General features: G+C 58.7%; 2 protein-coding genes across 2 annotated transcripts; one reads left to right on the forward strand and one right to left on the reverse strand.

Moving 5' to 3' along the window:
* Positions 1–32,739: 32,739 nt before the first annotated feature.
* Positions 32,740–33,363, reverse strand: Mrpl36 (mitochondrial ribosomal protein L36). The gene is made up of 2 exons (XM_047556897.1): positions 33,214–33,363; positions 32,740–33,117 (listed from the first exon to the last, which is right to left on the reverse strand). The coding sequence occupies exon 2, from the start codon at positions 33,102–33,104 to the stop codon at positions 32,805–32,807; it is 300 nt and encodes a 99-aa protein (XP_047412853.1). The 5' UTR covers positions 33,105–33,117; positions 33,214–33,363; the 3' UTR covers positions 32,740–32,804.
* A 1,419-nt stretch (positions 33,364–34,782) lies between these two features.
* On the forward strand, positions 34,783–44,980 carry Ndufs6 (NADH:ubiquinone oxidoreductase subunit S6). The gene is made up of 4 exons (XM_047556896.1): positions 34,783–34,937; positions 36,348–36,401; positions 43,510–43,632; positions 44,812–44,980. The coding sequence occupies exons 1-4, from the start codon at positions 34,830–34,832 to the stop codon at positions 44,875–44,877; spliced, it is 351 nt and encodes a 116-aa protein (XP_047412852.1). The 5' UTR covers positions 34,783–34,829; the 3' UTR covers positions 44,878–44,980.
* The last annotated feature ends 23,899 nt before the right edge of the window (positions 44,981–68,879 follow it).

Raw genomic sequence — 68,879 nt, forward strand, 5'->3', positions numbered from 1 at the left:
CTCTGTGGCCTTGGTGTCTCAGGTCCCCTTTCCTCTCTGTCCCCTCTCTCTGTGGCCTTGGTGTCTCAGGTCCCCTTTCCTCTCTGTCCCCCTCTCTCTGTGGCCTTGGTGTCTCAGGTCCCCTTTCCTCTCTGTCCCCCTCTCTCTGTGGCCTTGGTGTCTCAGGTCCCCTTTCCTCTCTGTCCCTCTCTCTGTGGCCTTGGTGTCTCAGGTCCCCTTTCCTCTCTGTCCCCTCTCTCTGTGGCCTTGGTGTCTCAGGTCCCCTTTCCTCTCTGTCCCTCTCTCTGTGGCCTTGGTGTCTCAGGTCCCCTTTCCTCTCTGTCCCCTCTCTCTGTGGCCTTGGTGTCTCAGGTCCCCTTTCCTCTCTGTCCCTCTCTCTGTGGCCTTGGTGTCTCAGGTCCCCTTTCCTCTCTGTCCCCTCTCTCTGTGGCCTTGGTGTCTCAGGTCCCCTTTCCTCTCTGTCCCCTCTCTCTGTGGCCTTGGTGTCTCAGGTCCCCTTTCCTCTCTGTCCCCTCTCTCTGTGGCCTTGGTGTCTCAGGTCCCCTTTCCTCTCTGTCCCTCTCTCTGTGGCCTTGGTGTCTCAGGTCCCCTTTCCTCTCTGTCCCCTCTCTCTGTGGCCTTGGTGTCTCAGGTCCCCTTTCCTCTCTGTCCCCTCTCTCTGTGGCCTTGGTGTCTCAGCCCCCTTTCCTCTCTGTCCTCTCTCTCTGTGGCCTTGGTGTCTCAGGTCCCCTTTCCTCTCTGTCCCCTCTCTCTGTGGCCTTGGTGTCTCAGGTCCCCTTTCCTCTCTGTCCCCTCTCTCTGTGGCCTTGGTGTCTCAGGTCCCCTTTCCTCTCTGTCCCCTCTCTCTGTGGCCTTGGTGTCTCAGGTCCCCTTTCCTCTCTGTCCCCTCTCTCTGTGGCCTTGGTGTCTCAGGTCCCCTTTCCTCTCTGTCCCCCTCTCTCTGTGGCCTTGGTGTCTCAGGTCCCCTTTCCTCTCTGTCCCCTCTCTCTGTGGCCTTGGTGTCTCAGGTCCCCTTTCCTCTCTGTCCCTCTCTCTGTGGCCTTGGTGTCTCAGGTCCCCTTTCCTCTCTGTCCCCTCTCTCTGTGGCCTTGGTGTCTCAGGTCCCCTTTCCTCTCTGTCCCCTCTCTCTGTGGCCTTGGTGTCTCAGGTCCCCTTTCCTCTCTGTCCCTCTCTCTCTGTGGCCTTGGTGTCTCAGGTCCCCTTTCCTCTCTGTCCCCTCTCTCTGTGGCCTTGGTGTCTCAGGTCCCCTTTCCTCTCTGTCCCCTCTCTCTGTGGCCTTGGTGTCTCAGGTCCCCTTTCCTCTCTGTCCCCTCTCTCTGTGGCCTTGGTGTCTCAGGTCCCCTTTCTCTCTGTCCCCCTCTCTCTGTGGCCTTGGTGTCTCAGGTCCCCTTTCCTCTCTGTCCTCTCTCTCTGTGGCCTTGGTGTCTCAGGTCCCCTTTCCTCTCTGTCCCCCTCTCTCTGTGGCCTTGGTGTCTCATGTCCCCTTTCCTCTCTGTCCTCTCTCTCTGTGGCCTTGGTGTCTCAGGTTCCCTTTCCTCTCTGTCCCCCTCTGTCTGTGGTCTTGGTGGCCCCTCTTTCCTCTCTGTCCCCACCCAACTCCGGCTCCTCCTCCAGACTCTGCACCTCCGTCCACCCAGTGGCTGATCCGCAGCGGTCACTGTGGTCACTACACTTGGAGTTCAGTGGGTGTGGCCGGCTTCACAGTGAGAGCGTGGTCACCAGGGCAGCCACTCAAGGTCATGGCCATCCCAGGCCTGTCCCCATGTGGGTGCTCAGGCAGCGGCTTTTCCTGGCCCTCCTGGGTCCCTCAGCACTGGCACCGGGGGACAGGAGGTGGGAGCAGCGGGGTCACGAGGTGAAGAGCAGCCCTGGAGAGGGTGCTGCAGCCGCCCCGGCCTCAGAGCAGAGTTAGGCACAGACTTGGAAGGGCCTCTGGGCACCTGGCCTCACCCCTTGTTCTGTGCATGTGGAGGCTGAGACAGAGGCTGCCAGCCTCATGCCCAGTGCGCATGGGGCCTGGAGCCCAGGGAGTTTGGGGCCCAGGTGCTGCAGGGGGCTGTGTGTGCTGCCCTTGGGCGTGAGACCGGCCCAGGACAGCCCTCGCTGTTCTCCTGCTGCTGAGGACAGGTCATGGGCCACCCAGTGCCCGCCTGGCGGGCCGTGCGTCCTCTCCCGCAGCCTCCTCCTGCTTGGATGTGGCCTGTGGTATTAGGGTGGGCGGAGCCCACTGTTCAGTGAGATGTAACAGGAGATCCTTGGAGCCACTGTGTCAGCTTAAATGTATTTCCGTGTACCGCACGAAGCCCTTCGGGGCCCCTGCAATTTGCTTTGTCTTGCTGAAAACAATGTGTTCCCCGAAGACCCCAGCACGAGGCCATTACAACACGGAATCCATATTGCATAAGTTCAGAGACGTTCAGCCCCAACGACAAATGGAGGCTCTAGTGCAGTATTCATGCTCTGCGGGACCACGGCATCCATAAGTCATGGGCGTCCCAGGGCACCGCCGCCCAGCGCTGCCCTGGGTGAGCTCGGCCCCACAGCGAAGGCCAAGCAGGCCTCCTCGCCAGCAGCCGCAGGCGTTGCCTCGGCGACGGGCGGGGACGAGCACACGAGGACTGTCCAGGGCAGAGCCGCCTCACTCCCGAGTCTAGGGAGAGAGGAGGCTGACAGAAGGAGGTGCAGGAACTGCAGCTCAGGTGGTGGGCGAAGGCTTCGCATTTAGAGCCCGGACTAGAGCCCCAGCCCAACAGGACCAGCACAGCGGCTCCCGGGCCAGGTGCAGGCCGGGGACACGGGGAGGAGGCCTGGCGAGCCACCTCTGGACCCACGTCCACGTCGCCCAGGAACGCGTGGGATGAGCAAGGGTGCGGCACAGCTCCCCGAGCCCAGGGTGGCCACGTGCCACAGCCGCCCCAGGGGACCGGGGGCCCATCCAGGAGGAAGCCACGCTGGGAGGCCCCTCCGGAGCTCGAGCATGTGGCAGGCCCACGCTGGAAACGCAGCCGGCCACGGGCAGTCAGGGCACAGTCTGCCCTCGAGGAAGGAAACACCGCGGGGCCGTGCCACGCGACAGGCATGCTGTGGCTCGCGGGCGGAGGAGCGGGCGACTCCCTGGCCTGGCGACCCACCCTTAGAGTTGCTTAAAGATGTGCTGGGAAAGAGAGTGGTCAGTCCGGGGGGCTCGTCGGAAGGGATGCTGCGTGGGGCTGGAGGAGGGAAGGGGCACCGAGGCCTCTGATCCCGAGCGTGCGAGTGGGCAGGGTGCCTCCCAGAGGCCGCCTCCACACGCCCACCATGCTCGCCCTTCTTACACAGCGGCACTGCCCCCAGGGTGGGTCCATGTGCCCATTACACAGTGGCACTGCCCCCAGGGTGGGTTCATGTGCCTATTACACAGTGGCACTGCCCCCAGGGTGGGTTCATGTGCCCATGACACAGCGGCACTGCCCCCAGGGTGGGTTCATGTGCCCATGACACAGCAGCACTGCCCCCAGGGTGGGTCCATGTGCCCATGACACAGTGGCACTGCCCTCAGGGTGGGTTCATGTGCCCATTACACAGCGGCACTGCCCTCAGGGTGGGTTCATGTGCCAATGACACAGTGGCACTGCCCCCAGGGTACGTCCATGTGCCCACCCCTCCCACCTGGGCAGGTCTGGGACGGTGGGAGCGGCTTCCAAGCCTTGGCCACCAGGCAACCAGGTGGCTACCTGACCCTCCTGGGACTGTCCCCTTGGCCTCGAGCCACTGAGCCGCCATAAAGCCAATGCCCAAGAGGAAGGACTTCGTGGGGGCGGGGACCACGCCCTGGCTGAGGGCCCAGGGACAGCCAGCACCCTCGGCTGAGCTCCTGTGAGAATCCTTCCTGGGACCCAGGACAGCCTGGCAGCTGCCCAGGGAAGCACCTGTGTCTGTCCCGACACAGACCGCTGAGCAGGGCTGGGCATAGGTGCTGTGAGCCACGAGGCGTTCAGAGCATAGGGCTGGAGTCAAACACCTGCGGGCTGTGCACGGCATACAGCTGCAGAGACCTGGGGGCCCACGCGGAGCCCCAGGGACCAGAGGGGTGGGGTCGGCAGCAGGGGTCTGCCTTCCGGGGGCAGAGGAGGCTTTGCGTCATCTGTGTTTCATGCACAGAAGAAAATTAGAACTTAAAGAAGAAAATGTGATCTTGGAAATTGAAAACAAGCTGAAACAAAAGAACCTAATTATGTATCAAGTTGGCAACAAAGCCCAGGAGAAGAGCGTTATTTCCAATGACTTGAGGACTCAGTATCCTGACGGTTCATCCTCCCTGGGAAGTCCTGTCAGGACTAATGGAAACTGGAGGAGATCCGAGACCTCACGCAGAATCCTAAAGCCCAAACTCAGTCAGAGTCGTCTTCGTGCCCACAGGTTCTGCTTCTGCAATGCAGCCAAACTCAGACCGAGGGGTCCAGAAAACCGCGTCTGTGCGGAACCGTGCAGAACACTGTTCGAGGTACGCCAGCAGCACAGCACGGCAGCTCTCCCAGGCTCTCCTGTCCTCCAGAGACCATGCCAGGTCTGGGCGGAGGCGCGTGGGCCATGTGCAAACACCCCCACCGTACTAGGGACCCGAGGGCCCGCAACTGCGTGTGCCAGGGCAGCCTGGAGGCCGAGGTCCCTGTGTGTTGGCGAGGTGTGCGCAGGGAGCATAGTACCCTGAGTGACCGCCAGGGACCTCGCCATGTCATCCCCATGTGGGACTGGGCGGGGCTGCAGGGACTCGCGGATGGGCCTCCTCTGGTGAACCTGGCTGCTGCGCGAGGGAGCAGGTTGGTTCTCGTGGTCTCAGGACAGAGAGGAGGGCCAGGGCTGCCCAACTTCAGCACCCGTGGCTTTGGCACCGTCTGAGCGCTGGCTGCAGTCCGGGGCCTTCCCGCCAACCCTGAGCACTGCGCCTCCCAGCCAGTGGGGGCGTTTTCCAGAGCCTCCCCGCCCAAGGCCTGAGGGTGCCCCCTTTCCACAGCTTCACAGGAGCTGGTGGGGAGTCCCCAGCTGTCCTGGCCCGTCACGCCTGCTGTACCCAGGCCTGTGACCCAGCCTGTGCATCTCACCATGGCTACCCAGGGGACAGCGGGCACCGGGGCTGGCCACTCAGCCATGTACCATGGCCTGCCTCCTCTCTGGATCTGCCTCTGCTCCCCAGGCTGCATATCTGGGCATGTCCTCCCTGGGCTGGGGACACAGAAGGCTTTGAGAACGTGCCCCTACCAGGGGCCCAGGGCCCAGATGACTCAACGGCTCCTCCTGCTCCTCCATGGAACCTCCGTCTTCCTCCCACCTTCTCCTCCATGGGGGCCTGTCCCTCTCTGTCCGTCCTCCTCCTCCTCCTCCATGGGGACCTGGTCCTCCTCCTCCTCCCTCCCTCCTCCTCCTCCACAGGGACCTGAGTCCTCCTCCTCAGGGACCTGTGTCCTCCTCCTCCTCAGGGACCTGAGTCCTCCTCCATGGGGACCTGAGTCTTCTTCCTCCTCCTCCTTAGGGACCTGAGTCCTCTTCCACGGGGACCTGTGTCCTCCTCCTCAGGGACCTGTGTCCTCCTCCACGGGGACCTGTGTCCTCCTCCTCAGGACCTGTGTCCTCCTCCACGGGGACCTGTGTACTCCTCCTCAGGGACCTGTGTCCTCCTCCTCGGGGACCTGTGTCCTCCTCCACGGGGACCTGTGTCCTCCTCCACAGGGACCTGTGTCCTCCTCCTCTGTGGGGACCTGTGTCCTCCTCCACAGGGACCTGTGTCCTCCTCCTCTGTGGGGACCTATGTCCTTCTCCACAGGGACCTGAGTCCTCCTCCTCTGTGGGGACCTGAGTCCTCCTCCTCTGTGGGGACCTGTGTCCTCCTCCACAGGGACCTGAGTCCTCCTCCTCTGTGGGGACCTGTGTCCTCCTCCACAGGGACCTGAGTCCTCCTCCTCTGTGGGGACCTGTGTCCTCCTCCACAGGGACCTGAGTCCTCCTCCTCTGTGGGGACCTGTGTCCTCCTCCTCATTTCCCTCCTCCTCTCTCGGGCCATGGGAATCTGGTCCCTCTGTCAGCATCGCCCCTTCCTGGGACGTGGGACCCCTAGGGCAGCAGGCACCCACCCTTGGCCAGTCACCAGTACTTTCCCAGCATGATCCTGGGCTGACCCTGACCCCGTCAGCAGCAGATGGGCACATGGGCACCCGGCGCAGCTCACTGACGCCCCTGGAACTTCTCCACGTCCAAGAGGAAAGGCACACAGGGCCCGGGGAAGTCAGGACACGTCTGGATCCCACCACGCCTCCTTCCAAGGTCCCCTTCCCAGCGCTGGTCCAGGCTCGGCCCCCAGGGAGGTGAGTGTGCCCTCCTCGGGGTGCTGCCCGCTTGGGCCGTGTGGCCCTCAGGATGGAGTCGTCACACGCGGCTCGGCGCCACCTGGAGAAGAGGGAAGGCCTCAGGGCTCGGGCACGACCCAGCAGAAGCCCCTTCCCTGCGGGCGTGACTTGAAGAGCACGGTGCTTTCCTTGGCCTTGGCCACCTGCGCCTGCCAGCCTTGGCGTCTCCCACTCAACCTTGTCCTGTGGTGGACTCCTGCGTGTCCAGGGTCCCAGGTCTCCAGTGGGCTCTCGGAGAACAGAGAGAGGACGACGACGGCAGAGGCCAGAGCGGAGCAGCAACGGCTGGCGCTGGAGGCGAGGCCGCTCTGGGCAGGGGCAGCCCTCCCTCAGGGGACCCTGCCGAGCCCCAGTCCAGGCACGCTGCTCCTCTGGCCCCGAGCCCAGACCGCCGTCCCCTGGCTGGCTCAACTCTGCACACCTTCCTAAGGCTTGGTGCCTGCGTGGAGGCCACGGAGGGCTGGCAGCTGGGCGAGCACAGGGTCCCCTGGAAGGTGGGAGGCGGGTGAGGAGTTTCCCAGGGGGAAGGGGCTCCCCGCTGTCCCCAGAGCCTCTTCCTGGTCTCCAGAGCATGTGTTGGCCCTGGTTGTCCATGAAGAGGACCCTGAACTGTCCCACCACCCTGCGAGCTCAGAGGGTGCCCAGAGGCCACCTCGTCACCCTATGGGCAGTGTTTGTGCCTGGATCCCAAGACACGTGTGTGTCCTGCACGTGGATAGCACTTCTAGAATGCACGGATGAGCTTCAAATCTGGAAGCTTCTTTACCCTGGGGAGGGAGGGGCAGAGTGGTGGGGAGAGACAGAAGCTCAAGGCCTCTGAGGGCTCCTTGCTCGTCGGCAGCCTGGACACCTGGTATCCTACAACATCACAAAGAAAAACCTTTCTACGAAGTTCAATCCCCACAACGTGACAGCAAGTCAGCCAAGCGAGCCAACTATGACCTCTCTGTGGGTGGAGGTTGGGGCACCCACGCTGACAGGTGCTGTCCAGTGACTGTGGACCGTGGCGTGGCCAGAGCTCCCAGGGATGGCCACTGAGGCAGACACAATCCAAGCAGGATGGACACCGAGCTGTCCTAGTGGCCGGGTCACTGTGGTGGCATTTGCACTGGTGTTCCAGGTTCCAAAGGCAGGAGTGTGTCCTGAGGGTGGTTCTGCTGAGACCTGGGCTCCAGCTGGACAGCTGACCGGGAGCACGCTGCCCCGGATCCATGGGTGGAGCACCGCACAGTGGCGTGGCGTGTCCTCAATAAAACTGTGGGCTAGGAAGGAGCCCTTGTTCTGTGGACTCCAGACAGAGGCAGAGGACAGGAAGAGCGACACACCCCCAAGTCCCGGGCCCCACACACGAGCCCCTGGGGCTGCAGGCCGACCAGCCAGCTGTGACAGGGCAGCGTGTGGCTGTGGGGCCTGGTCAGTGAGGGGGGCCGAGCTCCTAGGCCAGAGAACCCTGTCCTGCTCCTGGGTTGGGCGAGAGGTCCTGTGTGCTGCTGTGGGGCGCAGGGCTGTGGACGGGCCTGAGCGTGCGGTTCCCTCGGAAGAGGCCCTGCAGCAGGAAGGCGCCTGCCAAACCGCCCAGCTGCTTGATCCCCAGCCCCCTGGTCCTCTGGTGGATGCCCCCCGAGAGTGTTTCACAAGTGAGGATGGGCCGGCCCCACGAGCACTGTGCGGCCCTCCGGGCGGGTCTGCCTCGCTGTCCCCAGACCCCTCCTCACTGGGCAAGGCCGGGCTCCGCCAGACAGCCACCAGAGCTCCACCTCAGGGCTGGCCTCTCCAGAGCCGGGCTCACGGCGCCTTCTTCCTTCCCTGTGTTCGAATCTGTGTGTGCAGGAACGCAGGACGCAGCCGCTTCTCTGGACCCTTGATTGTCAGAGGGCAGATGGACGTCCTGGTGGTCACCAGCGGTTTTGAAGGGCTGCCACCGCCTTCCTGTTCCTTGCGCTCCCTCTGACCATGGGGATCTTCTCTCTGGGCACAGAGGGCACTGTGGCCAGCTCTGCCCCCGCGTGGGTGGCAGCGTGTGGCTAGTTCCTAAGGAAAAGAAAGGGCTTCCTATGGCCTCTGGGCAGCTCCAGTGTCTGCGGCTCGTAGCGAGTCTGAGCTGGGCCTTTGCCCTGAGAAGCCCTTTGCAGTCTGTGGGTGCAGGCCCTGCGGGTGTGGACCGAGGTCTGGATCCTGCAGGACGGTGGGCACCTGCCAGAGGACAGCTGAGGACAGGGGAGATGAGAGGAATGTCACCCCTTCGTGGCCTCAGGTGGTGACCCAGGAAGCAGCACCCACGTCCCTACAGGGCTAGGGCCAGGGTTAGCGTGCAGCTGCCCGTCTGGCTGCAGGAGAAGAGCTGGAAAGTGGGTCAGCCGGAAAGCCCAGCGTGTCCATAGAGGGCAGTCTAGGTCCACTGAACGGACGCCGTGACCCGAGCTGAGAGCATGCTGTGCTTCTGCTGTTTCACCAAATCAGCTCGTTGTTTTGCGAGGAAGGCCACACGGCCCATCGCTTGGGTGGCCAGGCAGCCGGGCGCTTGCCCCGGGAACGTGCGCTCCTTTGCTGCAGAAGGAGCACGTGTTGCGTGGAGTGAAACCGGCCAGCAGGAAGCCAGCATTCCTGGGTGGCAAGGAGACCCTGTGTGGGCTGGGTCCTCGCTGAGGGGACAGGGGCACATGGCTGCTGCACCGCCCTCGTTTCCTGATGGGCAGAGGCTGAGATGGCCCTGCGCCCAGCGTCATGGCCAAGCTGGCTGCTGCGCGTCTCCACGTCCTCCCAGGGGCCTGGGAGGAGGCGGCTCTCCTGGCTCCAGGTCTGCGCGGGGACCAGCTGCTGCCTGGAGTGTCACTCTGTCGAGAGCGAAGGTCCCGGGAGTGGATCTGTTCTGCGGTCTCCGTGGGCACAGTCCTTTGATCTAAAAGTTGACCGCAGGCCAGCTGAGCTCCTGTGCTGGAGGTGCTGTGCCTACGGAAAGTGAAGGCCACGCGCTCCTCTCGCAGGCCGCCCTGCGCCTTGCTCTTCACAGTTGCGGGGTGGCTGCTGGAGCCCCGGGTGTGGGCCACCGCTCCCCTTCACCGGGGTCCTGCAGGCCGAGGCTGCGCTGCCCCTCCATCCCGCCGATCGCCGTCAGATGTTGCCGCGCTGCCTTTGGGAGCAGACTGGCGCCTCAGGCGTCGGCTGAGTGGAGCCGGCAGCCCCGCACAACACGGTGGCCTCATCCAGCCAGTGAGGCTCAGGGACGAAGACGGCAGGACAGACCCTCTGCCCCCGAGGGTGTCAGACTCAGGTCCCCAACTCTGACTCTCACTGAGGTCCCAGCCCGCACCACACATTTGGCACGAGCCAGTGGCCTAGAGATCTTGGACCCGTGGGCCAGCACCGTGCCCGTGGTCACTCCCAACCAGGAGGCGGGAGGACACCAAGCTTCACATCTGCCCAGTCCTGTCTCCAGGGGAGCAGGGAAGACGGGTCGGGCGTCCGCCGGGTCCTCTGCCAGGGTCTCACTGGGAGTGTGACCGTGGCACCAGGGCAGGTGCTGGTGGCAGCTGGGGTGCTGTCGGCAAGAGGGGGCGTGGCCACGGGGACCAGGCCCAGGAGCAGGACAGCGTGGCGTGTCCCCGGCAGGAGCCTGCTCAGCAAATGCGGGTGCCCAGCCTCTGGGAGGCTCGCGTGCGGGGCGGGAGCTCGGAGCTGAGAGGCCGCACGCGTGGCCCTGGTGGACACTGCACGGGTGGCCTGGTGGCCGCCTGCCTCGGGCAGATTGTGTCCTGAGTGCACCTCAGAGAGGAGCCGCCAGGATCGAGCACGCCCGTCATGTTTGGGTGGAAGCAGGTCCGCGTGGCTCGCTCTCCACAGGAAGGACCCACGGCCTCAGCCGACCCTCCACATGGGGCTGGCAGTGATGGGACGGGCTCGTCCAGCTTACCACTCACTGCCCCAGGCCCGACCTGGACCCTGAGTCTCCCAGCTCAGAGCGGCTGGGGCGCTGGCCTCCTGGACCTTCGTGGGCCACTCGTGGCACACGGGGGACGTCTTGGAGGCCAGCCCCAGACCCTCGCGGAGCAAGGGCCAGAGCAAGCGAGGCCACGAGAGGGCCAGGAGGGAGAGGGGCTATGGTGCTGGGCGTCAGCCCTCCCGGGCCCAGGTCTGCCTCACGCCTCTGCAGAAGCACAACCACCCACCTGGGAAGGGGCGCGGCTGGCACCAGCTCCCCTAGGGCAGAGCAGGCCTCTGAGACCAGCAGGGGCCCCGGCAGGCAGCCTGGGTGCTGCCCGGGACAGGACGTGGGCTCCAGGGCAGGAGGCCACCAGGAAGACAGGCTGGGACTGGGGAGCCCAGGAAGAGCTGCTGCCCAGGGGGAGGGGTCCACGTATCCCAGGGTCAGAGGCAGGAAGCAGCCCCTGGCAGGCGCTGCAGAAGCTGGCACGGTCCAGGAGTCGGGAAGAGACCCAGGGGCCTTTACCCAGCTGTGGAGTGGCAGGTAGAGGGTGCTGGGAAGAAGCCAGGCGGCCATCAGACCCTGCCCACCACGCCACAAGTCTCAGTGAGAAACTGAAGAGAAGGTCACAACCATGCCCAAAGTCAGAAGGCAGAGGAAGGTGCCCCGGGCAGCAGGGCAGCTGAGGCTCAGCAGACGGAACAGGAGACGGAGGAGGGCCCAGGTGAGGGCAGGGGGCCATGGGGCTCTGGGGTGAGCTCGCCTGGTGGGCACAGGCCCGGGGCTGAGTGATGTGGAAACAAGGCCTGTCCAAGAATGTCCCTCCGTCCTGGGAACCAGCAGAGCAGAGCAGAGCAGACGTCGCTGAAACTGGAATCCAGGAAATAAAAGAAATCCAACTCTAAGGGCTGGGAGAGGCCGGGACGCTACCGCGACAGGACGTCAGGATAGGAACAGAAGATCCCAAGTCCAGGACACCATCGGAGCTGCCGTGGGGGACGTGCCACGCTTTATTGTCCACATTAGATGTAAGAGCCTAAAATCAATCATTTCTGCTTCTACCTTAAGAAACTAGAAAAGGAAGGACAGATTAAATTCAAAGTAGGAAAAAAGAAATAATAAAATAGGGAATTTAACGAAACATACAACAAAAACCAGAGAAAACACACAAAGTCAAAGGCACCTGCGCTTTGTATACTGAGCAAAGTTAATGGCCCTTAACAAGACAGGTGACAAACCCAGGGGCCAGCGCCTCGTCAGGCTGCAGGGAGGGCACCCACAGCCCCTGAGGGAAGGGACAGCGGCGGGGCTGTGGGTGCCCATGAGCAGCCACCTGCTGCTCCGCCCAACCAGGTAGAATGGTGCACACGCCCCTCCCAGGACAGCCACCAAGGGAGCTCAGCAAGAGAGAGAACGCAAACAGCACCCACTGTGGCTCAGGGCTGAGGTGAGACCCAGGCCCACGTGCGAGAACGCAAGCATGCTCGAGGGGACGGGCAGGTGAGGAGGTGCAGCTGGTCAGTGGGTGAATCTAGCGATGGACCAGCCAGGTGGTGCCTGCAGGCAGGCTGGGCTGCAGAGGAGAGAGCTCCGGGGGCGGCGATGCCCTGCGCTACCCAGGGAGCCAGGAAGGCAGAGGCAGCCAGGCCGAGGGGCAGGGGGTGGCGCCGGCGGCCAGACCAAAGGAGCACGCAGGGGTCTTCTGATGAGGGCGCGTCCACTGAGGAGAGAGCTCCTGGACACACGCGGGACCCGCGCAGACGCTTCCTCCCTCTGCTCCTGAGCGGGACCCGTGAGCCAGAACCGACGCAGGGCCAGAGGGCGCACCTGTCCATGACAGTGGAGAGCATGACAGCGAGGCCACAGGAGGGGAGGGAGTTCCAGCGACCACAAAGGAACAGGCCAAACTCCCCTTCTCCGGGAAGCCTGCGTCGCGTCTGCAGGAAGCCTGCTGCTCGCTCCCCGTCTCTGGGTGCTGTTCTTATCTCTTTGCTGGATGGAGACAGAGAACCCAGCGCCTAGACGGTGACATTTTGTCTGTGGTGAGCAGAGCTCTCTGCTTCCCGATCCAGGTCCCGAACTGCTTTCCTTCACCTTCATGTTCTGCCTCACCTCAGGCTCAGAGCTAGGGGTTGAGACCTCAGAAATTGTGAGCCAAATTAAACTCTTTTTTTTTTTTTTGGTCACAGTGACAAAAAAACTAAGAACACATCTATTTGTTAAAGATACTGAGTTCAAAGCTAAATAACTTCTTGGAAAGAAAAATCTCAGGCCCAGATAACTTCCCTAGGGAATCCTGCTAGCGTGCGGGCAAGAAAGAGCACCCACCCAGGGAAACTTCCATAGAGGAGGTGCCGTCAATTCTTAAAACACGTCATGAGACTGCCAAGAGCCGGGTTCAAAACCCAGAGAGATTCAAGGGAAGGAGCTCGCAGCCAACCCCTTCCTGAGCAGAGGTGCCCAGCCATTCACGGAGCGCGGCCGTGGGCTTCAGCAGCACCCCCTGCAGCTGCGTGGCTCACCGAGGGGCGCAACCTGGAGCCCGGGCGGCTGCAGAAGATGCACACCAGGCTCCCCCGAGAGCACAGAGCACAGCCTCTCAGCAGACGCAAACGCACCCACTCAGCACAACGCCCACCGGTACGCTCAAACGCTCTTGGCAGATGAGGAAAGGTACACGCCTCAACCAGGGCAAGGCCTGGGCCACGCTACCAGCATCACGGGCGGCAGCAGCCAGGAACAGGGGGACGTGGCACAGGTGCCAAGCGTGGAGGGTGAGCACCCAGGGGGACACTGCGTGCCGGCTGGTCTGCACCGAGCAGCTTCCTTAGTGTGAAGCCCTCGGAAGGCGAGGCTAAGCCCGGAGTCAGCGGTGGGTGCTGGGGAGTGGACAGGGCCGAGGAGTGCCCGCCTCACAAGCCCGATCCATCCCTCACCTTCCAGAAGGAAAGAAGGTGGCTTTCTCAGCAGGTGGGACGCTATATAATCCCTCCAGGGGTAACGGCCTCAGCTCTGTGAGTCTGTGTTGATGATTCAAAATGCTAAACAACCCAGAGTGGGCCAATGTTCCCGTCGGCTTTTTCACTGCTGACAAGAACGATTTTAGGGGAGGAAAAGTTCATTTGGGACTTGTGGTTTCAGACGTCTCAGTCCATAGACAGCCGGCTCCATTCCTCGGGGCTCGAGGTGAGGCTGAACATTGTGGCGGAAGAGTGTGGCAGAGGGAGGCGCTCACGCGATGTCCAGGAAGCAGAGAGAGACGAAGCTCAGCTCACCGAGTCTCCCCATGCCAGCCTCCTCCGGCCTCCACTCAGGAGCTGCCGGGTTAAGGCCGTTATCCAGTCACACTCCTCTGAACCTGCTTGACTGTCCTGCACGTGAGCTTTGGGGACACCTCACATCCAAGTCACGACACCCAAAGAGTGAAACGTGGCCTGGCCTTGCCAGCAGCCACAGGGGCCTGGCAGAGCAAGGGGGCGCCCTCTCTCTTCTGAGCAGCGCAGGAGCCTCGCAGAAGATGCCCTGCAGTGGATGTGGTGACCGCCGGGCCACTGGGCCTTGCGCAGCAGAAGTCGGGGGGCAGGCCAGCCTGGCTCCAGTCCCTGGGGGAGCCTGGCTGAGGTGCAGCCGGTCCACCCTGGCCTCCTGGCGTCCACCTTCTGCCCTGCAGCAGTGCTTCCCTGCCCTCCAGCCTCTGGGAGCTCCTGGGGCCTTCCCACCAGGACGGCCTCAGTTTTCCTGGGCCCGGGTCTTTGTCTCTGTGGCACTGGGCAGCTGGCACCCAGGAGTTACGCTGCCTTGCCCTGGCGGGTGCCCCGACGCGGCCCTGTTCTCCTCCAGCTCCCGCCCAGCCTAGTGGGCTCACGGGCCCAGTCCTCTTCCTGGGCTCCTGCCCACCGTTTGGGAGAACGGAGGCGGGGCCCCGCTGGCCGGTCACTCCCACTCCTTTTCCCTCTGAGTGCCCTCGCCTTGCCTTCAGGGCAGGACAGGTGCGTCCAGGAGCTCTGAGCACATGGGTTCCTGGAGGGCAGAGGACACGGTGCCGCCCATGGACCGTGACATTATGAGCAGGAGACTGGAGGGTGTTGGGAGCCCCCTGGGAAATGGGCTGCCCTGCAGGTGCACCTGCAGCTCTCGCACCGCCTGGAGTGGCGGACGGCCGGCGGCTCAGGACAGCGGCGGCAGAGTCGTGGCCTCCATGCTGCGTACGTGCCGGCCCCGTCTGCAGCGGGAGACAGGGTCTTTGGAGAAGTAGTCAGGGTCAAGTGAGGTCATGAGGGTGGACCTGCTCCCACAGAACTGTCCCTGTACGCAGAGGAAGAACACGGAGGGCTCGTGGGTCAGAGGGAGGCCGGGAGGACTCAGGGAGAGGGCGCGTCTGCAAGCCTGGAGCGGCCTCCGCAGGAGCCTCCGGCCCCGGGACTGCGGAGAGAGCGCTGCCGTGAAGCGGCCGGCCCCTTGTGCTCTGGTGGCCCTGTCAGAGGAGGAGAGTGACTCAGGGTGACGGCCGAAGGGCGTGGTGCCGTGGCAGCTGCAGGAGTTCCCAGCCAGGCTGGGCAGCACAGGCTGGCGTTCGGGGCTGTCTTGTGGAGTGAGTGGCGGGCAGTGGAGGAGCTGGCCTGTGTCACACCTTCTTCTGCACTAGAGCCCTTGTGGGGACCTGGGTATTGGATCCGGCAGCCAGATAAGAAGCGTACCCTTCCTGGGGACGTTGGCAGGGACAGTGACTGTGCACCTGGGCTGGAAGGCAGAGAGGCCAGCCGTGCTCTCCTGGAGGAAGGCCGACTACCTGCTGGGTGACCAACCAGGGCTGCAGTGGCCACGGGTGCTGGTGGTGGGAGGCAGCACAGCTGTGCTGTCCTGGTCCTCAGAGGCAGGGTGCCCATGTTGTGTGTGTTGATGTGTGTTGTGTGCCTGTGTGTTGTGCGTGCACGTGCAAGTCCGAGTTGCATGTGCATGTGTGCTGAGTGTGAGCACGTATGCCTGTGTTGTGTGTGTTGATGTGTGTTGCATATGTATTGTGTGTACGTGTCGATGAGTGTCACATGTGTGTTGTGTTGATGTATGTTGCATGCAAGTGTTGAAACGTGTCATGTTGCTGTGTGTTGATGTGTGCCACACATGTGTTGTGTGTTGTCTTGTGTATTGATATGTTTTGTGTTGCTGTGTGCATGTGTTGAGCATTGTGTGTGCATGTGATGTGTCACGTATGTGTTGTGTTCTTGTGTGCTGTTATGTGTGCATGTGTTGATGTGTGTCATGTTGTTGTCTTGAGTGTGGAAATATGAGTGTTGTGTGGGGGTTGGGGGCGCTGCTCCCTCCTCCATGCCCAGGGGTGTTTTCCCCAGACAGGGACAAGCCAGGTGGGTCGGTGGAAGGACGGGCCCCCTGCCTCTGTGTTCCTGCTGTGAGGTTCTAAGGAGCAGCTCTTCCTAAGGAGAAGTGGGGCAGCGGCAGAGACGCAGGCGGGCTCTGTGACTTGTGAGCGTCGTGTCAAACACGGCGTGGTATTTTCCCTGTGCAGTGGAGGCATGGGAAGCCATCTGGAGTGGGCGCGGGGAGCGGTGTTTCTCTGACAGAAGTTAATTCTAAACTAAGCATTCGCCGGAAGAAAGGCGGGAACGTTTCTACGTGTCTGTCATGGTCCTCGGAGGGCTCAAAACAAACGTGTTTCTTAGCGCTTGACACCAGCATTACTCGGTGGCCTCGGGCTATATGCTGTTTTCCAGTTGGTGGAGTTGGGGTGAGAAAACAGCTCTGCATTAAGAGGAACACATTGTACAGGTTAATCATAACCAGGCGGAAATCAGATGCTGCCAGCAGAAGGCAGACCTGGCCCGAGGGGCGGACATGGAGGCGGTGAACAACGGCAGGCCCGGGCACCTGTCGCCGGCCAGGGCGCCCAGGGGTGGCCCCGGGAGGTGGAATGGCATTTCACCAGAGCCCCTTCCTAGACACCTAGTGTATGCAGACCCTGGAAGCAGCTGCTTCCTCAGCGCAGACGGCCAGGGCGCCCAGGGCGCAGGCTCCTCTGCGACCTGATGGTAAACACTCTCGGACGCTCGCGTTCCTGTGACAGAGCTGGCGCTCTGGAAGGCAGGTCCTCTTGGTGCTAGGGAGGGTACCCCGGCCTCGCACGTGCTAAGCAAGTGCTGCTTCTTAGCCACACCTGCCCTGGGAAGGAGCCCGGAGCTGGACCTGGGTCCTCCAGGGCACCTTGAGGGCCTCTGCTGGCCTCTTCCTAGGGCTGGGCTCGACTGATGGACCGGGGCTGCTCCCCTGAGGTTTCCACATTGGGGTTCTTGATGGCAAGTACTTTCAGGAAGTGGCTGGGAACCTTCTCCCAGGTGGGAAAATTTCTTTGAGGAGAGACAATTCTAATTGGAGTCTAACGTCAAGAGGCTTCTGCCCTGATCCTTAGGACTGAGTGTCCGTTCTCTGGCACTGGGCACGAACATCAGAATCTCTAGGTCCATGGTTCTTCAACAAAACTACCCCTCAGGATCACTGCTTGGGATCCCAGCTGGCCTGGTTTGTCCCTGCTGGACTCCTGGGCGAGGAGCTCAAGTCCCTCCCCCACCTGGGATGGGCAGGAGGCCAAACTGTGCAGCTTGCGCCTGTGAACTGCTCCCCGTGTGGCCTGGCACCCTCTGGCCACCCTGCCTGCAGTCCCAGCCTGATCTGGGAGGGCAGAAGAGGCTGCAGCCTAACTCAGGCAGGTGCATGGGCCTCTCTGGACCCACCGGAGACCCACAGTGTGACTGGAGGGCCCAGGCTGAGGGGTGCTGGGCTGGGTCCTTGCCCCTCCCCACCATCTCCATGGCCATCTCCATGGCCATGTGAGCACAGGTCCTTCGCAGCCCTCCTGAAATGCCAGCGGTGTCCATGAGGGGGCTTCCCAGAGGAACCTTCTTGGCCTCTGCCTCCATGCCTGAATCCCCTCTTTCCCGGGGGCTGACTTCCCTCCCCCCAAGTCCCCAGGGTGCTGCTGGGCAGCCTCACCTGCTCCTGCAGGGATGAGGGCTCCCTGTCTCTGTCCCCTGTCCCCCTCTTAGTCTCTCTCACACTCACGGCTGCACAGAACTATTTGGTCCTGCTGCTCAGGCCAAGGCCAGCCACCGCTGTCTTGGAGACAGCTGGAGTGGACACTCCACTTCAGTCCCAAGAAGATCACACCAACCAACCAACAAGAGTCACCTCAGTCTCAAAAATGCCATGGGACATGCAGCAGCCATACTTGGGCTCAAAGACCCTGGCTTGAGGGACACTCTGGAGGCCTGGCCCTTCCTTCCCTCCAGCATGGCGAAGGTGGCACCTCTGGGGAAGGTGCCCACTGCGGCCCCCCATGCAGGGAGAGCAGGGAGGTGCCCTTATCTGCCCCACTCCCTGTGTCTCCAGGCGCCAGGACCCTCGTAACCCGTGGCCCACAGAAGGGCAGTGAGCTGGGACTGGACCGTCCCATGGCACTTGGCAGGCGTTTGGGAGCGTGATCCCAGCCTTCAGGGCGCTCCGCCCTGGGCCGCACGCCTGTGTGACCCACGCCGTCCTGCAAAGTCACCAGTGGCTCCTGCGGCGCCCCCGCCCCTGCTGGGGAGTGCAGGGATGTGCGGTCCTGCTCGTCCACTCTTGGCCCCAGCTGCAGACAGCAAGGTGCAGGGAGGCCCGCTGGGTGCCCGGCCATGGGCTCGGAGTGGGGCTGGCTCTCCACCGGAGCGGAGCAGCCTGCACAGGCCCTCTCCTCCGCAGCAGAGCCGCCTGAAGATCGGGAACTCCCAGGCTTGTGCCGAGAAGCCCCTGGGATGGCACCCAACCTGCCCCACTCCTGTGCCCCTGGGCGCAGGGTCGGCCCTCAGGTCCCCTGCCACCAGAGCTGAGGACGGGGCTGGCATCCGCACCAGGGCTGCGCGCTTAGGCAACTCACAGGAGAAGGGGGCCCGCGACACGGAGCTCAGAGCCACCACGGCTGTACAGCCAAACGGACATCCTCTGTCCCTGGGATGGTGCTTACGACACTGTCCCCGCCCATGCAGGGACGCCAACACCAACACCTTGCGACAAAGGAGGAGGGTGAGGGCACGGTGCAGGCTGGTGGGGCCTTCTCCACGGCCGCCCTGTGGGGCTCTGTCCTGGAGCTACGAGTAGGAAACGATCGTCGCTGTAGCGCTCCTGAGCCCCCTCCAGCCACTCTCCCTGCCCAGCAGTGGGGCCGCCCTTGCCCACTCGGGCCCCGACCCTCGGCACTAGGAGGCTCCTCTGCATTCTGATGCTGCTGACCCCGGGAGCTGCAGTGCCAGTCTAGAGGCTGAAGTGGAGGCTCAGGAGATGTCAGGGCCTCTGCCAGGGCTCCCCACCCATCACGCAGCATCTGCCTGTGGATGTGCCTGCACACACACCATAGTGCACAGACATGCACAGGTGAGCACCCCGATGGTGCCCGCGCACACCTGCACAGACCCACCGTGAGCAGACACCAGCATGCACGGACACGCACCACGTGTGCACACACACCTGCACATTGCCACAATGTCACACGGGTGGGAACACACACAAAACCACACCCACTGCACACACTTCCCACATCTATAGTGCACACACACACACGTGTGCCCACACATGGTCTGCCCTCTGGACAAGACCCAGTGGGCTCCCCACTAGCTGCCGTGCCCAGGAATCTCTAGGAGCAGTTATGAGCTGTTCCCCTGATGTGGTGTCTGGACTCAGTGGCCAGAAGGGCCAACTGCTCTTTGAAAAGGCCAAGTGGGCACTCACCAGTCTGTCAGTGAGCACGTGCATTGCAGTGTCGGGTTGTGAAACAAAGGCTTGTCCCCTGGGTTGCTGGCCACATGACCAGAGTGGCTGCCTGTCCTCCCACCAGGTGTGAGAAAGGGCCAGTTTGGTAAAGCTGGATTACTTATCAATAAGGGGAATTTCTGGACCTTTTGAAGTGGCCTCTGGGTCTGGAGGCTCTGCGTTTGGTGCCTGTTCCACGGTCGACGTGCTCACCTATAAATAACAGCAGTGACAGGTCCCCTGTCAGCTCCGGCTGATGGACGGCTCCTTCTGCTGCCATTACAGCCTTGTGACTGTGGGAAAATTAATTTAAGTGGTAGTTAATTTCTAATGAATTCCACTCAAGCGGCTAATACGGTCCCTTGGTGTTATGGTAACCTTCATGGATCATTGCATTATGTAAATAAATTCCACTTTATGCTGGTTTATTAAAAAAGAGAGTGAAGACCAGGAAGTCTGGCTAACTCTCTGCACACGCACATGACCCACCCACGGTGGGACACTCTTTCTCAGGGGAGAGCCAAATCCATCAGGAGTGGCCCAGGCTGCTGAACTTTCCAAATTGGCTAAACAGCCCTTGTAGGGCTCTGAGCACATTTAGTGTCATCTCCAAATGTGTCCGGTTCTTGCTGCGTTCCAAGTGAATTCCTGCCTTCACACCCAGGGGGCTTAGGAGGGTCTCACTCTGAGCCTCAAGCTGGAAGTGCCCAGACAGGGCTTGTCCTGGAGGCGGGCTGGGAGGAGCAGGTAGGCCCAGCGCTACGGGAGAGGGCCAGCTCTACCGGACGTGGGCCTGGGCTGCTCCGCGTGCACGGGGACACGTGTGATCCTGCCTTGGGAAGGCACAGGGCTTCCTCTCCTTGAGGACTCACACACTCGGCATCCAGAGGTGCGTGTGCAGAGGCTGCCCCAGCTCGCTGCAGGGTCCACGTGAGGACGGCCACAGCTCAGGCCAAGCAGGTGGCCGAGGCTGGCACACGCAGCAGGGTCTCCAAGCTCCGGGCTCTCCCAGCCCAGCTGGCCCACCTGTGTGGTGCTGGAAGCCCCTCCTTCCCCTCCACCCTTAGCCCCCCCTGGACGCTCCACGGAGCCACCAGGCCTGGCACCACATTTGCTGTCCTCACACTGGCCCTTCCTGTCCTGCCATCCCAGCCCCTGGCTCTGGGCCTCCTCTCGTTGCACACGCCTCCTTCCTGCTGCCCGTGCGGACAGAACAGGGCCACTGGACGGGGGATGCCACCGTCGCTGAGCTGAGAGGCAGCGGGCAGGTTTTGGCACACACAGAGGCGCGTGGGCGAGCAGGTCGGAGGGCTGGAGGGCTGCCTCCCTCGGGTCCCGAGGGCACGAAGGCCACAGCCCCTCCGGCAGCAGGGTGGTGCCCTGGGACGCTGTCACCAAGACTTGGACTCTGATTTCTGGCACGTGGAACAGCATTTATTTATAGAAAAATAATGTTGCAAATAGGCCCAAAACCAAACGGAAAAAAATCCTCTTACAAATTCATGATGAAGGCCCCAAAGATCATCCAAACACGCCTGCAGAGGGGCTGCTGCCTGGAGTGCTGGCCTCCCTGGTGGGCACTGGGCACTGGCCCCTGCTGGCGGCTCACCGGGTGGCTGGCTGAGGTCAGCAGGGGCACTCCACCTGGCTGCGCCTGCAGAGGCCACAGCAGCATCAGAGGGGTGCAGTGCGGGTCGGCCCAGGAGGCGGAGGGCCAGGGCCGGGGTCTGTGTGGACTGAGGGGCGTAGAGGCTGAGCAGGGACCAGAGCATGTGGCCATGCACTTCCGGCCCCCCCGTGGAGGCCGAGGAGGGCAGGCCCTGCGGGCGCTGAGGGAAGCCATGGACACAGGCTCCTTCCCGTCCCCTCTTCCTCTAGGGTGGTTCTCTGAAGTGCAGGCACAGGGCTGTTTCCTGGAGTCTCCCAGGTCTCGCATGGGGCTGTCCTGGGTGGCACTGGCTCGTCTCCAAGCGTCCACCCAGGACCCAGTGGACATGGAGGTGCCAGTGGCTGCTGGGAAGCGGCTTGGCCCTGTGTGCAGCTCCTGACCTTACAAAGCCTCCACTCTGCCTGTGGTGGCCAGCTCAGGCGTTTCCCTTCCTGGCTGTGAGCCAGAACGTGGTCTGTCGATTTTGGGGTTTGGCTCCCCCACATCTGGGAGGTGCTTCATGCCTGGGGTCTATCTGCGTCCCTCCCTGGCCTGGTGAGGGTGGACCAGTCCCCAGCCATCTCTCCAGAGGTGCTGGCTAATCCCTACACTTGGAGGCTGGAGATTAGGACTCCGATGGAACTTCTCCCTTGGGCCTACCCGGCCTTCTCCCCTGGGGACTTCCTGAGGCTGCCTCCTGGCCTCCACTTCCCCACCAGGACAGGTCCCCACACCCCTGGGTGTAGCCCTAGTAGGAAGAGGAGCCTCAGGGCTCGGGGGCTGCACCAGGCGGTGGTTGCAGGACCTTAAGTGTCCTGCTTCCTCCATGGGATGGCATTACCCTCCCCACCTGCAGGAGCACAGCCCTGCAAGTGACCTTTGAGAGTCCTCAAGGACAGTGGAGGCAGTGGGGGAGCAGAGGCCAGGAAATGTCATTTAAACACAGAGAAAAACCCAGAGGCCTCATCAGCCATTGGAGAGGCAGAGAGAGGAGGGCAGACCGAAAGACCAACCAGACTCGGAGGACAGTCTTGGTGCTGTGGGCCTTGTGCAAGTCTGGAGCTCTGAGAGATCTCGTTTATGAAAAAGATCTACTTTTATTTACTGGAAAGATCATTTCTAAGTGACAGATAGTTCCTCTAGCTGAGACTCAGGAAGCAAAACCGTGCTCAGCTACTTCTTTCCCTCATTTATAGCGACTGCTCCAAACTGTGGCTGTGCAGCTAGCGTTGGGCCAGGACACGGCCATGTTCTTAGAGGTGTTGGGACGGAGCTGCCCCGGGGAAAGCCACCGTAGGTGGCCTGCGGAACACCGGACTCCTCAGCGAGGACACCAGATGCCTAAGCCAACGGCAGAACTGCATCCCAACAGACCCAGAGCGGAAGCTCGGATCAGCTCTGGAGTGCCCGGAGGTGCCCGGAGCCGCACGCACGCGGCACCCCTGAAGCGGGGCAGAACGTGGCCCTGCCGGCTGGGCTCAGGCCAGAGTCGTGCCAGGAGCTCCCCAGAGGCTGGGTGTCCTGGCATGGTTGTGCGCTGGGCGCCGCTGCTAGATGAGCCTCCTTCCACTTGCACCTTGGCCGCAGCTGCAGAGCCGCCTCTTCCAGAGGGTTCTTCTCCTCCTTCCTTCACAGGAGGGACCTCTGAGATCACTTTTCTAATTCTCCCAACAATGGCGCTGGCCGAGCTTGTCTTCCTGATTTAACTTCCTCATACCTTCTCCTGCCAGCGCGAACTCGCACCCAGTCGGTGCCTGACACCCCGCCCAGACCCCTAGCAACCAGGCTCCCCAATTAATCATCACCCCGTTTCACACCCTCACCTCTTCCTGGCCCTAAATAAGTGTGTACATTTTTAAAATAAAACGGAACTGCTCCGGTGATTAGCTTTGACTCGTGTCTCTGCATCGTTCTTTCAGGACAGATTTTGACATATAAGCAAAATCCATGGTGAATCCAGAACTGCTTAAAAGGTTGAGAGGGACGAGGGGTATTTGACCTCCAGCCCTTCCCTGTTTGACTGCTGAGAATACTGAGTGTGATAGCTGGAGCTCCAGCCACCATCTTGTCATAAGGTTATCATGAGGATGGGAACCAGGCACCCAGACTTCGTTGGCAGGAGAGAAGGACAGACGGAGAGCAGGAAACCCAAACCAAGAGTGGCTACAGAGCCCACTCCCCACGACTGTCCTCGGTGCGAGGTGACAATGCATTGCTCACCTGGTTCAGACCACTGGTGTTTTGCAGTGGGGGATGCCACCTACAGCCGGTTGCCCGTCCCTGGTGATCAGGCAGGGTCTGATGCCACGAGCTCAGCACAGCACCTGACTCGCGAGGCTCAGGGAGCGTGCGTGTGGCTGGACGCTTGGCTGAGGAGTCACAGGGTCTGACTCGCTTGCTGCAGGCCACGGCTGTTGGAGCTGAAGCAATGCGTGAGTGAACGATAGAAGTCACACCCCAACACCTGCGGCAGTTTAGAACAGGCGGTCGGCTTGCTGACCACCGAAAGGCAGGCTTCAGGAGAGCGGCGTCTGGACTCGGGCGGCTGTGGGGATGCGCGCAGCGGCTGCCTGGGAGTGAACTGGGAGCTCCACCCGGGGGCTGCTGGGGATCCCTGAGGCCACCAGCTTCGCGTCCTGTCAGCTGGCTCCAAATATCGATGTGGGAAGTCAATTCCTCATGCAATTCAAAATAGCTTGCTTTGTTCTAGAAATGTCTACATTTCTCCCATGTGTTTTAAAGAGAAAATGACAAGTGAATATGTGGAGAAAGGAATAATTGAACTGAAATTGGGAATAACAATCACCAATTATAAAACGGAAAAAAAATCAGAAAAGGAAAGAGAAAAGAAGAAAATTCATGCAGATGCAGGAAAATTCCCTAAATAAAACAGCACTCAGGAGACCGACCTGACTGGCCAAAGAAGCCAGGCAGAGCTGCCTGAGGAGGAGAGAGGCCCCGGGCTGGCAAGAAGCGAGCTGGAGGCACCCTTGGGGGTAGGTGGTGAGGGGCAGGCCTGGCCACTGCCCAGAGTCCCTGCAGGAGGTCCCTGCAGGACTGAGCCCGCCTGCTTCCCAGGAGACAGAGACAGTGGGGTCAAGAGAAAACTCCACTCTCTCCTTGGGTGACTTCTCCAACTGGAAACATGAGAACACTATCCAGTAAGGATGATCTAAGTTTAGATGATTCTAGAATGTTCTACTGCACTTATGGAGGGTCTACCCCAACATGGCAACACTTTGGAATAGTGTCTGTGCAGATGTCATTAAGTTAAGGGCCTCAGGTGAGCCATGCTGGACCAGGTCTGGGATACACAAAGGAGAGAGACAGACCCAGGCAGGAGGAGCCCCGTGGGGCGGGGCGGGTGCGGCTGCAGCCTGGCTGAGGCATAGCGGCACTCCTGACAGGAAACGCTGAGCCTTCCTGGAAGCCACTCTCCCAGAGTGGATGCTTTTGCGAGAAAACTGGTTCAGTGCCTTCTTAAAACTTTACATTCTTAAATTTAGGAAAAGCATGTTATTTCAAGATTTAAAATTTTCAACAGCAACTGGAGTTGAAAATAACTGACCCTGGAGGGAAGGTGAGCACGGCTCCTCCCTGGGCATTGGCCGGGAAGGGGTCAGCGGCAGGCAGCGGGCGGGAGGCCAGGCATCTCCTCCCACTCCTCGGTTTTATCTGCACTGTCTGACTTTAAAAGTGAGTCGGGATTGCTCAGAGGTCTTCAGAGCAGAAACGAAGGTCCGGCTGCTTGTGACCAGACTGAGCTGCACGTGCGCACACTCGCTGGCGCACACACTCGGCCTGGGCGGTGAGCATTCACAACAGGGCTGGCAGCCGTCTTGAAGGTCAGAGAGCAAACACCTCGGCTCTCAGCCGCAGCGTGAGCAGGTCAGGTGACCAGTGCATGACTGAGTGTGGCTGCGCCTGCCCACCTTCCCCGCAGCAGCAGGCCAGGGGCTGTGGCCTCTGCAAGGGATGAGCAAGACCACCACCTGCAGAGTGCAGGGCGGAGCCCAGACGGTCCAGTGGCCCAGGGACGGTGAGAGACTTCTCACATCAGGTCAAAGACTCGCTTCACACAGGCAGCGCTGGGCTGTGCGCTGGGCTGTGCGCTGGGCTGTGTGGCTGGCGACCGTTACCCCCTGGCCCTGGAAGGAGGAAAGGAAATGCATCCCAGGGGCAGGAGGCAGGCAAGTCGGAGCCCAGCCTGGGGCAACTTCGCAAGACCCTGTCTTAATCAATAAAAATGGCTGGGGCTGGGGCTCAGTGGTACAGCACTTGCCCAGCATGTGTGACCAGCACCAAAATAAATAAATACACAGGAAAGGAGGGGAAGGGACACAGCAAGGAGGGTGTGGGAGAGGGACCTGTCCTCGTGTCCCGGGGAGGCAGGCTCTGCATCAAAGCTGACCTCCCATCAGGAAGCTTCTGCTGAGACAGAGAAGGCAGAGCCTTGGGCAGGGTGAGGGTCCAGCAGCCCAGGCCCTACTGGGCACTACCCTGACCTGGGCTGTCCACAATGGGGTCACAGTCCTGGTCCCTCATGGCCTGAAAGTCCCACCTCTGAACACATGAGACTTTGGGGGATGTCTCAGGTCCCACCCATGACACCTCTGTGGCCCTAATTCCTTTCAATAAGCATATCATTCACATATTTTTATATTTTCTTCTGATTATCAATTATAAAAGCAAGTAGGAACATAACTCCTTAAAACACTTGAAGCCCAGGAAGGCTCTGCCCCCTCCCCACTGAGGAGACCAGCCGTGGCCCGAGTTGCTACATGGCCTTCCAACAGCACCACCTAATCATTCTTGCCTTCAGAAACACGAGGTCACGTTTGCAAGCGTTCGCTTTCCCTGGCACTGTTGTGTGAAGCCTGTGCACTTGGAATGGCCGGCAGCACACTGAGGCTCGGCTCCCAGTCCCAGAGGCTGGTGCCACCCTGGGAGGCTTAGCCGCCTGCCCACTGCTGGACAGGTCCTTCCAGCTTCTTTCTGTTTATTGTAAACAAATGGGATACATGTTTCTGTTTGCAGATGGAGTAACGGATACCACTTGCGTGATCACACATCTACATAGGGTAAGGAGGTCTGATCCATTCTGTTATTTTTCCCTCCCCCCCTCCCCTCCCACCCCTTTTCCCTCTATACAGTCCCTCCTTCCTCCATTCTTGCCCCCACCCACCCCTCCTTCCAGCTTCTTGCAGGGTTGTCCTTTGTGTCCAAGAGCAGCGCTGTGGATCCCTGCATGGTGCCCAGGGTCCAGGGGCACACATCATCGGCATGTCTGGAGCTGCTCCCTTGTTCTGTGGCCAATGGGCCCAACCTTTCCCAGAGGTTCTGCACACTGGACCTGGTCCTCCTTTTGACTTTGGATCCCCTGCTGGGCAAATGGCAGCTTTTACTGTCTCCTAGATTGCTGGTGAGAGGTGCCCTGGTCAGTGTGGACGGTGTGTGTCCTCCGGTCTCACCTGCGGCCACCTAGGCGGTGTCTGGTCTGTCCCCTAGTGCAGCCTGCAGGAGCAGGTGAGGAGCCACGCTGGGTGGTAGGAGCGAGCCCCCGCCAGCACGCCTGGCGCCAGCAAGAGCAACCTGGGGGGTCTGACCGCAGGCTCCTTCTCACCGTTATGGGGCTGGAGGCCAGCGGTCAGGCACTGGCAGGTCCAGAGTCACCATCCTGGTTCACAGATGGCACTGTCTTGCTGTCCTCACGTGGTGGGGGGCAGGCACTGCTCCTGGGCGAGCCGACGTGGTGGTGTCCGCGTGAGCAAGCGTTCTTCAGCTCCTCTTCAGTTTCAGCATGAGCCCTCACGAGATGGGGGACACTGCCCTGGCCTGCCTCTGGGTCCCTGATGGCTGCAGGGCAGCTTTGGTGCAGGGTGGTCTGCCCTCCTCTAGCAGGGCCCCTGCAGGACAGGGTGCCCACCTCCGGGCACTGCCCTTTCTGCAGGACTCTTGCTTAGTCCACCACTGAGGAACCTGGAAGTGCCCATGACCCAGGGCCTGGGGGTGGCCCTTGGCTGAGTGATGTCCACAGCAGTGCCCATCACTCTGCACCCGGCTGTGCCTCCCTTGACCCTGACCCTCCCCGCACCTGGGTTCCAGGCATCGCTTCCCACGTGGGGCATGGGCACCGCAGGCCTTGCCCTGAGGCGGCGTGTTAGGGCAGGCAACCTCGCTCCCATTTCCTGGTTGGGAAAACGGGCCCAGAGAGGTGAAGCGACCTGCCTCGATGCGTTGGTTCTCAACTGGAGGGACCGTCTCCAAGGCACCCGGCAGTGTCTGGGATGCTTGGCTGAGCACACAGTGGGAGGTGCTGTGGACGTCTCGTGGCTGCAGCCAGGATGCTGACCAACACCTGCTGTTTGACTGTGTCCCCACATCCATGTGTTGGAAATGGTCCACAGAGTCCTGTGCTCCACTCGGAGGAGGCACCTTCGGGAGGTAAGGCTAAATGAGGTCATGAGGGTGGGCTTTGGTGGCTTTATAAGAAGAGGAGAGACCTGTGCTAGCAGGGTGCTGTCTCCCCATGTGGCGCCAGGCACAGGGGTGCAGCAGGAGGCCTTACTAGATGCTGATGCTACCAGGCCCTGGAACCATAAGCCACATACACTTCTGTTCCTTATCAGTTACCCGTCCTCAGCTACTTTGTTACAGCAACAAGAAACGGGCTAAGACTGCCCGCAGAGCACAGGATGTCCCGTCAGAGAATGGTCCAAAGCCAGGTGTGCCTGGTGCCAAGGCTGGCGATGGCAGGGAGTGACTGCACGGTTGCTGGGACTGAAGCCTAGATGTCATCGGCCTCAGCACACTCAGGTGCCAGTCGACATGGCCTAGCTCCAATCAAGCCCACCTCGTGGTCGCTGCTGCACACTCTGGCTTAACAGGGTCTGGCTTCACTTCTAGGCAGAGTGTGGCAGGCCAATCACGCCCGAAGCGATGGGGCAAAAACAAAAGACCCGACTCAAGCACAACGATCAGAAGCCCCCTCGGTCAGGGGAGTGTTCCCTGGAAGTGCATCCTCTTTCTTAGTAGATTCCTGTCCGTATCATGGCTGGGATGTGCTTCTGCAACCGTCAAGCTCCTCGAGGCCATGCCTGTGCATGCCCGAATTCCCACGGCACCAAGCACAGAGCGACAGGTGTGCAACCGTAGTCAGATTTCCCCCCAGCAGGATGCATGGGAGACAGGCTTCGACCACACAGAACATTGCTCAGTTCCCAGGCTGTGCACCCAGACATGGCCCTCTGCAAAGCTGCCTCCACAACACCCTATCCACCATCAACCTTCAGATTCCAGCTGAACATCATCCTTCACAGGGTCTCAGACTCCAAGCAGGCCAGGCCCTCTGCCTTCGAGACCCTGCATGGTCCACTTGTAAGTCTTACTGCCCACTGTCCAGTCCTGCCTAGACAGAAGGACAGCCAGGGTAGGAGCCCCTCTGTCCTCCACCTCCCAGGGCCTGCACTGAGGACATTCCACAGCATCAATGACGCCAGGCAGAGATGGAAGCAGGGAGGTCATGTGGTCGCCAGAAGACACACACTGAGAAAGAAGAGGTCCATTGGCTGAAGGTCCTGCAGTCCACGGAGATCACTGTAGCAGCTCTGCCAACGTATTACACACCCTCCCTACACTGGCTGTGTGTGCACGAGCACGTGGTGCCTGTGTGCACACAAGCACACACAGCCACATACACATGCACACAGGTTCATGCACACGTTCATGTGTACACACACTGCTGCATGCATACGTGCTCACACAGCTTCATGTACACACATTCACGCTCACATGTACACACCTGCATGCACACGTGCTCATGCACACATGAACACATATACCACACACACAGTCATGCACACGCTTGGGGAAAGCCCCCTCTCACGGAGGAGGAATTCCAGTCCTGGTGAACAGCCTGTAACATGCTCCTTGTGGAAAGAGGTTTCACACTTCTGGGGTCCCACAGGACACATGCCTTGGTGTGTCCACAGCTCCTCAGGAAGGCCAGCTGGTGGTGCTCCCTCTTGCTGAGCAGAGCTGGGCTCTCCACACCGCACAGTTCCCTTCGGTGATATGTCCTCCTCCTGCCCAGTGTGGCCTAGGTAGACTCGACACGGAAGTCGCAGCTCTCAAAGCCTCCTGTCCTGCAGCTCCTCTGTGGCGAGGGCGAGCCGTCCAAAGCACAGTTCATGCCAAGACAGGCTTTGTCCTCTCCTGGACAGGTCGAGGCTGCTGTGGTCGTGGCTCCCCACTGCAGCCTCCAGGCCCTCTAGACCTGCTGCCAACTGGGACTGGGGATCTCTTCCACAGATAGGCTTCTTGCATAGCCCATTTTTGAAAACCCCATTTCTGGAAGGATAGTGAGGTCCCCCCAATCCCAGGAGGAAAGGTACATGTGAGGTCACCTCACATCTCATATCTGCAATGGGCTGAACTGTCCCCCAAATGAACATGTTCATGTCCCAACCTCAATGCCTCAGAAAGGGCCTGGATTTGGAGTTGGGGCCTTTGGAGAGGTAACTAGGTTCAGTGAGGTCATTAGTGTGGCCCTAGTCCACTCTGATTGGGGTCCTCAGATCAGGACACAGATACAGAGGGATGACCACATGAGAACATGGGGGAGACAGTGTCCACACTCCAATGGGAGATGCTTCAAGAACCAGCCTGGCCACGCCTCCAGCTGGCCTGACTCCAGCCTCAGGGGCCAGGGCACACCTGGGGTCTGACCTCCCAAGTGCCCTGCTGCAGCTGGTGCAGACCAAGCCGCCATCCCCTCAGCTGACACGCTTGATACAGCTACCTGTGCCCGCACTCCTGCCGACTGAGGTGAGCAGTCACCTCAACTTCTCAACTTACCGGACCGGGCAGGCTGGCTCTATTCCTGCTCCCGTGACTGTCACCACTCACCTGCCTGCAGTCTCCCCGGGCTCACAAGGGTTGCCTAGGTCGAGAGAATTCAGCAAAATAACCCTGGAATTTTGGAAGCTGAATTCTAGGAAGTCTGGTCTCATCTGTTTGGTTCCACTGGACACACCCTTGGGAGTCGGGTGGGACAGTCAGTCTGCCAGGCTGTGCGCAGCCCATATGGCTGTTTCCTGTGTGGGGAGGCCAAGGTTGCCACAGCACAGCACTGGAGACACCCCAGAAGGTGGCCCTGCAGATCAAACCGTCCAGTGGAGCCCTTCCCTAAGGCCCCAAAGAGTGGGCAACGAAGCGCCTTGACTTACAAGCACTGGTGTGGCTCGTGTGTCCTCGTGGGTGGTCTGGACACGCATACTTTCTTCCAGAAGGTCCCGAGTATCCTCACACAGACTCGGAATCCCTCCCCACCACCCCCAAGCCTGTCTGCAGCCTCATTCAGAGGAAAGGAATGCAGCCATTGGAAAGGCTTACTTATTTTTATTGAAAAACAATTTTACTGGAAAATCTTGGAAATAAAAGTCATAACTTATTCTGTTACTAATAAAAACACACACAAACGCAACACTTGCATTCTATCACACTGACTCCACGGTGGGAATTCTGGTGTGCTCACCTTTCTCATCCACTTCACAGATGAGGGAACTGAAGCGCAGAACCAAGGTCATACCACGGGCAAGTGTTGGATCTGGGATCTAGGCCCATGCTCGGAACCTCTGTGCAGCACCACTTCACATGGGAGAGCTGGACGTCACAGTGGGCATGCAGAAGAGGTCCCCAACACCAGGCCAACCAGTGCCTTGTCGCTCCCCAGGGAGACAGTGCGGCAGGGCCCCTGCCCAGGGCACCGCTGTTGGTCTCCAGTGGGTGCTGGGTGGGCTGCCTGTGACGAGTGACCTGGGCCCCAAGGACTCAAGCATTCATATTTCTATACCAGGCCCCCTCCCCATAAGATGCTGGGCTCTGCTTATGACACTACCCGCTTTCCCACCTGGGGCCTAGCACCCCAAAACCAGCTCTGCTGCTTCTGAACTCCCCCAGTCATGCTCCACATTTGCACGCGTGCATGGACAAGTGTCCATCACCACACCAACCCCCGAGGTCAAGGTATGCTTGCTCATCATTGCCAAGATCCCTCTCCTCACTGTCTGATAATCCATTGGTGCACAGCCTCCACTGGGAGTATCCGTCCCACCTCCCTGAGCATCAGAGGCCCAGGGCACAGGTACATCACAAAGGCTACCAGGTGACTTGGGAAATGATACCTGGTGCTTGAAATTTGTCATTTATTGTCATCACCCACTGTGAACAATTCTGAATCTGCAACACTGGGGAAGCTGGTACTCTAGTAAGTCTCCCCCTTCCCTATGCAGAGGAAAGCAGCCCACAGCTCTCTCTGTTGGAGTCGTGGGCCCACCCTTGTGAACTGTAGTTTAGAACCAGTCAGTAACCATGTCAGACCAGAGTTCACTGGATTTATGGGACTCACCGCTGGGGCTCACAGCACCTCCAGGCCACACAAGGAGCCAGTCCCAGAGAACCTGCTTTCCAAGGGAGCAAGAATCCTGCCGGTTTTTCAGCACTGACAAATAGCAGCTCCCCAAAATGCCAGATCATAATGCTTCCTTCAGATTCCTGGGCAGACGCCAGGGTATCCGTAGTGCTCGGTGGGCTGCTTGGTGGGCTGCCCGGTGGGCGACATGGAACGGTAGGTCCGCAGCTGCCAACACAGCGCTCGATGCAGGGCTCTACCCACGTGAACCCGCCAGGGGTGTTGCCTTGCAGTCTGACTCTCACCTCCACCTACGACCTATGACCTCCTGGGGCTCCTTCCTGGGCAGCCAGTTGCAGAACATGCCTGCAGGGGAAGCCAAGGACAGCACCCCCAGCTGTCAGTCTGCCATCCTAGTCAGTCATTGGTCCACCTGTCAGCTTGTGCTAGGCAGCCATTGGCTTAATCTGTAGCCCCCAAATTTTAACTGCTCAGCAACTGGCCCCATTGTCCTTAGCCCTGGGAAATTCAACTATTTAAGTGGAGCTCTGTCTCTCTCTGTCTTCAGGGCAGACACCATTCTCTGCCTAATAAAATCTCTTGTGTGAGTTCCTGCGACCGGAGTGGTTTTGGTTTGTCTGGGCACCTTTTCACTTTTCAGTATTGTTTTGCTAGTCATCTACTTTAGCAAAACATCAAAACCACCAGCATTAACCTAACTTGCTGACTGCTCGGCAGTCTCAGACCAAGGATGACAAACAAATTTAACAGCTACCCCAAAGGCATTTACAGTGAGCAGATAAAGTTTCTTTTAGCTAGAAGTTGCCACCAATGTCTTGTCCTTGGGATGGGACTGGAGCTAACCCATAGGAAGAGCCTTTGGACTCTAGCAGCTCTTTCTAAAAAATCTTGTTTTCTGAGGCTGGGGAGATAAAACTAGCTGTGCTTTCTGGGATCTTCCACTCTCTAGGCCTAATTCTGCAGATTCTGAAGTCAGAACTGGGGACAGGCAGTTAGTGTGGATAGCGTAGAAATAGAGGATCGGGTCAGATGGAGGAAATGGAGCCATGAAAGCCATCTGCCTCTGGAAGTTGGGAGACTGACCTGGGAGAATGGAATGTCAAGGATCTCCAGAGCCCATTGATTACAAATTTCCCGGTCCTTGTCAGGGACCATAGACAAGGAGATGCTAATTGGTGCCCCTTGGGACCTACCCCCCCGCCCAACCGGGCCTAGTCACATAGGCAGGAAGGAAAGAGATAAGGGAGAATAAAACCTATAAAAAGGGCAAGATTTGCTCAACCCGATGGATTCCGCCTTTGGGTCCCCTTCTTCCACCCGGGAGAAGTCTGCTTTCACTTTCCGTTTCTAGAGCTTCTTACTTTCTACTCTACGCTTGCCTGCGCGTGCTTCCCTGGCGTCATACTTCAACACCTGAGGAAGCGGGACTCGTCACCGGTAAACGGCGGTATCAAGTCTGCGGATGAGAAAAGCCACTCGTTTCCCCTCTGGGGCTCTAGCTTAACCAGACGTGGACTGATACAAAGGGCTGCAAAAGCCTTGGAGCGGATTCAACAAAGCCCTAAGGTCAACTACGGTCAGCACAGGCTGTGAACATTTATTTTCTCTGATAAGGCACGTTCCAGGACACCGTCAGTCTCGCCGCATCTGTCGCTGCTTGTGCCTGGGGTTGGTCTCGCAGTAGACGCACCAGCGCCCGCGCCGCTTCACCAGGTAGCAGTCCTTGCAGCGCTTCTTGAGCACAGCCTTGGTCTTGAAGCCTGCGACGGGCTGCGGGAGCGGCCGGGCGCCCGCGAGCAGCAAGCGCGGCCCGGCGCCCGCCAGACCGGCCAGCAGGGACCTGCACCAGGCGGGCGCCTCGGCGCAGGGGCTCAGGCGTCGGAGAGGGCCCGCGACCGTCGCCAGCACGCGCCTCGCCAGCAGCGCCGCCATACTGCAGCCCAGCCTGCGGGAGGAAGCCAGTCAGCGCCCGCGTCGCGCCTGGGGTCCCGCCCGCCACCCACCTGGGGAAACTCAGGCGCTCGGGGCCCCGGGACCTGACCTGGGAAGAAGCCGTCCGTCCGCACGCCCTCTGCCGCTCCCGCGCCTGTGCAAGCGCCTGCGCAGTGGCGCGGGACGCCACCGCCCGGAAAAAAGATGGCGGCGGGTCACGTGGGGCTCCCGGCGGCCCAAGGCCAGGCGCAGAAACAGGGGCGCATGCGCGCCGGGCTCGCGTGTCCAAGTCTTGCCGGCTTCCGGCGTGCACTGGGGAAAAATGCACAAGTGGGAGTGAATCTGCATATGTAGAATGAAAAAGAAATTACAACCAGTCAGACATAGAAAAAACTGACAAACACCAATGTCTAAATGTGGTAAGATCACGTGTCTGTTAAGTGACATCCTGGCAGAAATGTGACGGGGCTCACAGAGGCAAGTGGATATAGACAGTGGCCCTAACTGAACTAGCTCTAAACTGTTTACCTCCAACATTATGAAAAGCTCCAAACACGTAAAAAAGTGAAACGAACTTGAGAGCGAACACCCATATACCACCCCATCTAGAGTCTCCAATTAACTCTCATATTTGTTTTCAGGTATCAATCCGTGAATTCATTCATCTTACTTTTTATGTATACCTAAGTGAGTTGTGTCAGGGTGACATTTCTTTCCTGCCGGTTCACAAGGGTAATTCTGTAACCCACCTTTGAACCCCACCAGGTGAGCACCAGGATCCTGGTGAGACAGATCTGCCTCTGACCATAGCATTTGTTGGGTCATCTTTCCGTTTTCTGGAGGCTTTTATGTGCATTCTTGTTTCTCATCGCCCTTTCTTCCTCTTTATCATTCCCCAGACCTCCCAGCGGTTTTCTTGAAGTCACCTGGTCCTCAGGCTCTGGCTACAGCAAGTTCATCAAAGCAGAATCCAGGCTGTGCGACGCTCTGATACATGTAAGCTTCTGTCAACTCCACAGGTTATTAGCGTCTCAACCCGATTCCTGCTCTTCCTGTGAGTCCAGGGTCCCACCTTCATCTGTCCCTATGCTGATCAACTTTGCTCATTCTGTGGGCTGGCCCCTTTGATTTTAACCCTTGGAGAAGTCTATGAAAAAGGTTTTTGGAAGAAGGACGCAGCCTCAGGGGCGAAATAGCCTACCAGGTTTGGAGGCCTGGGTTTTGTACCCTGGTCTTATAAGCATTTTTCAAGACTGTGTTTGCATGCTGGATAAAATCAATTGTAGTTTTACTGGTTGCTTTTATTAGGGTTCTATTGCAGAAATCCACAAACTATGCTGCCTCCTTACAGGAAAGTTGCATATTTTGCAAGGAAGATGCACTTCCAGTTTATTCTGCTAAGCACCGATGTCTACCGCCAATACAAATATCTGATACTTGAACTTCCTAAGGTTATGGACTGTCATGAGAATACAAGCAGCGCGTCTTCACTTCCCATCCTCCTCTGTCTTCCCGTCTGAGAATCGCTGGGCAGCCACGAACCGCTTTGAACACTTGCGTACTTGAAGAGGTCCACCTCCGCGGGACACGGTCCCAGCTCTAGACGGTGCGGCGCATGCGCACCCTCCGCCCCGCCCCGCGCACTTCTTGGGGCAAAGTCCGACTCGGGAGCGCAGGCCCCGCCGGAGGCCGAGCGCATGCGCAGGGTCAAGGGTCACGGGCAAGATGGCGGCGACGGCGACCTTCCGTCGGCTGCTGGTCCTGCCCCGGGCCGCGCGGGGTTTTGCGGTGCGGGTGTCGCCGACAGGGGAGAAGGTCACGCACACCGGCCAGGTAATGGCCGGTCCCGCGCCCGCGGCTCGGCGGGGAACCTCAGGGTGGGCTCGCGGGAGGCAGCCGGCCGAGAGCGTAGGGGTCGCTCGCGCGCACACCGACGGATGCTCGCGCACGCCGTGCTCACCCACGCTTGTCACGCGCGCTGAAACGCTCGTGCACGCCGTGCTCACCCACTCGTCACGCGCACCGACACGCTCGTGCACGCCGTGCTCACCACTGGTGTCACACGCACCGACAAACACTCGTTCTCGCCGTGCTCACCCACGCTTGTCACGCTCACCGACGCGCTCGTGCATGCAGTGCTCACCCACGCTTGTCACACGCACCGACATGCTCGTGCACGCACCGACACGCTCGTGCAGGCTGTACTCTCCCACGCTTGTCACATGCACTGACACGCTCGTGCACTCTGTGTTCACCCATGCTTGTCACACGCACCGACACGCTCGCCCGACACGCTTGCGCACGCCGTGCTCACCCACGCTTGTCACGCGCACCGATATGCTCGTGCACGCACTGACACACTCGTGCATGCTGTGCTCACGCATGCTGTGCTCACCCACGCTTGTCACACACACAACACTGACACGCTCGTGCATGCACCAATACGCTCGTGCACGCTGTGTTCACCCATGCTTGTCACGTGCACTGACACGCTTGTGCACGCACTGACACGCTCGTCACATGCACTGACATGCTCGTGCATGCAGTGTTCACACACTCTTGTCACGCGCACTGACAGACACTCGTGCACGCCGTGCTCACCCACTCTTGTCACACGCACAAGCACGCTAATGCACACTGTCACATACACTGACACGCTCACACACCGACACACTTGTGCACCGATGGGCTGGCATCTCAGGCCTCCTGGGTTGCTTTCAGGTCCTGCCTGGTGGGCAGCTCTGCCCACTGTTGGGGTCTTCCTTTTGGAAGTCTGAAACTGCCAGTTCTTTTGGTCAGATTTTTTAATGATTGCATAATATTATTCATGAGTTTTGCTAACTCAAAGGGTCTATTGTAGTGTAAAGAATGGAATGGTGCTCCACTACTATGGTGAACCAAAAGATAAACAAGGACCCTGTGTACTAAAACGTCACTGAGTATTTAGAGGGGGAAATGACTCCATTTGGTGGTATACGAAAAGAGGGGAAGGGGTCCTTCCCAGTCAGCTTTGTCTCTTCCCTGCAGGCCAACTTCCTGCTGACCAGCTCCCCCAGGCTCCCTGCCTGCATTCAGAATCTTGCTGGCAACCACTCCTTGCACTGTACATTTCTCCTTGGGTGTTAGATTCAATCTCTGTGTTCTAAATGCCAACGCAATGCACTTCTCTGGAATATTGTCATTGTTGTTCAGTAACCACTTTGAGAATTAGACTGTAAGATCACAGATGTCTTTTTCTTTCAGGTTTATGATGATAAAGACTACAGGCAAATTCGGTTTGTAGGTCGCCAGAAAGAGGTGAGTGAAAGGTCTAGTTAAGATAGGTAAGTGTTCAAAAACCTTATGTGGGGAGCATCCCTAATCCAAAAATCTGGAGCACTCCAAAATCTGAGACATTAAGAGCACCAACATGGTGCCACAAGGGGAGAATTCCACCTCTTACCTAATTTTTTGACTTGTCAGTGTGTGTGTGCTTGTGTGTGTGTGGCATGGGGATCCAGGACCAGACACATGTTAGACAAGCACTCTTAACAGTGAGCTGCACCCTTGGCCTCTAAGAGTATTTTTGTAGATCATTTTTGGGTTTACAGAAAACCTGAACAGAGTACAGAGTCCCCATTGCTTCTGTCCCTGGCTCTGTTGTTGCTCACATCTTGTGTTGGTGAACCAATTTTGGAACTGATGTCTGACTTGCATCCACAGGTTGCAGAGGAGTCACTCCTAATGTGTGCACTCCCTGGGTGTGACAGAAGAACACTGGCAGGCTGCAGGCACACACAGCATGGTTTTCCTGCCTAGCACTTTTCTGTGCCCCACCTGTTCATCCTTCTTCTCAACCTCTGGCAGCCCCTGATCTCACTATATATGTCGTTTCATTAGTAGTATTTTAACAAATAAAATGAAGCTGAACTTAATCTGAAGACCAAGAATAACAGAACGCTGGATTGTTGAGCTGGCCTTTGAAGGAAAGAGTGGGAAGCACCTCCATGTGGTGGGAGCCCAGCCTGGAGCTGCTGTGGCTGCAGAGTGCCTGCACAGGGCCCCACGGTCCCAGTTTGTGGCAGCTCTTCTCCAGAGGAGGCCCCTCATATGTCACAGAATGAGGCACCCCCCCCCACACACACACACAAGGAAGGTGCCAGAAGTGAGGCCTGATGTGGTCCTAGAGTTGGCAGTGCCTTGGGCCCTTGGGAGGGGTGAATGCCAGGGCTACCCAGAAGGGGGCAGGTCCCTCTGCTGTCATTACTGAACCACTGGGTTTCAGACCTCCACTGTTGACAGCAGGTATCACTGTCCTCCACTGGTGCCGGGAGGCCTGCAGTGCGGAGCTGTGGGATGGGACAGCCAGAGCCTGGAGATGGACATGCTGGAGTGCACTGGTGTGTTTGCTTGTGAGCTGGGGTGCTGGGCCGCCTGGCTGGCTGCATTTAGAGCCAAGCTCCCTCCAAGGAGTCTTCTAACTCAGTGGTTCTTGGTTACTCATCCCCTGGGGCACGTGGGTTCTGGGTGCCTGCAGACAGGCGGGCTGGGAGCAGCACTGGGGAGAGAGCACCTGGTTGTGCTGCCGCCCTCCTTGCTTCTGGAGGGCAGACTCCCGTTCCAGTGTTCAAAGGGAAGCATGTAGGCAAAGCCGTAGAACGCCAGGAGGCTGGGTCCTGGAGCTCTGTGCTGCCCCACTGGGCCAGGCTGCAGAAGAGCTGGGGCTTCAGCCTGCCTCCCTCCACGTGGTGTGGGCTCCCCTCATAAGTCTGAACCCAGGCAGCCAACGTTGGACCTCGGTAGCTAGGTGGAGAGGGGTTCCAGGCACTGCTGTGACCTCCATAGCCTGGGGCTGGCCAGGGTGGCAGCTGAGACCCTGTGGCCTCAGGTAAGAGCCACGTCTGCGCTGAAAGGCGTTAAGATGCTAGGTTTATATGTGTTTTAGCACCACAGGGAAGCAGGATGAGACTGGGGCTGCAGGGCAGTGGCATGTGCTGTGATCCCAGCTGCTCTGGAGGCCAAGGTAGGAGGCCAGCTGGGCAACACTCGGAGACATCTTAAAGAAGGAAAGAAATTGGGGAGAACGTGGCCGCAGGCCCTGTGGAGGCTGACCGGTGCCTCCCAGGCCTCAGCAGTGCTGACTCCACCCTGAGTGTCGTAGACCACTCAGGCAGGAAGGGGCTCCATGCAAGGCTGCACCGGGGCAGGAGGTTGTCAGTTGTCACCCAGGGTGGGGCTGCTCCTTGGGCCGGGCATGGAAGATGAGTGCAGTGAATCTTCTGGAGGAGTATGAACCAGGTCTGTGCCGCCTTCAGGAGGGCTGGGACTGTCAGGAGTAATGGTCACGAGCAGGGCTGTCTGCCCCCGAGGACCCAGAGAAAATGTTTAGGCCGTGACTACCCAGTTCAGATACGGTGGCTTCTCTGCCAAGGTGCTGCAAGACCAGCCCTAGTCTCTGTGAGAAGTAGAAAATGCCAGTGGCCCATTTCAGGACTCGGTGTTTAGCTGTAAGTGTAAAATGACCGGATGGAAGAAAGACAGCTGAAGCGGGGACTGAAAGGAAAGTTACCAGCCCCTGACAAAGAGGAGAGACAGCACAGATAAACTGCACAGGCTAAAAGGCTCTCCACCCAGGGGACTTCCTGCCACAAGAGGACACAGGGAGGTGGGGACAACTAAAGGTGTGTGTTTTAAATAACCCACTGGGAGACAGTAAAGCTGGTGACGGGAAGACTGCCCCGGCAGTATCAGCCAGTGAGGAACCGGGGGAGGGATCTTGCACTCTTGAGATGAAATACCAGTTGTACCCACGCTGGGATTTGGAATTGTCTGATGCCCAAATCAGAAGAAGGGGCAGCGTCCAGGCGGGAGTCTCCAGGGCTGGCCCCACAGGACCCCGCAGTGCCCTGGTGCTCCCCGCGGGGCAGCAGGGTGCAGCCCTGAGTCTGAGCGCGGTGCAGGCTGGCGTGTGCGTGGCTGCGGTGACTGCGCTTTCTTTGCATTCCTGCTGTGGAGCCGAGTTCTGGGGAGCAGCTGTTGATAATGGGAGGTCAGGGTCGCTGTGGAGCTGCGCGGTAAATGACAGGAGGGCAGTCTCCCGTCAGTCAGCAGCGTCCCCATGTCGGCCGCCTTTCCTGCAGGAGGCGCGGGTCTCTGTGTGCTGGGGGCCTGGGAGTTTGTTAGCGTGGCCTCTGTGACTTGTTGTCACTTAGGTGTCCCATGTTCCCTGCACCAAGGCTCCATTTGTTTGGTGGCTGGCTTCGCCTGTGTGGGGCTGAGCAGAACACGCCTTCTTGCAGGCCCGCCGTAGGTGCTGCTGAGGGCGCAGCCTGACTCACACGCAGAGGCTGTGTTCAGGCACCGCAGAGCCACAGCGGAGGCTGCTGCTGGGGGTGGCCTCGGGCCTCGGGCCTCAGGCACCGTCATTTCCGGTGACTTGTGCTGATTCCCGAGTGCTCCGAGAGGCCGCCCACAGTGGTGGCCTGTGACCAACACGTCTTCCTGGGAACACGTCTTCCTCAGAAGGCTTCTCTGGGCTCCAGAGCCAGGGTTTTGGTGAGCGGTGCCTGGCGTGGCCTGTACGTGCCAGCTTCTCTGCCAGCAGGTGCAGGACTCCTGGGCAAGGTGTCTTCTAGACACGTCTGCCTGACCAGCACCGTGAGCTGAGGTCCCTGTGCTTCTTGACTAGTTTGCAGCCACCCGCTTACTGTCGAGGGTTGGCGACCTCCAGCTGCAGGGCTGGAGACCGGCATGCCTCTGGGCGGCTCTCACCAGTTAGAAATGGCAGGGCGGTTTGCCCAGCCAGCCTTGCGGAGTGCCTGGACGGCCTGTCAGTCTTCCGCCGCTCTGCTCCCCTGGCCTGATGGGGTGCAGGAAGGGCGGGGCTCTGCCTAGCGCAGTGTTCCCTGTGTCCCCTGTGTGCAGCAGCCGTGGAACCTGGCCCCCCAAGCTGGTGGCTTTTGTGTCGTGTGTCATCCCCTCTGCTGAGCTTTGGAACGGAAGAGATGCATGTGACGAGGTGTCATTGGCGAGGTCCTCCCTGCAGCCGATGTGTGGAACAGGCCTTTCCTGCCTGTGGCCAGGTTGTCGTGTGTTCAGAGGATGACTGTTGCCCTCCAGAGGCGTAGGAAGAAGGGCCTTCAGAAAGGCAGATTCTCCTGCGTGAAGGGACATGGGTGGACTCAGTGGCTTGTGGTGGATGGGGCATCCTGTGGTTGGGTCTTGCCCTGAACACGAAGCCGTGCTTCTCGAGCCCTGAGGGGCCTGACCCCTTGCGTCTGGAAGTGTCCGGCTTGTGACTGAGGGAGTTGAAGTCAAGGTCCCACCAGGTTCCTAGATTTGCCACCTGGGCATCAGGAGGTGCCGCTTACCAAGCCAGGAGGTTGGATTGCTTTGTTAAAAAAACAAACAAAAACAAAACCAGAAACGCCACTGTGAGGTGGGATAGCATCATGATTCCCTTTGCAGGAGCCAGGCTCTCGGGTTCCGCGGCCATCAGCCTGGGTCAGGTGGCCGGTCTGGCCTAGCTGGGCTCTGCCAGCTTGCAGCCCTGCCGGCCCCAGGTGACTGGAGCCAGCCCTCAGCATCACGTGATTTCATCCAAGGTTGCCAGCATTTACTTCAAGATATGCCAACAGAAGACAGCGTCGTCACGCTGAAGCACAGCCGTCCCTTGAGATCGCCTAGCTGGCGCTCAGGGCTCAGTTTTGCCACGTTTCACAGTGTGACTCAGAGTCCCTGCATGGCAGCCAAGGAGTCTGTCCAGTCCTCTGTCTGCAGGCCTGCCTTGCCCTCCCCTGCCCTGTCTCTCTCCTAGGATTTCCCTTGTTAGGAATCGGGCAGTCTCCTGTGGAGTGTCCGTCCCTGCAGCATCGGGCTTGCTCTGGTCCTGAGGGGCTGTGAGCTGGTAGGCGGGGTGGGGCGGGCCCATGACCGGAGTGCACTCCACCCAGAGCGATGTCCCCGCCTGTGGTGGGAGACCGCCGCTGTTCCCCAGGGCCTGTTGGTGGTGACGTTCGGTCATTTCAGAGTAGCCTGGGTGGCGGAGAGCTGTAGGGAAAGCAGAAGAGATGAAGTGGCGGTCGAGTCCCTGGTGAGGTGTTTAACGGGTCTTGAACGTGTCACGAGAGGGTGGCCTTCAGTGCCTTGTGCCATATCCTGTCCTCACGGCTCCTCTTCCCTCAGGCCATCCCGAGTGGGAGGGTCACGCCACCTGGCCAACGTCGTCCCTCCCCCGTCTGCCGTAGCATTCTCCAGTTCATCTCGTAACCTTCCCACCCGGGAACCAGCTGCTTTGTGGAGGAGTGAGGTGGGGTGTAGGGGCCGCGGCGTGGGCTTCAGAGTGCTTGTTGCCTCTGTGCTGGTTGTTGGTGCTGTTCTCTGGTGGACAGGGCATGTGTGTGCTGCGCGTACATGTGCAGAGGAAATCGGATGCTTCAGAGGAAGAGGGACACCAGGTTAGGTCAGGCGGGGAGACCGCGTGGCTGGGTCTCAGCCCTGCGGGGCCCTCCTGCAGGTCCTGATTCCCGGTGGCACCTGCAGAGACTGGGCATACTGCCCTTCTCACGGCGTGTCCTGTCAGGCCTTCCGCTGCTTTCTTTGGAAGTTACTTGGAAATACTAGGTCCACAGGTTTCCTTTTTATTTCACACGAAAGTGTTCAATTTTCTAATTTTGTGAAATATAAACGTGGTTTCAACATCTGATTTATAAAGTCTCCCAGGAAGCCTGACCTTGATCCTTTTCTCCTGGACTCTGGCTCACTGACCTGTGATGGTCGTAGGGCAAGTCCTAGTGTCTTCTGCTTGATGATCTTTGCAGTTGACAGGGGATCTCAGGGAAGAGTTCCCCCCTCAGTCCAGGAGCTGCCCTGTGTGTGCACCAGTGAGGTAGAAGGTGCAGCAGACGAGGAGGCCAGGACTCGCGTCCTAGTCAGGTAGAAGGTGCAGAGGAAGAGGAGGCCAGGACTCGCGTCCTAATCAGGTAGAAGGTGCAGAGGACGAGGAGGCCAGGACTCGCGTCCTAGTCGGGTAGAAGGTGCAGAGGACAAGGAGGCCAGGACTCGCGTCCTAGTCGGGTAGAAGGTGCAGAGGACGAGGAGGCCAGGACTCGCGTCCTGGTCGGGTAGAAGGTGCAGAGGACGAGGAGGCCAGGACTCGAGTCCTGGTCGGGTAGAAGGTGCAGAGGACGAGGAGGCCAGGACTCGCCATCTGCAAACAAGCAAACACCCAGGAGTGACTCCGCAGCTCTTCAGAGCCACTGGGAGGGCTGGGCCCCTGAGGCACAGAGGAGTAGATCTGGACAGGCGACTGCCTCGTCAGGGTGTCCATTCTGGCTGGGTTGATCTGTCAGCTGGATGAGCTTTTTCCTGCAGTCAGACAGTCCTAGACTTCCCTGGAGAAGGGGCATGCCGGAGTCCTCGGTGACTCGCTTCAGGTCAGAACCCTGTGTGTGGCGGGGCAGAGTCATGGCCTAATTGGGAGAAAGCAGGTGATAAAGGTCTGATGTTCCCTAATGAAGAACTTTAAAATGCAGAGGAGAAAGCACCAGTCCTGTGGAAATGGACAGCAGGCCTGAACTCTGTGGAGCCGCCAGCTCCACTGACCGGGAGCAGCACCAACCGGAGCTGCCCTGGACGCCCCCAGGGCAGCGCTGGGCACGGGGCACCTGGCAGTTCTGTGGTCACGCAGGCCAGCTGCTGGAGTGCTCTCTGAGGATGCGTTTCTGGTTGTGCACACGCGTGCTCATGCGGCGGTGTGCAAGGAAGCTGCCTGGAGAGAGAAGCACTGGAAAGTGTGGAGTAAGCAGCCGCACGCACAGGGCGTGCTGGACTCTGTTAGGGAAGGCGCAGGAAGGCTCTGGCGATGGGACTGTTTTCCAGGAGCACCTCTGGGGAAGTGAGTGTGCTGGTCAGCGGCAGCATCCTGGTTTTGTGATGGAGAAGGGGGAGGGAGCAGTGCCCTGCTGTGGGAGCTGCTGGGGATGCTCCTCCGCAGGCGGATAGTTGGAGGTGCATCACGTGGTTTAAATCCACCGGGCAGGGGTGACTCACCAGGGGACCCAGCTTTGTGTTTTGTGAAGCTGAAGTACTCTGGCAGGTGAGGCCAGGCAGCCCCTGGACCGGGGTGTGGGACTGCAGTTCCTTCGGCGTGGGGACTGTGCAGGTTAGCAGTGCTGTCCCTGAGTGCTTGTGCTCTGACTGCAGGGAAAGGGACTCAGGCGGGCGTGAGCGGAGACAGCCCTGTGGATGGGTCTCCACTGCTTCTGAACCAGGTGCGTGTGGGTGTCTGTGCCCGCAGGAGTGCGTGGGCGCCTGCCACACACAGCTTCCTGTCTCAAGGACAGCTCCGGTCCTGTTGACATAACTTCCGTGGTGTAAGATCATCAAGGCTGCGTGCACCTGGGTAAGTTTCTTCTTCTTGTTCCAGGTGAATGAAAACTTCGCCATTGATTTGATAGCAGAACAGCCTGTGAGCGAAGTGGATCACCGGGTGATTGCCTGCGATGGCGGCGGGGGTGCCCTGGGCCACCCCAAGGTGTACATAAACCTGGTAGGTCGCCCTGCTGCCGTTGCTCTTCCTGGCCTGCTGGTCCCCAGCGCTCCACTGCACACATTCGCCCAGCCAGACCGCGTGGCGGGGCCTGTGTGGAGTGTCCTGAGGAAAGCAGCTTCGCTCCCGTGAGGTGCTGGCTCGTGTGGTCGGAGTGCGGCCTGCCCCATCCAGCTTGCTCTGAGCCAGCCTGTGCTCGCTGACTTGGGCTGCCCTGCAGAGTGCTGCAGCCTAAGGCTCGAGCCGCAGACGTCAGACCCTTCCTGAGCCTGGAGGCCGGGTCAGTGGCAGGCCCACTCCTGACCGCCCTCCCTGTGTCCACACACGGTGTCCCTGTGTGTGTCTGCCCTGAGGACCACCTGAGTGGCCCCATTTTAACCTTACCTCCCTAAGAGACCGGTTTCCATGTCCAGCCACACTGACGGTCAGGACTTTGGCGTGCCACCCCAGGAGGCAGTTTTCCTAACAGTCCCTCTGCAGTCTTGCTGGTTAACACCACACGGGCTCATGAGGAAGGGGAAGGAGACCAGGGAGAGAGCTGTGAGGTGGGAGTCCAGCGCCAGGCCCCGGGCGTTTCCCCAGCGCTGCAGATCCTGTGCTAGGTTGGGAAGGACGTGCAGACCATGTGACGGGGCAGGTGGGGCTCTCCTTTCACCACCCGGCTTCCTGGCTGTGACTGTCATCTTTGGAAGTGACCTTTATGGAAGCCAGCATTCACCTTGGGTACTTATCAGTGGGGGGGAGGGGCAGTGTAGCAGCAGAAAGTGTTAGCGGCCTAGACCAGGACGCTGTCACCTGTGTCCAGGTGACGTTCCTGGAGGCTGCTCTGTGGGCTGAGCTGGTCTGTCGTCCTCAGGCTCAGGGCAGGGGGGGTTGCAGCCTCTTGCAGCTGTATCTCTTGTGGGCATGGTGGTTCCTCTGGACACCCTCTGGGGTGGCTGCAAGGGCAGGGTTTGAGGTGAGGGCTCCATCCTTTGCACCCCCGCCGGCAGGTCAGAGTGGAACCAGGGTCCAGGGCCTGCCCAGTCTCAGCTCAGCCCTCACCTTGTGCCTTTGGGGGAGTTTCTGGTGGACAGTGCGTCTCCAGTTTCACACACGCTTCCTCAGGACCAGCAGAGGCCAGCTGGTGGGTTAGAGGTGGAGTGTGCAGTGTGAGATTTTCCTTTTGAATTTTTTCAGGACAAAGAAACGAAAACCGGGACGTGTGGCTACTGTGGCCTGCAGTTCAGGCAGCACCGTCACTAGCACCAGCACGCGTCCTCGCTGCAGGAGTGCCTGGCCTGGGAGCACGGTGTGAGGCCTGTTCCCCAGCAGGCACCCCGGGACTGAATAAAGGCACCGCCATCAAGTCTCAGTCTGCTTCTTTCCTGGGACGAACTTCCAGGAGTGAACCTTCCCTTAGCAGTGTGGCCTGGAGCAGCTCCCCTCTCCCCCGGGACCAGACCAGGGCTGCTGTGGGGAAGGGGCCATCTCTTTGCCCTGAGAGAGCCTGAGCGGCTGAGTCCCCCCGGCCAGAGGCCAGCCTCAAGCCACAGCCTGTGTGGCCGGAGTCCCGCTCTCTCTGCCCTTGGCTGGGAGTGCAGCTTCTCCCCTTCTTGCTGAGGTTGGAGAAGACCATCTTGAAACCCAGACTCTAGGTCACTGTAGGCATTGAAAGTCACACACAGGCCAAGTGAAGGCCCTCTGGTGTCGAGGAGTCAGGGTCACCATGCTGAAGACACATGAAGCAGACAGGGAGAAAGGAGGTCTGGCAGGACTGCGGACGGAAGGTGCCAGGCATGTTCTGCATGAAGGAAATCAAACTCCAGCCTCGTGGGTCTGGAGAGAGGAGAGCCCATTGTGAGCCAGACTAGAGCGCAGGTGGCCCTGGTTGGTGAGCTTCCTGAGGGGTGGCTGTGCACTGGGAGAGGGAGCCAGCAGTCAGTTGTCAGGGCTCCTGGGCACCAGCGCTCCTGCTGCCCTGAGCCCTGCCTGTGGAGTACAGGGGGTGAGACCACCGTGCCTACACCTTGGGAGTGCCCGGCAGCCGGGCTTGGCCCAGTGCTGTGCTCCGTCTCCATGGGGAGGGGCACTTCAGTGTGTAGGGATTGCTGTGTCCAGCTTTGCAAGTGAGGCCTCCTTGTGCAGAGGCCATGTGCAGGAGGGACAGCAGGTCATTGAGAGTTGCTGCCAGAGTTGGCAAGTCTCAGAGGTGGGCAGTGAAGTGTAAGAAGTCCTGGGCCTCAGGACCTGTCCTGGGGTCGGGTAAGACTAGTCAGGGAAGTCCCTGCCTCCTGGGCTTCAGATCACAGTGGGGACATGACAACTGTGCTCTACAGGGTCCAGCCAGGAGGAAATCCAAACTGGGGAATGGGACACAGGATGCAGGAGCCTGGGGAGGGTGTGGGAGGAGCACTCAGATTCACAGCCCTGGGCCAGGAGCTGGGTGGAGCCCACAGGCCCTGCCAGCTTGAGTTCCTGAGGTCTTAACCCTAATGAATGTGTTTCCTGAGGGCCTCTTGGTGGTCTATTAGGATACTGTGCCTCTTAACCTGAAATAGGTCAGTGTGGTGGATGAAGCTGATGTCCCTTCATTGAACAGGCTTGGGCAGCAGGAGCCACAAGGCTGTGCCTTGAATTTCAGTCTTGGTTGGATGGCATTGTTCCTAGGAGAGGCCCTGTGGGCGCTCGGTCCAGTGTCCTTGCTGAAGGCTGTGGTGTGTGGTGGACTCCGGGGCTTCTATGCACAGGGCGCGTGTGCTGCTTGTTCCTGTGAAGGTGGTCCTTTGGTCCTGGTGCGCGTGTGGTGCTGCATGGACGTGGAGAGAGCCACCGGGGTCCGCAGGGGAGGAGGGTGGACTCTGGGGCGTCTGCTCTCTTCTGATCACTTCCTCTCTTGGCTGTTGGGTGTGGATTCTTGGACCAGTTCTGTAGGGTGGATTTCTTTCTAGAAAATGAGCCTGTTGGTGCTCTACGTGGCCACCCTCCCTTTCCTGGTGGCTGCACTGCCCTTTGGCCTCTGGCCGCCTCCAGATGGAGGTTTGTAGGTGGCATTTGTGTTTTTAGTGACCCTCAGCTTGTTGGTCCTCTCTGGTATCTGCTTCCTTTGGTTTTTTTTCTGCTTATTTTCTGTTTCTTCTTCCTTGCTATTTATTTGACTGTTCTCTCTCTCTGACTTCCTGAGGTGGATGATTTAGTTAGTTAATGTGCAGTTTTCCTTTGTGCACGGACTTACAGCTATACGTCTCCCTCCATCTCAGTTTTCACTGCATCCCTCCAATGTTGGAAGGTGTATTTGCATTTCTGTTCAGTTCTATACATTATAGAGGTGTGTTTACTAGTGGCGATATGTGTTTGCATTTCTGCTCATCTTTGTGCCCATCTGTGTTGCAGTCTGAGTGCTCTAGTCTAGCTCTGTCTTGGAAGCTGGTGGAGACCTGCTTTGTGGGCCTTGCATGGCTAATTTCTCAGGAGGTCTTGCCCTTAGGTGTGCTTTCCTGTACCGTGTGACCCAGGGACACCCCTCCTGGTTCTTGCTCTCTTCTCTTGTGTTTTCTCTTTAAAAGAACCAACGGTGTGATTCTGCTGTTTCCTGCAAATTAAAATAGTTCCGTCTTTCCTGCGAACCGAACCTTTCAGAATTGTGACGGATCATCCATAATAAAACGCATTGCCTTCTAGTTTGCTCTTACAGTCTTTCCTTTGCACATGGGCTTCGCTTGGTGAGTGATCACGTGTTCTGGCTCTTCGGTTCTTTTGCCATCAACCTGAGTGGAGCCTTGTGCTCTAAGTGTTTCTCCAAGGAGCAGAAGATAGTTGGAACTTTGCTTGTCAGTTTAGGTCTTTGTCTCTTAGCAATCTTACTCTGTCCTGTGCTTTTTACTCCTTTGCTTAGAAGATTTATTTTGTTTTTTCTTTTCCAGAACATAATTTTTCTTCAAGTCAGAAGCCACATGCAAACAGGGGAAACGTTGGCAGTTCACGCAGTACAGGTTAATGTGGAGAGGAGGCCGCCATTTTTGAGAGAAACGGGTCAGGCACTGACACCTTGTGGAATAGGCAGCGCAGAGGCCAGTGAGTGTGTCTGCCAAGAGCTGGCAGCAGGCCTGGTGGGCAGAGCCGGGTGCACCAGGGGATGAGTTGTTGGGAATGTGGGAGAGGGTCTTAGTTTTGGAAATGTGTTTCAAGGGGTTGGTGGTCAGGTGTGAAAAATTATGCACAGGGATGTTTGTAAGAGGACTATATGTGGTAGACAAGTTTAAAAAAAAAATGGGCCTGATTAAAGAGCATCTTGTTACTAATTAATGAGCGCAGAGCCGTTGGAAGTGACGGTGCAGATCGCTATTGGCAGAGTGCCTTGTGCCCAGGAAGCAACGGTGCAGATGCCATCCGGCCCAGGGCTCCGGGCCACAGAGGCTCACTGAGACACCAACAGGGCAGTTCTTGGAAGGACCCTGGGGGGTTTTCCTTGGTGAGCTTTTTGAAAGTTATAAGTGTGGCATATGATGAATGTTGTTCCCATGTAAAAATTTACATGGAGAAGTGATATTTTTTATCAGCATAATGGATTGGGAATTTCATAAGAAAGTCACATTTTCCAGTAGTCTAACCATTTCAGCTTCTCATTATTCACAAAACCTAGTGCTGCTGTGCTCAGGTTCTGCAGCCAGGTGACCTGTCTCATCCCCCCACTAGGGTCTCCACAGAAAGGGGCTGTCCTGCATGCGGTTTCTGTGTGATGCAGGACGGAGCGGGTCTGCTGGGATTCTGCACCCTGGTCCTCTGCTGAATGTGGGCTTGCCTCCTGGTCCTTGGGTGGAGAGAGGGCAGTTTCTGCGATTCAGAGATGCCAGTGTCTCCTAGGGTGGTGTGGCCATGCCAGTGGAACCGGCCGCTCCCTCCAGTTCTGCAGCTTCCGTCTGCCCTGACCTGCAGTCACTAACTGGGCGATTCCCCCGCCTCCTGTTCTGGCTGCGAGGCTCACTGAATGTGCAGGTCTGTCGTCCCTGACAGTCCTCTGGAAAACACTGTCCAGTGTATGCCAGGAACTCAGAACAAACTCCCTGGAAGGCCACGTCCAGCCTCGCCTCCAGCCCTCGCCTCCTTCCTGTTGGGCCCTGGGGATCTGGAACGACCCCTGGTGACCGAGAGGGCCTGTCCTCGGGGTGCCTCACCCGCTCCCAGGCAGAGCTGCAGGGGCACGCTTCTGAGTCGGGGCTGCTCCGGCTGCTCTCCACAGGCAGCCTGTCTGCTCTGGGAACACCAGTCTTGGAGTAGGTGGCTGTGCTTGGCCTGGCAGGGCCTGGGCATGGCATGAGGCTTCTGTTGCCCTTGTCTCCCTGGCTAGGAGAGGGGCTGCCAGGTCTGGAGATACTGGGTGGTTTTGGGGTTTTTTTTTGTGGGGGGGAGTACCTGGGATTGAACCCAGGGGCACTCAAGCACTGTGCCACATCCCCATCCCTTTTTTGTTGTTTTTTTTGCAGTGCTGGGGCTTGAACCCAGGGCCTTGTGCTTGTGAGGCAAACACTCTACTGACTGAGCTATATCCCCAGCCCCCAGCCCTTTTTTAAGAAAATATTTTTTTAGAGACAGGGTCTCGCTGAGCTGCTAAGTGCCTCGCACAGTTGCTGAGGCGGACTTGGAACTTGGGACCCTGGGATCACGGCCGTGCCCCACTGTGCAGCTTCCTCGTTGTGTGTCTGCAGCGGTTACCTGCCTGATGTAGGAATGTGCCAGCTAGTTTCCAGACTCCCAGTTCTCCCAGCACCCTCTGCTCGTGTGCTTATCACAGACGCCAACTCGCCTAGGCATGCAGCCTGTTGGGAGTGGTATTGATTTCCTTGGGCTGCCCTAACAAGTCACCAACTGGGGTGCTTAGAACAGCTTTGCCCTCTTTCAGAAGGGCGAAGGTCAGCGTCTGAGGACATGGTGTTGGTGGGGCCTCTTCCCTCTACAGGCCCCAAGGATGTCTGTCAAAGGGCCTCACTCCACCCCTGAGTCCCCTGGCTTGCGGCTGCATCACTCTGACCTCACATGGGGGCTTCTTTAAAGACCCGGTCTTTGGATTAGGGCCTGCTCTACTCCAGGGTCACCTCCTTGCAATGGATCATATCTGCAAAAACCCAATTTCCATATAAGGTTACCTTTGGAGGTTCTGAGGGGCCACGAGCAGACTGCGGGGTGTTTGTCCCCTTTGTGTATTAACACTTCTCAGTACACTTCCAATTTAACACGAAGAGTGGGCCGAACACAGCCAGGCCCAGAACTCTGCTACCTCAGCTCTGGGGGTGGCCTCTGCTTCCCCGACAGGTAAGTGGGAGTATGGGCCATTCTCCGAGGTGGGGCAGGGCCTCTGCTTAGAATCAATCGTGGCAGCTGGGGCTGGGCTGCAGCTTAGGGGAGCCAGTCATGGGGGTGAGGGTGGGGCGGCTGCCTGTCAACCCGGGGAGCCAGGATAGGCCACCCACAAGGGCTCTCAAGAGGTCTGGGTGGACAGAGAGCTGCTGGCTTAGATGGCGGAAACTCAAATGAAGTAGAAATTTTCTTTCTCCTTATGAAAAAAATTCTCTAAATACATAAACAATTTGCATGAGAAGGTAAAAAAGTTACATTTTCATCTACCAACTAATCTTAAGGCATAAAAAGGGAAATAACTCTTTCTGAAGCCAGATGGAAGAAAATGAAAAGCTATTAAAATGTACGCGAACGCCAGCCTTTCACCAGACAGAGTGGGAGTCGGAGTCCCACGGCCTTGGGGCCTAGGTCTTCATCGGGAGCGACTCCCTGAGAGGTCAGGCTGCCAGCCTTGTCGTGGGCCCTCACGGTGCTTCTCGGGGAGCCGAGTGGTCCTCACTCTGGGGCAGTGCCTGCCCATGAGCGCCACACGAGAACCCGCTGTGCACGTGCTGGGTGACCATCGCCAACAAGCCTGGGGACCCCCCTGTCACCCCAGTTTCCAGGTGAGTCAGAGACGTGCCTATCCAGGCGTGTGGGTGGGGAGCCCAAGGGGACTCTGGACACCACGTCGGATGTGGGACCTGCTCTCTCCTGTGACCCCAGGGCTGACCTCCCTTCCTTGGCTCTGACTTTGTCACCTGACTGATGAGGTGTATTCGGTCCTATCAAGAGTAGCCAGTTTTACATGAGGTCCGTGTGCTCCTCTCATGGAGAAGCCATGGAGAAACCCAACCTAAAGCCCACAGTCAGTTCTCAGCAGAGCCCAGGGAAGAGAAGGCAGCCTCCATTCAGCCTTCCCTGGGGAGCCCATGGAGTGGGCCCCGCCTTGCTGACATGCCTCATTCAGCCAAGTCCCTGGATCCAGCACGACGGGCAGCAGCATCAGGCAGCTGACCGTGTGGAGAGGAGAGATGACAGACACGGTGGGGGTGCTTCAGTGCCCAGCTGGTCAGCATGACATGGGCAGAGGTCCGTCTCCTGGCTGCACCCAGGTGACACGCACCGCCCGGGCTACCCACATGGAAAGCCAGGGTGATGCTAGGCACTGCTGTGGACGTGGGGTCCCTGTGCCAGTGCAACCAGTGCAATGGCAGGACTCTAGGATGGCGGAGAGGACCAAGTGGTCAGAGACACCAGAGTGAGCCACCGTTCTGCAGCCATCTGAGGTCAGGGCTGAGCCTGGTGAGTCTCAGGATGTGCTCATGACAGCCGACTGGAAGGCTACCCGCCTGCACAGACAGCTCTCAGGTCCAGGTCCCAGAGTTCAGCAGACCTGGAGCCACAGGGAAGGAGAAGCAGGGAGTCTTGGTTACCTGGAAGGGCTCTGAGAGCCCCCACAGAACAGAGCTCATCCTCTCCCCTGAGGCCTGACCCTCCGCAGAGCAGCCTGCACTCTGCTGGGACTTGGTGTTAGGGCTGAGCTGACCCGGGAGACCTGCAGCGCCCTTGTGGTCCTCCCTGCCTCTGGTAATACCAGCATTCTGGGTCCACTCGGCAGGACAGCCGCTCTGGCCATTCTTGGTTAATGTGCAAAGGAAAGGCTGTAAGAGCAAACTAGAAGGCAACGCGTTTTATTATGAATGATTCGTCACGATTCTGAAAGGTTCGGTTCACAGGAAAGACGGAACTATTTTAATTTGCAGGAAACAGCAGAGTCACACGGTTGGTTCTTTTAAAGAGAAAACACAAGAGAGCAAGAACCAGGAGGGGTATCCCCGGGTTACACGGTACAGGAAAGCACACCTAAGGGCAAGACCTCCTGAGAAATTAGCCATGCAAGGCCCACAAAGCAGGTCTCCACCAGCTTCCAAGACAGAGCTAGACTAGAGCACTCAGACTGCAACACAGATGGGCACAAAGATGAGCAGAAATGCAAACACACGTCGCCACTAGTAAACACACCTCTGTAATGTATAGAACTGAACGGAAATGCAAATACACCTTCCAACATTGGAGGGATGCAGCGAAAACTGAGATGGAGGGAGACGTATAGCCGTAAGTCCGTGCACAAAGGAAAACTGCACATTAACTAACTAAATCATCCACCTCAGGAAGTCAGAGAGAGAGAACAGTCAAACAAATAGCAAGGAAGAAGGTACAGAAAATAAGCAGAAAAAAAAAAAACAAAGGAAGCAGACCCAGAGATCTGCCTTTTCCCACAGCCTGCCTACATCACTCTGGAGATGGCAGGTGGCCTTCTGGACCTTTCTGGACCTTTCCATGGTCTCTCCTCTTAATTGATATTTTTAGACCATTTGCACTGTGTAGGGTTTTTTCTGTTTTTATTTCTATCTTTTTCCTGTTTTGCCTATTGGTTTCTTGAACCATGTTTAGAATTCCATTTTTATCCGCCTACGGTGTTCTTTTAATCAGTTTCTTTAATTGATGGGTAGTAGCTATCTATTTATGGGGTGTGGTGTGCTGCTCTGTGAATGCAGAGTGTAGAGAGAGTAACACGATTGTTCTGAGGTCTCTCCCTGGTGCTCACCCAGGAGTGAGGCTATGTTTGTGATATCTGGCTCCCACCCAGAGCCTTCTGTGATACCTCACTGGGGTTGGGGTGCACAGCTGTGGCCTCTGCTGGTGTGGGTGAGGGGCACGGTGGTTCCGTGGCATTTGCTAGGTGCACACTTCCTGTCCAGACACTTCCTGGCTGACCCCCTGCCCTCTCCTGCTCTGCTGCTGGGTCGTTCTTAGTCTGCAGCTGCTGGACTTTGTGTGCTGCTGTCTTCTCGGTCTTTCCGGAGTCTACGAGCAAAGAGTTCTCCTGGGGCTCAGGGCTCCCGGCCACCTACCCTCTCCCTGCCTCTCTGAGTCGTCCATTTGCTCTGTGTGTCCTTGAACATGGCGGGAATCAGAGGGAAGGCGCGCCCTGGGAGTGAGGAGAGCAGTGGACCCGCGGCCCCCACCTCCACGGCACCCTCAGCCCACCCTGCCTGGCTGCCATGGAGAGGCCGCGTGGGCCCTGGGCTGTGGGCTGCCATTCCTGTCTGGCCGCTCTGGGGTCCTTGCACTGGAAGGCCAGAGGCCAAGGAGAGAGCTGAGGGGGAGGGAGTGACAGCCCATTCCCATGGGACCTGGTCCCTGGGGAGGCAGGACATCTGGACCCAGCGGTTCTCAGGGCTGTGTGCTCATGAATGGCCAGTGTCAATACCGGACAAGGAGGGAGCCCTGTCTTCTTGGGTCACCCAATTTTATGGGCTAAGGAGTGGGCTGGGATGGGGTGGAGGCCAGCTGTAGCCCAAGGCCGTGGCGGAGGCTGGGCAGTGGAGGCTGGGCAGTGGACTCCAGTGGTGGTGTCAGCTTCCTCTGCCCTCCTTTCCCCTGGCCCCAGCTCCTGCTGCTGCCCCCTCTCTCTCGCAGAAGTCCCCAGGCCAGTTCTGGGGTCCGTTCCGTACACTGCCGGAGGGTACGGCCTCGGGCGCCCCAGGCTCAGTGCCCCAGTGCCTCTCTGCTCCCGGGCCTCTGCACTTCCCAGCGCCAGGGGCCCTGCCTCTGGTCGCACCAGGCTGGACAGGGTGCTGCAACCCCGGTGAGTCTCATGCAGCAGAGGTGACCAGAGGTGGAGGAGAGGTCTCAAATCACAGTTGTCTTCCCTATAAGCCGTGTGATGACTTGGAATTGAAGAAAGTGGCCTTGCAGCAAAGAGCCAGGGCAGCAGGTGGCTGCCGCCTCCTCATATGGAGCAGCAGCCGTTGCCGTGAAGGTGCGTCTACTCTGTGCGCAGAGCGACAACCAGGTAGACCTGGCGATGGCGTGAAGGAGCCATTTTATCACTCGGGCTCTTTGAGCAAAGTGAATCTGAATTTCCCCTAATTTTAATTTGCCCTAAGAACCAGTACTGCATGCTGGGTGAGGCCAGAAGAGAGGTCGCTCATTCCACCGTTGTTCCCACCCTGTGGGGACCCCAGACTTTGGGGTTCAAGACTAGATAGATGGTAGGAGGAAACAGACTGCATGCTAGGAAGGAGTTTGCCTCGGTTGCCAAGGAGACTCTGCACTGCACCACGTGGGCACAGTGAAAGTACTTTCAGAGGTCTGTGACTGCCTGCCTCTGCTGGGTCCACGCATGCCCCTTGTGCCCACGGCAGCCTTGGGAAGGCCACGGAGCCCTGGGGAGGACTGCTGGCACGTTCCAGCAAGCCCACGTGGAGGACAGGTTCCTGGTGCCTGGCTCGGGGACCTCCACAGGGCTCTGGGCTTGTGTGGGCAGACCACTCAATAGCGGGAACAGGCGTTCCAGCCTCTGTGGGGTCCTACTGCCTCCTGCTCCTCCCAGGCTAAGGGCCACAATGGCTGGGGTGGGGCCAAGCTCCTCCAAGAGCAGTGTTCACAGAGAGCTGAAGGAAGGACAGCATCTGGCCCAGAGCCCCGCCTGACCCACTCAGCAGGACAGCAGGGCCTGCCCAGGTGCGGGCCGGTCAGGGGCACTCAGACAGCATGTGCTGCCTGAGCTGCAGGAGGGGGCCGTGAGCACCCCAGGACTTGTTTCAAGTGAAGACGTGGAGACAGCAGGAGAGGAAGACAAGAGGAAAGATGCATGAGGAGGGCGAGGGACCCGGGCAGCTCCAGGGTGCTGGAGGCCGAGACCGCTGGAGGCCGGGGCTGCGCTCCTGAGGCTCCCTGAGCCTGGCCCGAGGGCGTGGCGTTGGTGCAGAGTGACAGGAGGGCAGGCCAGGACTGTCCTGTGGGCCCCACCACCCTGAACCCTCTCCGTGTAGACGTCCTCATGTCCTAACTCAGAAGCCAGGGTGTCCCTGGCGACACTGCACCACTGTGGACTTGCGCCCCAGGCCTCACCTCAAGTGCCTGTGTCGAGCTGGGGCATGGGGCAGTAGCTTTGCTGTGACGAACACTGGGGCTTAGGTGGTTTCTGGAGAGGATGAGGAGGGGTCCCCAGGCAGGGTGGTGGCTGCTCAGCCCCGGGGTGGGAGGCCTCCAGCTCAGGAGGCTTACTTGCCAGGTGGGAGCTCACGTAAACAGGTGAGATGGTGTACCCCACAGGGCACAGGGAAAGCTGTGGGATCTCTGCTCAGGCCTAGCACCCACCCCTTCCACCACTACCCAGAATGTTCTGGAAAGTGTCAGTGGTCCCTGGTGAAAAGCAGGGAACAGAGACTGATGCTTCCCCCAAAGAGTGGGTACACGGGGCCCTTTTTTCTGGCTGCCCAGCTCCTGGGCATGGGCAGGGGCTCCTTGGGGGTGGGGTGCTCAGGGAGCAGTTGGTTCCCTTGTGGGCTGGGACCCTGGCCTAGTCAGCCCTGCCTGCCCACCAGAGGGCAGTAACGCGCAGCCTGCGCCTGGCCCCAGCAGCAGGGGCCACAGGGCCTGCAGTTCCCGGGCCAGAGCCCTGTGACTGCTGACCCCTGATGGCTTTGTGCAGAGGCCCAGGCCCAAGGACAGGATGCTCCCTTTGAACCTGCCCCAGGGTTGCATCCAGGGTTGTTTGAGGAGACCGCTGAAGGTCCACAGCAGCAAGGCTCTGCCCACAGAGCAGATACAGCGTCTCAGGGAGCCCTCCTCTCTGTGGCCTTCACCTTAGCCCCATGGGAGGGAGGACTCGAGCATTCTTTGCCGGAGTCGGAGTTTGCACCTCCGAGTGGTGTCCAGCCAAGGGCACATTGACCCCTGACACCTGGCTGGCAGCCTTACCTACCTTTCCTACCAGGGAGGCAGACGCCAAGGACCCCTGGTGGCAGTGTACCTCCAGGCCTCCCAGCACCCCTCACCTGGGGGGCGATTTGCTGGGGGGTGACTGTGCCAGGCAGGAGCTTGTCACGGGTCACGAGGGTGGCCTCCGCCTCTCCGAGGAAGCAGCTGGTCCCTGGCTGCCATGGCAGTTGGCAGGTTCCCATAGAGTAGCCACAGGAGCCCACAGGCACACTGTCCAGGACCCAGGGAGCGGCACCTCCCACGGCACCTCCCTGGGCAGCTGAGGCCCCGTGCTGCGGCTCTGTGCCTTGGGCCAGGCCAGCATTGAACAGTGATGATCTATTAGACACCTAGGGATTTTACATCCCTTTTTGAGGCTGTTATTTAAAGTTTAAAATGACAATATCTAACCCAATTAGATTTCAGTGGGTTACTGAAAGGCACAGCATCTTGCAGGCTGGGAATGAGGCAGCTTAAAGACTACGTGCCTCTAGGTGCAGGCTCTGCTTCGGGGCTGGCTGGTCACCGAGCAGGGGCTGGAAGGAAAGCAGGAGGCTGCAGAGCAGCAGACCTCGCCAGGAGTTCAGAAGCTGGGTTTTCAGTGCTCCGCATCCTCCTCAGATTGAGATGGTGGTTCCTCGTGGCCTCTCTGGGGATTTCTGGCACCTGAGCATTTCGGGGTTCTGGTGCAGCCAGCCTGCTCACCCACACAAAGACCACTGCACACCGCGGAACGACCCTGGGAGGCGGCTGGCTGCCCGCCTCCCCTGCTCTTGCGTCCATTTCCTGTGTGTGGACACTAACAGTCCACAGGTGACCATGCTCAGGCTGCACAGCTTATGGCCTAAGGTCACACAAAGCCCCCTCTGCTGGGTGTCTACAGGATCCCAGTGGACAGGAAGTCAGCCCACGGTGCCCTCCGACCCCCAGTCCTGAGTTTGCCTCAGGGACCTCCTGGGAGTGGAGTCGTGTGCACTGGTCCTGGTGGTGGCCACTCCATCGTGTCCCAGTCCCCTGCTGGCGGGTGTGCCGTGCCTTCTTGGGCTGTTCCGCCTGGGGGCACTGTGCTGTCCCCTGGCCCATAGCTGTGGCAGATGCAGTGGTGGAGGTGCAGCAGCATGTGGTGACCCAGTGTCCACCCTTTTTTGTTAATGAATGTCACGTTGCTCAGGATGGGAACACCTGCAGTTGTCCTCCCAGGGCCCAAGGACCCTACCTGGCAGCTGCAGGTTGGGAAACAGGTGACCAATCCTGACCTTCCCTCCCGCCTCCTAGCCTCTGCTTAGTACTGCCTCTGCCAAGACGTCAGGACAGGGGGACCAAGCAGTATCCCCGAGCCCCACTCCTCTGCCGTGCCACCCTCCCTCCACCTGCTGTCCATCCTGTGGTCCCTCCTCAGCATCCCATCCTGCTCTGTCCCCTTCTCACCTCTACACCTGGATGCTGCCACGCTGTCTGTGGCAGGTGGCTGTCCCTTTGCATTGGCCTGGGCTCTGCCCTCTGTGCACTCCTGCCCCTTCTCAGGGAAGGCCCCTGTCCAGCCTCGCCTCACTTGGCTGCTCCCCTCCTTCCATGGCAGAAGAAGTGCTTCTCCTCAGACAGGCCTTCCCCACATCACCAAAGTCCCATCCGTCCCTAACCCCTGCCCTTAGTGCTCTTGGCCCTTAGGGCGCAAGCCCCACGCTGGCGGGCCATGCCCCCCATCCACGCTCAGTGCCAGCTCACAGAGGGGACAGGAAGTTTTCATCCACTGCTGACCTGTCAGAGCACCTGTGGGGCAGGGCGGCTGGGAGGCCACCCAGGGTCTGCTCACAGGCGCCCTGGGGGAGTGGACAAGAGCAGGAGAGCCTCCTTTGCAGCAGAGGGAGCTTCAGACGGGAGTTGGGCCTGTCCGGTGCCCGAGCCCTCGAAGGCCTCCGCCCCTGCATTCCTCTTCCCGTGACTCGCACTCTGGCCGTCACTGGCAGAACAGTGGCTGCAGGCGCGCGGCTTCTCCCCGTGCTCCTGAGAGGCTTTGTGTTGTGTGTGTGCAGGGCCAGACCTGTGGGTCCCCGTCACTCCGGGCGCCCCCCACCCGGGGCCTGGAGCACTTCATCAGCATCACTGCTGTTGCTGACGCCTCCGTTAATTTAATTTTATCGTGCACCCTGGAGAACGCCGCTTCTTTCACGCACGTATTTGCATACTGAAGTGAGTTATAGCGCCCTAGTTAATGGAGGGAGCTTGTTCTGTGATGGGAATGGCCTTCGTGTCCAGGAGGCGGCCGGCCCACGAGGGGGTCGATCCCAGAGTCTGCTTGCGTCAGTAGTTTCTCACCGCTGTGTTTTCCACAGGAAAAGGCGCTGCCGACGTGTGTGGGGTGCCTCTTCAGTGGCTGCCAGCCTACAGGAGATGTTCCAGGGACCACTCTCACTGTAGTCCATGGAATGTTCCAGAAATATCTCCTTAGTGCTGCCCTGGGCCCCACCTGCCTCCCCGAGGGTCGACACCTGGCAGCCGTGGGTGAGGGTCCCCCTGGGGGCACCACACTGAGTCGGGATCAGGTGCCTGGGAAAGGCCTGGGCCTGTCTCCACCTGCAGTGCCCGCCTCCTGGTGCCCGCGTCCCCTCCTGTCTGTCTTGGCTCGGGGCTGCCCTGCCACCCTCCTCTCCCTGAAGAGAGCTCCTTGTGCCTGGCTTGGCTGCAGGGCTTGCTCTGGGAGCTTCCTTCTGGCCCTGCCCATGTTGGGAGACGTGAGGTGGGCATGCGGGCCTGTCTGTGAGCATGACGTGACGGGACTCGGCTCCTCCTCGGGGTCCCTGGCAGCATTCCCTGTGGGGCAGGCTCTCAGAGGGGCATGCCACCCTCCAGTCCCTGTGCCTCACTGGGTCTCAGCAGCTACTGTGGGAGGGGACGGAGTCTCCCGGGCCCAGGCCAGCCTTCCCAGCAGGCTCCCGATGAAGGGGTGGCCCTCAGTGTGCTCTTGTGTGGCTGTGGGTCAGCGATGGTCCTGGAAAAGGATGTCCCAAGAGGACGCTGTGTTCCTGTTCTCCTCTCCTTTTGCTTAAAATCCCCTGCTGTTTGGGGGCTTCTGTGCTTCCACTGCATGGGCAGATACTTTTAACCAAACCATTGTCTTAGCCAGAAAATTAGTACTTCCTACAAAAAGGAAAATTCAGTTTTCAAAAGGTACAGTTAAAAGTGCTCAAAATAAATATCTATGAAGAAACCAAACCAAACCGACCAAGAAGCATCGTGCCTGTTCAGGTGAGAGTGCGGTGCAGGTCCATCTTGTAGAGGTTCTCGTCCCTGGGCACAAGCTCCTGGGCTGTCCTGATCCCAGGAGGGAGAGGAAGCTCTGGAGAAATCCTGGAATCCAGCCAGGCACGTGGTGACATCCCGAGGGTGAGGTAGAGGCTGGGACAACCCCTGGTGTGAACACTGCTGGGAGAGCCGTGGACACCCACCTACAGGACGCAGGCACGCTGCTGGGGCGTGTCCCTGTCCCAGAGCAAGGCCTGTGTGAGGGGCCAGCAGAGGTGGATGCAGCACTTCGTGGTCTCTGCTTAGTGAGGCCGGAGCCAGTCTGGAGCCTCCTGGTGCGGCCCTTCCCAGCAGGAGGAGGTCCTCTGGCCTCCCTGTCCCTGGGTGTGCCTGAGGAGGGTTCCTGAATCCTGGCAAGCAGAGTGGCTGAGGCCAAGCTCTGAGGAGGGGCAACAGGGACAGTCAACTGGCCATTTGCATAAGCATGGAGAGTCCTAGGTGCCGCTGATAGTATCTGGGGCTGGTTCTGATGCAGGAGTGGGTGGAGTGAGGACAGGATTGGGCCTGGATGCCCCACAGAGTCCACGCCCCCTGAAGTCGCCACGGGGCTGAGCCTGAGGTGGCACAAGGCCCAGCCCCCTTGCTGCTCTGCTGGGACAGGACTGGCCTCCAAGCAAGTACCAGAGGCATAGAAAGCCTGGGGTGGGAACGGCGAGGTATCCCTGACTTCATGGCTGCATCTTTACACCCTTCAAGTTGTGTATTTCCCTGAATTTATGACCTCGCAGGGACTCATCTCCTGGCTGTGCGCCTGGGGGCCTTGTCTTCCAGCTGTGCTCGGCCATGGGGCAGGAGTCTGTGGCCAGTATGACCTGGGCTCCACTTCTGTCTCTGACGGGCCGACTCACGTCCTCCTGAATCCACAAGCTGAAGGACCCCGGGATGTGACTGGGCTTGGAGGAGGGTCTTAGGCAATTAGGTTACATGGGGTCCTGGCCCAACGTGACGGCGCCCTCAGGAGGGCAGACCCAGACAGACAAATGCACACGGGACAGCTGTGCGAGAGCAAGGAGAGGAAGGGGCGGCCCCGCCCGTCTTCAGCCTCCAGGATCTAGACAGGGAGTCCTCTTGTTCAGGGCCTGGCTTGTGCTTTGCTGTGGCAGTGGAGTGGAAGGTGCTCCCCTGGCCCCTGCTGCCTGTGGGTTTCTGTCTCCACCAGAGGCCCTGGCACGAGCTCGCCCTGGGGTAGGTGGGGACGGGTGCCGGCTGCACGCGGCGCCCGTCTTTGTTTTGCTGCCCACGGGTCTCAGACTCTCCGGGCAAAGTGTCCATCGAGGTGGGCATGGCCAGAAGGCTCCGGGCCCCTGGGCCCCTGCCTTGCTCCTCCGCTCCTCCGTGGCCTGTGCACCAGTGTGTGCCCAGCTTTCTTCTCCCCAGGCCTGAAGTGAGTGAGTGAAGGAAATGCAGCCAGATGGCCTTTGCAGTGGCCCCAGGCCAGGCCTGGGCACGCACTTTGGAAAGGCCTCTCCTGTGCTCCTCAGGTCTGCCTGTGGCTTGTGCCTTCGGGCTCAGCGTCAGTACTCTAAAGTACTCCCCATGGCTTTTGGGAAGGAGATCCAGTCCTTAAGCAGGACACGATCTGGGTGCCCCCACTCCTCAAGAGCACTCGTGACTTCCTGGAATCATCCTTGAAACCCCAGGGGCAGCACTCGGCTGCCCCACCACCCACCCAGCCTGTCTTCACTGTGGCTGAGAAGATTCTAGAACGACGGGCAGAATATCATCAGGTCTCCTGCAGGCTAGAGCTGTTCCTTCAGCTGCGTGTGGCCGGGGTCTGCCTGGAGCCAGGAAGCCCGGGCTCCGTCCTGGCGACCTGCGCCTCCGCGTCTCTGCTAGCTGCGCCCGAGTCCCACCTGTCCTGCAGCCATCAGAGGGGATTAAAATGAGCAGCAGGCCTGACGCGTGGAGGGGCCTCAGCGCGGCAGCCACCGTTCACAGCAGGGGGCTCGCAATCAAGTGCTAACAAAAGGTCACATTTGCGATAAGTGGGAAGGAAGCCGGGTAATTGGTCCGTGGGCCGGGAGCAATCTGATGGAGCGGGAACCTTTTTGTTCAGGTAATTAAAAATGAGATTCCACGATATCTCTAAAATGAGGGCGAGCGGGCTGTTTTCTCAGGTACCATGATGCTATCAAAAGAGGAAGGAAGCCCGCGAGCGTGGCCCCTCTGTTGGTAAATGGGACCAGGCCTCGCCTTAGGGAGGGTTTGGCAAAGGGTGGGTGCAACAGCACGGACCCACAAGGTTCCTGAGAGCCCGCGGACAGGGTTTGGGGGGAGAGATTGGAGACTGAGATTCCCGGTGGGTCTCGAGCTGCCATTTTACAGGTGAGAGGTTATTTCTGGGCATGATTACGAGACAAACGGAAGGGAACAGACAGACGCTTGTCCCTCCTTCCCCAGACAAAGGGCGGCTGGCAGCGCTGTGTCCTCAGCACTGGGGAGAGGCTGGGCGGGGCAGGCCCGCTGACGGAGAGAGCGGGGCTGACAGGCTGGGTGAGGCTGGAGGAGGCACCGGGTCTTCACAGCAGGCCCCAGAGAAGCAAGATGAAGACTGCCTGCAAGCTCACGACGCACCGAGCAGAGGCCAGAGTCGCGTCTGAGGTGGACGCGGCAGCGCGTATGGGTGTCCCCGCTGGGCTGGGCTTTATTGTTCTCCCATTCCAACTCCTGATGCCCTTTGCAAACACTGCTGGGAAAACAGGCAGAATTTCCATCCTGTTTGGGTCAGGTGTCCAGTGGTCAGCACTGCTGTACTGTCCCCAGATTGTGCATAAGGGTCCCACTGTGGTCAGCTGCTGTGAGTCCACAGATGGCTCTGGCCACTCCTCGGTGACCCTTTGTGCTTTGCTGGCCCCTTTCCCAACCTGGGCCACAGGAGGCCTGGTGTCGCAGGTCCCTCCCAGAGGTCCTGTGAGGCCCAGAGGTGCAGGGGGGACCCGGCAGACGCCCGCGGGAGTCCTCGGGCTGTACATGCCCAGTTTTCTTCCACGTGGAAAACTGTTTCTTCTTGTTTAAAAGAGGAAAAATGGCATTCCTGATCTTTATTCCTTAAGGCAGATTTTATGATTCTTCACAAGATTCATTTGGAGCCTGACTGGGATCCCCCCGCTACTCAGGAGGCTGAAGCAGGAGGGGGAAAGTTCCAGGCCAGCCTCAGCAGCCTCGCCAGGCCGGAAGGGCTGGGCATGCAGCTCAGAGGCAAAGTGCCCCCCGGGTTCCATCCCCAGAACTTAAGAGTATTTTTTAGTTTATAAATAGAACAATTATTTCTGTCCAGATTTTAGGATTAAGTAAAAGAAGAAGAAATATAGAAGTAGAGATGTTTTTAGGCTAAAACAAAAATACTTGTCAACTGAATTGAAATTTGAGAATGAAATGCTGTTCCAGAGAATTCGAGTTTTATTTCCTTGGGTGTTTTTCCTCATTTTGATTAGCATGGGTTTTTTGTTTATTTTCTATTTTTTCACTGAGGAAAAAAACATGTTTAACTTAGGGTGTTCTTCTTTCAGTCAAGCGATCGTCCTAAGTAACTGGCACAGCGTAAGCCGAGGGCTCCCAGGGTCACACCCTCTGCACGCACACGTCGGGAGTCGGGTGCAGGACAGTTTTCAAGTTGTTCTACCTAAAGCTGGAGGGGGCGGTGGTAATAGGGAGGGGAAGACGTCGTCAGCAGGAAGAGGGATGAAATGTCGGGAGCTGGAGTCCTAGATTCCCTTGACGCCATGAAGTTGCTGCAGGGACTGTCAGATTTTTTTCTTTCCACTTTTAGAGTGAATGGTATGGGTTTTTAAAAAGAGCTGGAAGTGAAGAATGATAACAAAACAGGAAGGCTTCATGCAGGAAGTGCATTTCAGCTACTTCTCATGCTGAAGTCTGTTTTGTTTTTTTGTTTTTTTGTTTGTTTGTTTTTTTCCCCGAATTATGCTTACTCTGCTTTAGGCCAGGGTAGTCTAGAGAATTTATTTTGCATTTGTAAGGCAAGAGGTGATTTCCAATACTATATGTGAGTATGATATTCCCTGATATAAAAAATGTGAATTTCTCGTGTCATAAGAGTATCTTCTAGGGAAGTGTCTTCCACTAGTTTGTGAAAGCCGAGGCTGAACATGAACAGCTTTCACGTTACAATGAATGTGGATTTCCTCATTAAACTCCAAGCTGCTTGAACTTTTAAAAGAGCTTTAACAGTTGTTAAGTGCTTGGGAAGAAACAGTTTGCAAACATTTAACTAAGTCAGTCCGTACTACTCATTTTCAGCCTTCACTCTGCTTTGAACTGATTTGTTTTGTGTTCTGTGTAGTAAAACAACTCAGATTCTCAGGCCTTAAAACCAAGCACTGGTTCTTGTTTGAACTGTGTCTTCTATAACAGATTTCAGCAAAGCTGGGCCAACTTACTAAAACATGAAAACTCTCTCTTTTTATCTGTGAGCTGCTTTCTTGGACCTGCAGTGTCTGACAGAGACCGCGCGCTCTGCGGAGACCGTGCCGGGGGCCAGTGTCCCTGCTCCCGCTGCCTCGCCGAGCCCTGTTCCTCCATCGTGCCTGGGACGGTGCTGACGATACCGTCGTCTCTTCCCTTTGACGGAAGAGCTGGACATAGTTGTCGGCAGGTGGGCCTTGTCCTGGTGACCTGTTTACCTGTGACCTGTTTACAAGTGACCGAGCAAGCCTCAGTTTTGAGCGCTCCGAGCCCCAGCCCTCCCCAGGGCCCCCTCGCCTCCTATCTTAAGGCCTGCATTCCTTCCTAGGGGCGGCAGGTGACAGGTGACAATCTAAAGGCCTCCATGTGGTGACTCTGCCTGTGTAGGCTCTGGGACTCAGTGATCCCCAGAAAGCCCCGTCCATGGGGGCTGCCTGCACTGTGCCCCCAGCATCTGCACACTGGCCTGCTCTGGAGGGATAAGCTGTGGCTGCTGTTTCTGGGCTGTCCTCATGTGTGGCCAGTCTGTGTCCAAGGCCAGGCCCCACCTCCCTTTTCTTGTTAGGGCCTTCCCGTGGGTGCCCTGCTGGTGTGTTTTGTCCACCCCACGCTGTCCCAGGCAGGTCTTGTCCTTGCATCTGTGTCTGAGTCTTCTCAGAGTGCTGTGTGGCCTCCCTGCTCTTGCCCTTGGGTCTTTGGGGCTTCGTGGTCCTTGGTGAGGGTCTCCGGGCAGGGCCAGGACTTCCCGTTCTCTGAGGTCCCGAGGCTGCTGTTTGTGCCCACGTCAGGAGAGTCAGGAGGGCCTCCGTGCCCAGGTGACCTGCAGCGCAGCAGCTGGTCAGTTTGGTCGTCACCATTGCTGTCTTCAGCAGAGGCCCTACACAGGGTCTGCAGGACCCCAGGAGGTGACCTGGACTCCTGGGGCTCCATCTGTGGAGGAGGCTGCAGGTGTGCTGGGAGAGGAGCCGAGGGGAGAAGGGCAGGCTGTTCAGCTAGCGGGCCTCAGGCGCCTGCTGTGATCCGCAGGGAGAGTCAGGTGTATTTGCACCACAACAGATGCCGAGCAGTCCCCAGGACAGACCAGGGACCAGCCCCTGTCCTGCCAGTGCTTGAGGGACAGGGGTCAGCGCTCTGTGCAGCACCTCCCCATCCCCCTGGTGACCGCCTGCCCTGGAGCATCTGAAGGCCTCACACTCACACCCACCGCTAACTCTGGCCAGGTGTCTCCACAGCCCCTCTGTGAGAGCCCCCAGCTGTGCTCGGTGGGCTTCATTGCCCACCCTCTCTGTGCGCCATCCCCGTCCTTGACCACGCCAGGCTCAGCATTGCCACGGGGCCTGCAGGGCTCCGACCCTCTGGAAAGGGACACACTGCAGATCCACTGCGGGGAGCCCAGTGGGCCGTCAGCCACTTTGGGCCCAGCACGCCGAGGTCTAAGGAAGTTCTTTCCCTCACGCGGCTCTTCCTGGGGCTTCCCCTGGACACCCCCCAGGGCACAGAGGTAGGGAAGGGGAAAGATCCTGGGGTAGAATCTCCGTCCAGGTGGTCCAGGAACTGGTGCTCGCACCCACCTGGGTCTGCTCCTGCCTCCTGGCCCCTGGCCCTCTTCCTGCCACACTCAGACGCTCTGGCCTGGGGGACCAAGGCCGCAGCCCGGCCCACCCCAAGTCCTGCTTCTGTTCCTCCAGCCCCCAGACCTGGGCCAGCGGTCTCCCCACTGCTCCATGTGAGCGTCAGACACAGCACACTTCCCACAAGGCCGCAGGACCAGGGAACATGGCCACAGCAGAGATTCCCGCTACCATTTTAATCAGGACATTTTCCTGTCAACCCAGTGTTGAATTTCAAAACGCAAATATAAAGGAAGTTTCCATTATCAGCCACTTCTACTCAGTAAGTTATGCCTATGTGTACATATTTTTAAAAAATATCTAAGATAAACTATTTGTGGAATTCTACTAGTTTTAAGCAGAACCGATGAGTCTAGTTCAGCACACACAGAGAAAAGTTTGCTTTCTTTAAAAATATATTAATCTGGATTTGAGGAACTCTGCACCAGGAACTGGGAGCAGAGTACAGACTTGTTTGCTTTTTTTTTTTTTTAATTTATTTTTATTGTAAACAAATGGGATACATGTTGTTTCTGTTTGTACATGAAGTAAAGGCATACCATTTGTGTAATCATATATATGTATATATATATATATATATATATATATATTAATCTTTTCAAAATGCAAAATAGTCTTCCTGTTAGTAAGACTAGGATTTTAGCATATGGGAATTAAGCTAATTTGCTACTTATGTAAGAGAAACACTATGTACTAATGTAAGATACATAATAATCATAATAAAAGCCTGCATTTGCATATTACCTTGCAATTTCCAAAGACTGACATGAATTACGGATCACGCTAATCCAGGAACACAAGAGGAATCACGTTTCTCTCTAACAGCCAGTCTCTAGCTTAGGTCACCGGCAGTCACTCGGAGACTTAAGGAAAGCCATTCTTTTTTCAGTGTCTGGGTAATCATTTTTATTTTACTGAGACTCAGAAGTTCTGGGAAAATCCGTTCTATGATCCTCGTCCTGTCCTCTTTGCCAGGAAGCTCTGGACCCTAGGGCAGGGCTCCAGTGTCTCCCCCGACGGCCTGCGGGCAGAGCCACTTGGAGCTCAGGCTGGGTTTCTGAAACCAGTTTCACCAGTTTGAATCCAGGATTGGGCTTCCCTTGGTCCACTCCTGCTCTGTCCCCGTCAGATGACACTGAGCCGCAGGGACAGTGCTGAGACACGTTCTCCCCCATGCACAGAGGACATCTTTGTCACGGCCCGTATGAGGCGAGTGTGTCTGGCCTGGCCAGAGGGACCTGGCCGGAGCCTGGTCCAGGGCCATCCTGAAGGTGGCCAGCTCCTGGGTCCTCCTGTCCAGCTCCAAAGACATATTTTGGATGGTGACCTGAATTGCTCAGAGGGAACAGGAGGCTGAGCTGTGGAGGGTGAGGGTTTTCCTCCTCAGCTTGCCAAGGCCCTGGTCCTGCACAGGGGCTGCTGGAGGGAACCAGGAGCCGCCCCAAACCCCCGGTGGCTCTGAGAAGGGCCCCTGGTCGCAGGAGCCTCGCTGCAGGCGATAGAGCCACGCTAAAGGGGCTTCTCTGGGGGCTAATTAGCACGGCGTGTTCCTCCCACTTGCAGAAGAAATGTTTTGAGGAAGATTTTTAGCTCACCTGAGGCTTTGAATCAGAAAAATCTGTGGCTTATAAAGTCGTTTGTTATTTTGCTGTGATTTTATACACAATGGAAGGGTGAGGAAAAGGTCAGCGATAACTCTGCAGCTGCATTGTAGCTAGGAAAAATGTAATATTGATCGATAAGAAAATGGGAAAAGCGCAACTATTAGCTCCTTACTTGATCTTCTGTGACCTTTACCCACTGCGTCGATTTCATTCTTAAATGTTATGTCTCCTGCTCAGAAGGTTTGTCCTGTTTAGTCCCTTATTTAATTAACACATGATCTTCTTCGCTCCCTCTAATGTCGGAACAAGGCGTTTCCTTGACTTCCTTGTTGAACCACCGTCCTCACCCCACGTTGCCTCCACTACCCAGACCAGGTCATGCGGCAGTTGGTTTGTGTACAGTCACTGGAACCTGCCGGCAGGCACGCCCGGTCTTGCAGGTTGTTGGCACCGCAGCCCGACAGCCCAGTGGCAGCTGCACCTGGGTGCTGGCCCCAGTGCGCCAGTCGCCAGGTCCAAGGGCAGCAGAACCACTTCTGAAGGGCCCATGGCAAGGTGCTTACTGCTCGCGTGACTGACAGACCATGCTGCCTACAGGGAGAAGGGGGCCAGCGCCGGTTCCTCTGCAGGCGGGTCCAGCACCCGGAGGGTCCTGACCTGGCACAGACTTCACGTGGGCTCCCGTGGCAGAGGCCTTCCCGGGGGTCATGGGCACGGGGACAGTTTGAGGTCGGCCCCTCTGCACGGAGACCCAGCCCCAGGTGTACCTGAGGCTGCAGACGGGCAGGGGCGGTCCCAAAGGTGGGGCGCGGAGGTGACAGGGAGGCCTGGCGGTGGCTGAGCCGCGTGGAGGGCCTCTCAGGGCGGCTTCTCAGGGCCAGGCTCTGCGGCAGGGCCTCTGCTGGCTGAACGGTGTCTTCCAGGTTCGGGTCTACAGGAGCCTGAGAAAACAACCCGTTCAGAAGTGGGTTGTTGCCAGTGTAAAGCCAGGAATCTTACTGGACCGGGTGGGTCTGACCCCACAACTGGGGCCCTCGTGAGGGGAACGGGGACCCAGACCCTGGAAGAGGGCCACAGAGAGACAGAGGTGGGCCCTGTGTCTGTGGTCAAGGCCTGCGAGCCTGGAGGAGAGACCCGGGACAAGTTCCCCACGGCCTCTGGAAGGAGCCGGCCTGGTCTACCCTGACCTCAGACCTACAGCGTCCAGGGTGGTGAGAGAAGGAAGTCCTGCTCTCTGTGCGGCTCTGCTGCTGCAGCCCAGGGCACTAACCCAGGCTCTGGAGGGCAGAAGGGCTTACCACACCCACCGCCATGGGAAGAGGGGTGGGAGTGTGGACCCCTCTCCCCACATCCCTCCAGTGGGGGGCGACGGGGAGGAGAGAGCCTCAGAGGAGCCGGCAGGGGCGCCCTCTCCCGGCCGTGCAGCCCTGCCTGCCTCACAGGCTTGTGGGCACATGCAGGAGCTGAGGTCCGGAGGGCCCCTGGTGACCCGCCCTGCGGTCGGGCGCCGGGTCCTCCAGGTAGGCGAGGCCCAGGGGCTCCTGTGTGGCTCAGCCACTGCAGGCTGGGAAAGGAGATTCGCCACACTAGCCACCACCAGGGCATCTGTGGTCCACCGCACCAGTAGGACTCTCCATGTTCCCACCGGGACTCGCGTCCCTGGGGGATGGGCCAAGGGCAGGCTGGGGCTGGGATGTGGGGAGCATTGCCCCCGGCACAGGGTCTCCTCAGAGGGCAGGCTGGGGCTGGGACGTGGGGAGCGTTGCCCCCGGCACGGGGTCTCCTCAAAATGCCCCCTGCCACTTCCAGCAAAGCCACTTGCTCCCTCTCTGTGGGGCAGAGGCTGGTGTGGCCATGACGTGAATGTGCATGACTTTGTTTGGACAGACGCTGGCCCAGTGACCCCTGAACGAAGACCCGGGCACTTGTGGGCTGGGTCCTGCTGCAGGACCCGCCCGGGTCATTCCACACCCGGCTATCTGGGCTCTTTGCAAGGTCCTCTGCCTTCTGTCCCTTCTCAGGGACGGTCGGGCAGGAAGGATGCAGATAAACCCTCCAGGGCAGTCGGGTTATCTGGCTCGACCTTTGGAGAAGCTGAAGGAGGAGTGTTGTCACCTACGGGAGATAGAGGGGTCGCCTGGCCAGGGGCAGCCCCAGGCTCCTGAGTGGGCAGAGGCAGGCCCTGTGAAGACAGCCTCGA

The sequence above is a fragment of the Sciurus carolinensis genome, chromosome 6 (genome assembly GCF_902686445.1).
Source record: "Sciurus carolinensis chromosome 6, mSciCar1.2, whole genome shotgun sequence".
In the NCBI taxonomy this organism is placed as follows: domain Eukaryota; kingdom Metazoa; phylum Chordata; class Mammalia; order Rodentia; family Sciuridae; genus Sciurus; species Sciurus carolinensis.

Coding starts and splice junctions, on each gene's coding strand:
- Mrpl36 (XM_047556897.1), bottom strand. CDS start 33,104: ATGGCGGCGCTGCTGGCGAGGCGCGTGCTGGCGACGGTCGCGGGCCCT.
- Ndufs6 (XM_047556896.1), top strand. CDS start 34,830: ATGGCGGCGACGGCGACCTTCCGTCGGCTGCTGGTCCTGCCCCGGGCC. Junction 34,938..36,347: donor AGGTCACGCACACCGGCCAG/GTAATGGCCGGT, acceptor TTTTTCTTTCAG/GTTTATGATGATAAAGACTA. Junction 36,402..43,509: donor TTGTAGGTCGCCAGAAAGAG/GTGAGTGAAAGG, acceptor TTCTTGTTCCAG/GTGAATGAAAACTTCGCCAT.